Raw genomic sequence first — 72,089 nt, forward strand, 5'->3', positions numbered from 1 at the left:
TATAGATGGTCCAACTACCCTTGGTGAGACACTTAATGAGGGACTAAACCCCAGTTCAGATTGGGTAGCAAGGGTTTCTGCATTCAATTACCTCTGGAGTTTGTTGCAGCAAGGCCCAAAAGGTGTTTTGGAAGTCACACAGAATTTTGAGAAGGTTATGAAGTTATTTTTTCGATATTTAGATGACCCTCACCATAAAGTTGCACAGGCAGCATTTATCACCCTTGCTGAAATTATTCCAGCTTGCAAAAAGCCTTTTGAGAATTATCTTGAAAGAACCTTGCCCCATATTTTTGCTAGATTAATTGATCCAAAGGAACTTGTAAGGCAACCATGTTCTGCAACAATTGAGATAATTGGAAAGACATACAATATGGATTCTCTTCTTCCTGCTCTTGTCCGCTCTCTTGATGAGCAGAGATCTCCTAAAGCAAAATTGGCTGTCATTCAGTTTGCAAATAACTCCTTTAATAAACATACAATAAACTCTGATGGTTATAGTAACAATGGATTTCTTAAGCTATGGCTTGCTAAGTTATTGCCTTTGGCAAATGACAAAAATGTAAGATTGAAGGAAACATCCACATCTTGCATCATATCAGTTTATTCCCATTTTGATGCAATTGGAGTCTTGAATTTCATTTTGAGTCTTTCTGTTGAAGAACAGAACTTGTTAAGACGAAAACTTAAGCAATATACACCTCGTATAGAGGTCGAGTTAATGAACTACTTGCAGAATAAGAAAGAACGTCAGCGTCCAAAATCTTTCCATGACCAGTCAAATGTTGTTGGAACTTCTGCTGAGGAAGACTATGTTGGAGCTTCAAAGAAAGGTTTTTATTGTGCAAATTACTCAACTAGTTCAGTTGATGGTGAGGTTGGGAAGAAGTTGAGTTCAACCCAGCAATCGATGCAGTTTGATACTTACACCATTCATGCAACTTCTGATGAGTCTCATCATCCTTCTCAGAATGTTGATGCTTGTGCTTGTGATCCTTCATCTCAAGATGGGTTGGTGACTAATTCCTCGCAGAAAACAAATTATAATATTGAGCATGAAAGTTCTCTGTTAACTCTGCGTCTAGACATGAGTGAACTAGCCAGTTCTGATGAACACAAAGCCATTGATATGAATGGTGGAAGTGAAATTTATGGAGATCCTGAACTGAATCATAATAATCTTAATTTTTTAAAATCTAACATAGAAGGAGATATGGGACCTAGCATTCCACAACTTCTTCATCAGGTATGCATAGATGATGTTGTAATTTTCATGTTTTTCCCTCTTTTTGGTCTTATCATTAAAACTTGAGCAAAACTGCAACTTAGGGCAATTAATATATGCATCTGCGATATCTAATTTAGGTCAATTTAACTTCCTTTTTGTCTCAAGATTTGCAATGTAAATGATGCGAACTCAAGTTCAGAGAAACGTGACACCTTGCAACAGCTGGCTGAAGTTTCATTAAAGAATGATAGTTCTGTCTGGGCAAAGGTAGATACTGTTGTTCTATATTCTGATAGTTCTTGTTTCCCATCCCCTACAATTATTCTGAACTGGGTCCATACAAATTATTTCTCCCTATCAGGTGATTTTTTTTTTTGCTCAAATTGTGTACCATACTTAGGAAAGTAAAATCCTAATGGCATGCGATTTCAGGGTTGTTAATTCATAGAGGCTAATGATATGTAATACGTGAAAGATGTTATAGGAACAATATGAATTCAGATTAAGAAGGTGCTTTCAAATTTTTAGAATTTCCACTGGCTGATGGACCTATATGGTATGTGTGATGACCAATATCATAAAATATTTTGGTAAAAACATGCATATGTTTCTTTACCTTTTATGTTCCCTCGTGTTGTCCTTGTATACGCGATCTTTGAGTCCTGAAAGGTAATCTTTAGGGAGAAGTGACAAATAAGAGGATGATTTCAGGTGAAGAGGAAAGGTTGATGCACTGGTCTAGAGGGGATTATGAAGTAACTGAGATTAAGCTTTTTTATTTTTTTTCCATTTATTTTTTTTTGCTATTTACTAAGCCAATTTGTCAATCCTAAGATTGAAGTAATTTTTGTTCAAACAACCATACACGTTTCTATGAGAGTTGGGAATTTTTATTCTTGCAATACCGATCTTTTCCCCAACCATTGTGCTTTTCAGATATAAAGCTTTAAATTAAGGAGGAAGAGAAATATAATTCTCTGTAAAAAGTTGACAATTTCTTTAACTTACCAATATGCTTGCTCTGGGAATTCCACAGAGCAACTATGTGCGTGTGTACTTTCTGCTTTTAGTCTTACACGAATAGGTCACACCTTTGTCTATACGGGAATTGCCCAAAGGGTGCACCCAAAGTCTGGAATTGACCAAAAGACATCCCAAAGTTTGAAAATGCTCAAAAGGAGTACCTTTTTTTCCCATTTTACCCCTCTGTCAAATCTGACTTTTTCTTTTTCTCTCTTTTCTTTCCTTTTTTTCTCTCATATGCATGCAACCTCTTTTCTCTATCCTCTTGTTGTCTCTCTTTTGCATGCATGCAATAACTCTTATGGTGTCGATTTTTAAAAATCAGCACCACAACTTAATTAGATTAGCACCATTGATCGTGCTGGTTTGCACTATCACGAGCTTGGTCTAATTTAGATCATGCCCAACGCGGGCTTGATTTCCCGGAGATCAGGACCACATTTTAGCTGAAAGTTAGTATAACATTGTAACACTTTCGGAGATGCCGAAATAAGCAATGGAGGGCACCATTAGACTTCTTGCGGTCTTAGTCCACCGATGGATCCTAGACAGTTCCGGTCAAAACCCACTGATGGATCTAGATAGGTCTAATTGGATTCATTTCAGGTCCTGTGGGTTTTGAGGATGTAAGGAGTCCAACAGTGTCCTCCATTGCTTATTTTGGCATCTTCGGAGGTGTTATAATGTTTTTCTAACTTTCAGCTAGAATGTGGTCTGGGTCTCAGGGAAATGAGCTCCATGTTGGGGCATGATCTGGCCGTGGTAGTGCTGATTCAGATCCTCCGGGCCTGGTTTGATTCAAATCGGGGTCCTGATATGAATCGGAGACCAGGACCACACGTGCATTTGATAGTTTCATTATAGAGTCAGAATTGTAGGGTTATCTAATCAAGAACGCATGCAAGAACATCAATTATGTTCTTAATTTTAGGTAAGTTTTTTTTTATATATTTGCCCTAAGGAAAACTCCTCACTGACTGAACGACCACACCCACAACAGCAACCCATCAAATCAGAATCTTTTTTGTTTTCTTTAATAGCATTTGTAATAAAACTATTAGATGCACATGTGGTCTTGGTCTCTGTTGGGCTTGATCTGAATCAAATCAGGCCCGGATGATTTGAATCAACACTACCACGGGACTGATTTGATTCTGATCATGCCCACGTTGGGCCTGATTTCCCAGAGATGAGGACCACGTTCTAGCTGAAAGTTAGCATAACATTGTAGCACCTCCGAAGAGACCGAAATAAGCAATGGAGGGCAACGTCGAACTCCTTGCAGCCTCATGGATCCAATCGGACTTGTCTTCAATTGGACTCTGCTTATTTTGGTCTCTCCGGAGGTGCTACAATGTTATTCTAACTTTCAGCTAGAACGTGTCTTGGTCTCTGAGAAATCAGGCCCACGTTGGGCCTGATCTGAATCAAACCAGGCCTGTGATAGTGCATACCAGCACCATCAACGGTGCTAATGTAATTAAGCTGTGGTGCTGATTTTTAAAAATAAAAATCAGCACCACAATAGTTATTGCATGCATGCAAAAGAGAGAAGAGAGGTTGCATGCAGAGGAGAGAAGTGAGCAAAAGTCAGATTTAGAAGAGGATAAAACGGCGAAAAAGTACACTTTTTGGGTATTTTCAAACTTTGGGGTGCCTTTTGGTCAATTCCAGACTTTGGACGTGGTGCCCTTTGGGCAATTCCCGTTGTCTATAATGCAGACAGAAAATTTTGCACATTACTTTTTTAAATTTCATTCATCTTCTTGTTCTGTTGAGATGCCTACTTTGGAACAGTGTCAAATCCTCTGCTCAATCACATGATGAACCTCCATCTGCAAATGAACTTGTGAGGGAGGCTGTGATGAAGCTTTGACATAAGAGGCTTGAGGTGGACAGCAAAGCTCCCAGAGTGGAGGGAGAAAGAAAACCCTAGGCAGCTAATTAAGTCTTCTTCCCTTATTCTCCTCTGTTCTTCATCCTCTCTTCCTTCTTGTTGGTGATGATCTACACCTCCTTGTACTGACACATGGTATGCTGATTTGGCACCAAATCATACCTTTCTTCTAAGCCATTGACACCTCTACTTGCACTGATATTGTTAACCATGCTCTGGAATTTCTTGTAATTTATTGCACAGATTCTGGTTCCCATGCTCTTAATTTTTTTTTTTTCTAGTGTTAGACAAAGAAATATCAATCTACATGGATCTGATGATTCTCTTTCTGGGAACTTGAACTAAGAATCCCAATCATGCCTTCTTGCATCTAGATGTTACTATGATGGTGGGATGACATGTATTTTCTGTTTTTCTGTGTTCATTTTGTCCATATGTACTGCATATTGTTTTATTTTGAATTCATAATCTTCCAAAATCCTCTAGAAATGAGATAAATTGGTGGAGAATGAAGATTGCAATAACCACAGTAGTTTATTTTATCAATGTTGGATTTAATGTTTTGGAAAAAAAATTGTAATAAAACATTTATGTATATGCCATCATTACCTCATCCTAACTAAACTTCCTAGCTGAAAAAAGCCCTAAACTGTTAACTTTTTGGTCTGGTGGCTAATGGACATGAACATGACTGTTCTGCATTGACTTTTATTCATGGCAGAAGTGGTGTGCCTTGTGCACCTTTGCCTAGGGAACTTTTATCGTTGTTGGATTACATGCCAATGGAAATCTTCCCTCAAATGACACTCTAATGTGGGACTTGGAGACAGTAATGATATTTCTAGTTGCATGACATACAAGAAAAAAATACAACTGACTCCAATCATTCTGATTACAATTGAAACAATATAGCTGATTTTTTTTTTTTTTTTGTGATTTTTATTCTAGCTATGTTCTTTTTAGCAGTTTTGAGTATTATGATATTTAATATAGTATTGTTATGGATTTTCCTTTTGTTAATAAATATGATATGTTTATATGCATTTTAAGATTTGGTGTAATGCCATATCTTGCAGTATTTCAATCAGATCTTGGCAGCTGTGCTTGATGTGTTGGACGATTCAGATCCTTCAGTGCAGGAGCTGGCTCTTTCTGTGATAGTTAGAATGCTTGACAACCAGGTCTTGCCTTTTCTATTTCATTCTCTTCATATATTCATATTGAAGAACTGTATATCTAACTGCTCTTTCTGTTCTTTGTTCATTTTTCACTCACAGAAAAGTGAAATGGAAGATTCGATTGATATTGTCACTGAGAAGTTGATTCATGTGTCTAAAGATGATGTTGTGAAGGTATGACTGCTTCCTTAGTTCCTTCTTTAGATGTTCCTTGTTAAGTGATTGAATAATACTTGCTAGTTACCATGGTTTAAAATATTGACCCGTGCCGAGGTTTCGGTCCCAGATCGGAACGATACAGTTTCGGTATCGTATAGTGCCGTGCCAATATGGTTTCCGTATTTTTTTATTTATATATAGTAATTATTAGATACATATGTTTATTATGTATAATTTAAAAATAAATTGTATATTGATTTTATATAAGTTATTTGAACAACTTAATATGGTTAGGAAAAATAATTAAATATAGTTTTCTTTGAAGATGTATTAATAACTCAAATTAAAATTGAGACATCATAATTATATAAATTAATTGTTTATTCATTTAATTAATTATTAGTTTAAATACTATATATTTAAAATTGTAAAAAAATATCAAAATATCAATTAGACAGTTAAAAAAATATAAAATAATAATAAAAAATTATCAGAATATAAATATGATTTATTAGAATTTTTTAGAGTTAGAATTTTTAAATAAAATTTAAAACAGTAAAAAAAGGAATTTTAAAATATCAATTAATATTTTTTTAAATTTTAAATATATTTTATAGTGATAATTTAATTAGGGTTTATGAAAGTTTATTCAAAATATCACACCTCAGTTGGGAATTGTTTAAATTAATTAAATCTTTTTTCTTTTTTTGGTAACAATAGGCATCATCGCACGACCGGCGCGAGGCAATGCGAGAAGCGTCCCGCGACACTTTCGGCTGTGGTGGAGGCGTCGCGCAACACTTTCGGCGCAAGCTGAGGCATCGCGCAACACTTCTGGCGCCGGCGGAAGTGTCGCGCGACCCTTCTAACGTCGGTGAAGGCATCGTGCGACACTTCCGATGCTAGCAGAAGCATCTCGGGATGCTTCCAGATGCGCCGAAAGTGTTGCGGGAAGCTCCCGTCGGCGTCGATGCTTCTAGCGCCGTTGGAAGCATCGCAGAACGCTTTCGGCGGTGCCTCTCGTGGCGCCAGAAGTGTCTTGCGACGCTTCTGGCGGCGCGGAGGCTTCCCGCAACTGTCGATTTCGCGTGCGGTGCTGCTTCCGCACCAGAACGGTAAATTCCGGTGGTTTCGAGCGTCACAGCTCGACACTTTAAACATTGCTAGTTACTACTATCAACATTCTTAACACTGACCATGCTCTAGCTGACTGTTAAACTTGCTCAAGCCTCACTAATCAACTGTGACTGGATTATATTTTATGTTGGTGCTACTACAATTTGAGTACAGACGTTTTAGTGCCAAGTCTGATTAACTTACCACTTGTAGATGAGCATTAGCAAGGGGCTAAATATATATACATGTATATTATATTCTTAACAGTTTCTACAAAACGATAGCTTATTGTCTTTGCTTTACCTTTTGCTTTCTTACAGGTTTCAAATGAAGCAAACCAATGCCTGAATATTATCTTGACGCACTTTGATCCATACAGATTTCTAAGTGTATGAACTACCAAGTTAGACAATTTTTGTTTGGAAACTATTTTTCCTAGTAAAGTAATCACTATGTTTAGACATTTTCTTTCAACTTTTATCTTTTTCTGCAGGTTATAGTTCCTCTATTAGTCAGCGATGATGAAAAAAGTCTTGTTATTTGTATCAACTGTTTAACCAAGGTATCTTATGACCTAAGTTTTGGCTTTCCATTGCATTCTTCTCAGCATCTTGATATAAAACTATTTGTTTCCTTGCCACAACTTAATATTTGCTTCGTGGACTGCTTTTGGTATTCTATGTGAATAGCAACAATGTTACTCCACCATTAGGAAGCAACTATACCAACATGTTGTAGTCTACATGAATAGCAGCAATGTTACTCCACTTTGGGGGAACAATTATACAAGATGCTTTATATTATTTTTCTGTTAATATCAAGATTAATTGTAAATCGACTCAATGAATGCCACTTGTATCGGTGATATGATCTGGGTGGTCTACCTCAGTTCAAGTTTAATAAACAATTAAAAAAATTAAGGTGGTATGAACTATTTCATGTTTTCTAAAAATATAAAAGTTACGATATGCAATAAATATAGCTTTTCCTCTTTTTTTTTTTTTTTTTTTTTTATTATTTTGCTCATTTCTTCAACTTCATTTCTTTCTTTTTTCATTTTCCTTCTCTGATTGCCCTTGTTCCCATCAATAAAACAGAATTGAAAATTTTTAATATCTCAGAAAGAATCTCATTATAATAACATTATCATTATGTAATATTTAATTATATGCAATCTGTTTTACATCGGTGAACCCACTTTTTATCAGTGATTGGAAAAAAACATGATGAACCATGTAACACCAAACCTGGGGCGACCGGCTTGAGCTTGGCCCCATGGAAGTTTTCAACCTGCCCTTCACGTGGTCTAGAAGTTCAACATCCTATGGTTGTGCGTTTCATTTGAAGAAAAATCCCTACAAACGCACAAGGGATTGAACTACTGGTGCTTGGGTGACAATTTGATGCCCTTCCACTGCACCGTAGCCCCATGGACTTAAGTATCATTAGTAAATTGTTTAATTTCATATTTTTATATTAAACGGTATTAGGGAAAAAGTGTTGCATGTTATTTTATTAATAGCATATTAATTAATCCCCATCCCCACTAATCGTGCATGTCATAAAGCCACTTGCTAGCCTCCTATCTGTCAGACTAACTCATCCCTCCCTATATTTGAAGCCTGAACATATTTTGCTGCTGCTCCACAAATGCATTTTTTTCTTTTCTTCCCTTCTTTTGTTTAGATTTTTATTCTGATCTAAACCAATCATATTCCATTATTTTTTTTGTTTTAATCTCTGTTCTATTCTGGTGTCATTCCAGTGTCCAAGAAATAGCTGATCAGTGTCATTCCATCACCAAGAATTTTAGCAAAATAGCTGATCTATTTTATAAGTAGCTTATTAGGTGTAAAAATACTATAGTAACAGCTCAAATTGTATTCTATTCATTTCTAACTAAATGAAATAAACTCATTAGCTAGAAACAATTATTTAGCATTGATGAATATGAGCAACAAAAAATATTGCTAGCTTGTTTAAAACTTATGTTATATTTTATGAGTAGACAAGTTGAATCGATTAGGCTAAAGGGATATCTACTTGAAAATTGTATTCACATAGTTAATGGAATCTTGTAGACCATGGCATACTAACAATATGCCTTGAGGAGAAAGTATACCACAGTTATCGTGGTAGGGACAGTGATTGTGCATATGTCCTGGTGCAATTACACACCTAATGGTGCAATTTCCAAACTTACCTTCCGTATAGTTCAGTAATAGGATAAGATCAAGTTAACTGGCTTGACTCTCTTGTTTTTAGTGATTTAATTAACAATGCAAAGGAATGACTCAGGTCTTTTCTGTTGCAGCTTGTTGGGCGGCTTCCTCAAGAAGATTTGATGAAGCATTTGCCTTCATGTTTGCCAGCATTATTTGATTCATTCGGAAACCAAAGTCCAGATGTGAGAAAGGTTGGTTTTCCCACTTGTGTATTGCATGTACCTTCTTTTTGATGCCAATTATGATACTTTCTATGCTATATGCCTATGCTAGCAAAACATTTACTACTACAACAACGACCAACCTTTTCCCACTAGGTGGGGCCAGCTTAGCAAAACATTTCAAGAAAAAAAATAATGCAATTAATAGGGTCCATAAAGCATAAAAATACTTCTGCTAATATTCCTACTGTTAAAACTGAACAAAATATAACCTGCACTGTCTTTTTAACCTGATGACTATTTGTTGCTTACAAAAATGACATTGTATTTGAAAGTGAAAGATTTATGTTATAGTATAGGTACATGCTTATCTTAAATTGTACCATTCTATCAGTCTTTGTTGGCACTTATTTTGTAATCCATTCTGTAGTAATGAATTATCAAATTCTAAGTGTTTCACATGTTATTTATATATCTAGTGATCACCTAGTGTTATCCAAAAACTTTTCATTTTTCACAATTGTTTAATATGCACTTTATGAATATTTGAAACTGTCAAGGGTATGTTCTTATGCTTATCCTGTTAAACCACGGTTATCTTTTGTGCTGGGAAAGTTCAAATAAGCTTGATTTGAGCCACCATGATTTCTCTGGGATAGAAATGTGATGCTAGGTGAATTTTAGGTGGCAAATTGGAATTCCATTCGTTTTGTTCCTGCTTGGAATAAAATAGTACACAGGCAATCTCATTAGTAATTGATCTTATGTATAAATGTCTGATTCTTTGAATTTGCTTGAGTTCTTTATAGAACACTACTGAGAAGGCAGTGCACTGAGTAAAACAAATCAAATGCTATTGAGTCGTTGCTTTATTTTCAAGTTTCACATAACAACTTTCGAGTTTGATAAATTTTTTCATTGCTGTTCTCTAGAGTTATGTTTGGAAATAGGGTAGAAATAATACCCTATGTTTGATATTATACTTTTCTTGATGATTATGTAACATGTTTCTCTATTAACTACTTTTCAGGCTGTTGTTTTCTGTTTGGTGGAAATCTATATCATATTGGGGAAGTCGTTTTTACCTTATCTGGAGGGTCTAAGTAGTACACAGCTTCGGTTGGTGACCATCTACGCAAACAGAATTTCTCAGGCAAGATCTGGTGCTTCACTTGATTCTAACCACTAACACCTTTCTTTTTTTGTTTTATTTGTTTTGGGTGAGTTGAGGTATTTGTATAGTGTAACCAGCCCCTTGGAATTTTATCGGTTCCCTGATTGATGACTGCCGGAATGTAGTTTGCTGGAGAGCATAAATAAGTTTATTTACCATGCTGTAAAGATCTTAGCTAACGTTATAAATATATTTAAACCATAAGCTGAGATCTCCCAATGTAAAGTTGGACATCAGAGCAATTGCTCCAGTTTAATTAACAATGTGACCAACTAAAGTTGTGATTGATCCACTGTATTTGTCATCATAGTGGTTTCTGTGAAATTGTGTACAGATCAATTTTACTTTCTCTATCTTGTTTGCAATCCTAAAGAAAATCGCTGTGCACTTTATGATTCAAGTCTGGAGATTAATTAAAAGGTTGTTCATTGTCTCAGCTTTCAGTTTTGCTAAGGCATGGCTGTCACTATATATATACATTTAACAAATAATCAAATGGACGTCTTTAATTAAAAAAAGGGTCAAAAGACTTCCTACTGCATGTTTTATATCAAAATTATTTCTTTTTTCACCTATAATTTGTAGTAGTTATTTAGTAATTGTTATACTGTTCAGTAATCATCATAGATTAATTATTTCATTTAAATTAAAATTACTATTCATAAAATATTATTGCATTAAAATATTTTTTACTAATATAATCTGATTCCATTCGAAAGTTGAGACAGATGGAGGTGACGAGAGTGAGAACGTTGATAGGAGAAAACTCAGGCCTTGGACCGATGAAGGTAAGAGGGGGATGATCGCCAATGATATTCACGATCCTACAAATATAACATATCAAACACTCGGAGCATTAGAGCAAGAATTAGAGAAGAGATCCTGACGCAGGTACTCTGACATTCAAGTCAGAAAGAAGTCGAGAAGAAAAAGTATGAAAGTAGAATGATAGTAATACGTGTGTATGAGTGAGCGTGTACCTGGCCAACGGAGAGGACCTCCCTTTTTATCCTGTCTTTGATAACTTCAACAATCATTAGGCATCAGTGAATGTCAAGTGTCAGGGTATGTCGGGTAATAGAAGATGTAAGAGGAACTCCCATTGGGTGGAGAAATGTTCAGCTTGATACAGACAGCAGAGCCTCAGAATATTCCTTGACGAACAGTCGTTACTCTCTGACAAATGGTTGCGATTCCCTGACAATGTTGTCTCCTAGCAATAGTCCATCCGACATTATGCCGACTAGGCATAAACTGGGAGCTATGCAAAGTAGAATAATGTTTGTCCGACGTGGAGCCGATCGGGCTTAGGCTGGAAGATATGCTCAGGATAAATGTGAGGATTGAGCCATTAGGTCCGATCGACGTATAGTCGGTTGGGAGAAAACTAGGAAACATGCTATGAGGGGATTGAGCCCTTAGTGTTCGATCGACATATATTTGACTGGGAGAAAACTAGGAACCATGCCATGAGAGGACTGAGCCCTTAGTGTGCGATCGGCGTATATCTGGCCAGGAGAAAACTGGAAACCATGCCATTAGGGGACTAAACCCTCGGGGTCTGACTGGCTTGGAGCCGACTGGGAGAATGGGAGTGACTTGCTTGGACGTGTAGTCCCTGAATTTGACTGGCACCTGCTCTTGACTTTGGATTGCCCTGTCATCTTTGACTTGTTGGGACCGAAAATGTAGCTAGAGGGGGGGGGGGGGGGGGGGGAATAGCTCGTCGCGTGCTCGTGGTTGGCGTTGCTTGTTTCTTCGAAGATGTGCAGCGGAAATATACAAGAAACAACACACACAATGCTAACAAGTAGATTTACTTGGTATCCACCTCCAAAGGAGGTGACTAGTCCAAGGATCCACGCACTCACACACACCTCCACTAATAAACACTCCTTTTCAGTAACTACCGAAGGCGGAGAAGCCCTACAAGACTCTCAATACAGAAAGAAAGGAAAGGGAACAAAAGTATAAGCAAAGCTTACAATGAGTACAAGAAACCCTAACCCTAGCTTTCTTCTTCTTGCTTTTGATCCGCCTCTTGACTTGGAAGAGCCTCCAAGATCCTTAAAGAACTGGCGATCTGGAGCTTAGAGAGAGCTGTGGAGTTGCTGTCGAGGATCTAAGATGAATCGATGAAGCGCTGCTGAAGGAATCGAACGCCTGCAACTAAATACGATGCCAACGGTCGGATCCCGATCAATTGGATTGCTCCCAATCGATCGGGGAGGCTTTGGATCGATCAACCGATCGATCCAAAGCGCCTCTGTGCTATGGGAATTTGCCTGGATCGATCAACGGATCGATCCAGGGCTTATCGCGATAAATCGCAGCTTCCCAATCGATCCACTGATCGATTGGGGCCTCTGGATCGATCGGCTGATCGATCCAACAGGCTTCTGTGCGCTCGCGACTGCCTCCCAATCGATCCACTGATCGATTGGGACGAAGGCTTCTCGCGGGGACTCCCCAATTGATCGACCGATCGATTTGGCTCTAGCCAATCGATCGGTTGATTGATCCAGCTGTTGATTTTTGCCCAAAACCAACTCCCAAGCCCCTCAAACCAACATCCAGTCAACCTTGACCTGTTGGTACATCATGCCTAGCATCCGGTCACCCTTGACTTGCTAGGACTCCCTCACCAAGTGTCTGGTCAATCCATTTGACCGACTTGGACTTTTCTCCTTGTGCCAAGTATCCGGTCAATCCCTTGACCTACTTGGACTTTCACCAGATGTCTGGTCAACGTTGACCCATCTGGATTTTCCCCGTGCCTGGCTTCACTCACCAGGACTTCTCATCTGCCTGTCTTCACTCACTAGGACTTCCAACTGCCTAGCTTCACTCACTAAGACTTTCCATCTGCCTGACTTCACTCACCAGGGCTTTCAATTGGCTTCACTCACCAAGATTCTCATGCTGCCTAGCTTCACTCACTAGGACTTTCACTCCGCCTGGCTTCACTCACCAGGGCTTTCACTTGGCTTCACTCACCAAGATTTTCATACTGCCTAGCTTCACTCACTAGGATTTTCACCTGGCTTCACTCACCAAGATTTTCTCACTGTCTAGCTTCACTCACTAGGACTTTCACCTGGCTTCACTCATCAGGATTTTCTCACTGCCTAGCTTCACTCACTAGGACTTTCACACTGCCTAGCTTCACTCACTAGGACTTTCACCTGGCTTCACTCACCAAGATTTTCCTTCTGCCTAACATCTCAGTTAGGACTTCCCAGTCAAGTATCTGGTCAACCTTGACTTACTTGACTCTTCTTCAATCAACCTGATCAGACCCTGATCAGAGGGGAATTGCACCAAACAATCTCCCCAGATGAACAACTGCACCTGCATTTGTCCATATCATCGAAGTCTTGTATTGTCAAACATCGAAACCCAAACTAAGACTCAATCTTGGTCAACTAGGTCAACCTTGACCTGTGGGATATTGCACCAACAATCTCCCCTTTTTGATGTTTGACAATACCTCATTACCTCATTTAAGTTAGGCTAATTCTCATAGCCTCAACTTCCTTCATGCCACTAGGCAATGAAGACGTAAGTTAAACCCTACATTCTCCCCCTAAGAAGGCAAACTCCCTCTTAGATAATGAAGGCATAACTTCAACCCTTTCATTCTCCCCTATTGGCACACATCAAATCCCTACATGCCTCATCTTTGGGCACACATCAACAAATTCACTTGTTGAAAACTCTCCCCTTTGAGACTCTCCCCCGGAAGAGTTTCTCTTCGTTGTTCACAACTTCACTCGTTGTGATCAACATGATAATGAAGGTCTCATACCATTCATTTGTATCGAATGCTCATCCATGAGCATATACCAACTTGAACCACTTGAACAATGAGGATATCCACTCCCCATTAAAGTTCAAACGCTCAACCTTGAGCATGTTCTTAAAAGAAGGTTAACCACCTTCCAAGGTTCATGAAAAATAGTTTTCATGTCTTTAAAGAGTACCTCCCCCTAAAGACATGGTCGTACCTTCTGTCATTGCACCAACAATGACTTGGAATCCCTAAACCTTTAGAAAACCCAAATTTAGAAGTTTTGAGGTTCAAAAGTTCAAAATTTGAATCAACCTCAACGTAAACTTCTACTTAGTCTCTCTTAACCAATCCATCCTTGTTTTCAACATGAAAACACCCTTTTTATGTATACAAATGTATTTTGAGGGGTTTGGAATGATTACCTAGACTAACCATGGTTCAAAAATGCTGAAATCAGGCTTTCCCAGCCAAAATCAGCAGCTTCGATCGATTGGAGTTGGGTCCCAATCGATCAGACCATGCTAAATCGATCCACTGATCGATTCAGGAGGGCTGGATCGATCGGTTGATCGATCTAGGAAGCTTCTGTTCACGAGAAGCTTGCTCTCAATCGATCGCCCAATCGATTGAGACTCTTCAATCGATCGGGTGATCGATTGAGGTCTGATAGTTGCTGAAATTTCATTTCAGTCAACTTCAGAAACCCCTAGAAAAATCTACAAAATTCTAAAAATCGTGAAAATTTGTATAGACATTATTTAGGGTATACTTTATCATGGAAAAATAGTGTTCTATGAAAATACATCATATTTTCAAAGATTGACACAAACTTGAAAACTTGCAAAAGTTTTAGTGTTTTCTTCAAATTTGTGTCTAACTACTCAATGATGATTACTATCAAAAGATAGCCTTCACCAAGGTTTTCCAAAATCATTTTACAAACATTTTCAAAACCAATATCCAACCATATTCCTTGGGCTCAATGTACATAACTTGTATATTAGCTTTCCCAATGATTGGAAAACACATAACTATGTGTTTTGATGAACTTAAAACTCAAGGAAATGCACTAAATCAGCATGTTGAGTTTTGTTCATCATCTTAACATCTTACTTGTATCTACTGTGCCCAAAACATATACAAGTCATCTTATAGGTCTTTGTGAGATGTAAAATTTTGGTTTTGCCCTAGTCTAGGGATCATGCATATCTATCTAGGCATTTTGTGGATATTGAACATCCACCTAGGATGTCACTTGTTGATACTTGTTGATAAATGTCATTTGTTCTTAATTTTAAGGAAATAAACATAATGCATGATAATGTTATGGCATACATCAAAAAGAAATAATTTTCAAAAGAAAATTTCCTATAACTACATGATGTATGTTTGTCATGACATGGTATTTTTGTGTTTTTCATCATAAGGTATGAATGCAAAAATAATCATGATGTCATGACATATAATGGGAAAACAATCATGGCGAGCTTTAACATAAATAAAATACCTAGATTACCTATCTAAGTGTCCTTAAGCCTTAGCTAAATTAAAAATTAAACCTAGATTGCCCTCTAAATGCTCCAAGAAAAAGCCAAAACCTAAATTGACATTTCTAGTTCTCTTGATTAACTTATGCCAATTGAATTTAAGCTTATTCCTCAAATGTTGGCGTATTTCGTTCTTCCACAAGAGTAACACTAAAAAAATACCAAAATCTCAACTTGGTATTTCCTTATGTTTTTCTAATATGTGCCATTTTAAAATAAAATCAATACTTCTCAAATTTGGCATATTTTACTCTTTCAAAGAGTAAATTATAAATCCATTTCATTTTCAAAGGTTAATAATAACCTTGAAAATGCTCCTTGAGTGTCAACTTCTTCATAATTGAGTAAACTACCCTTCCACTTAGAGTTGACACTTTCTAACCCATCTATGGGATAGAGAAGATGCTCCTAGGAATCCAAAACCTATTGGTGCTCCTTGGATGCTCTAGGTACTCGCTAGGGATAACCTCCCTAGATACCTTCCTAGTGACTTTGTTTGGCTTCTTAGAAGCCTTTGTCACATTTTCTAGATCAACCCTAGAGATTGCTTCCCTTGTGACCTTCTTTGTGACTTTCTTAGACTTCTTAGAAGTCTTAGTCACATTTGTTATTGCAAAGATACTTCTAGGGATAACTTCCCTTATATCCTTGACTTGATCTCTAGACTTAGGGTTGGTTCCATAGCTATATGGAACCCTATGGTAAGAGATTTCATCTTTCTTAGCCTTATATTTGTATCCGAAACCTCTATGGCCCTTGGATGACCTTTGTTGTCCTAACCCTAGATTTTGCTCATTTTGCCCTATTAGGATATTTTCCATCCTTTTTAGGGTCTTTTCCATTTTATCAAGTCTTGACCTCAAGACTTGATTTTCTTCCCATACATCCCTAGATTTAGGTTTTCTATTTAATCCTTAAGCGTTTTTATTTCTAGGCTTATAGTTATTGACCTTAGTGTTCTTGTCTAGATTTTTATCTATATTCCTAGCCCTAGGTGTAGTGGTTTTAGCATGTAGAGCCATATGATTTTCCTTAATGTCTCCATGCTTCCTATTCTTATGGTAAATAGCATTGAAATGATATAAGTTAGAACTAGCATGCTTTTTACCATAATTTAAAGGGGTAGGCTCAATAAAAGTTACCTTTCTTTTTACCTTGGAGGCTCCCCCTTGAACTGAGCTTCCTCCTTGAGCCTTGACCACCTTCTTCCCCTTAGGGCATTGTCTTCGATAATGCCCTCTTTGTTGGCATAAGAAGCACACAATGTGCTCCTTGCTCTTCTTCGTTTTGGGGATGGTCTCCTTGGGCTTCTCCTTGCCCTTGGGTGCCACTTGGCCCTTCTTCTTGGCCAAGTTGGGACACTTGCTCTTGTAGTGTCCATTCTCCCTACACTCAAAACATATAATATGATTTTTATTTTTAATTGAAATGTTTATACCTTCATGTGTAGGGATGACATCTTCTCCTTTTGATCCGGAGGTAGAAGCTTCTTCATCCTCTTCTCTTCTTGACCCGGATGTGGAGACTTCTCCTTCTTCTTGATCCAGTGTCACCAGAAATTGCTCTCCCTCAATCCTAGAGGTGGAGGCTTCATCATCTTGTACATGGAACAAGGAGTATGCTCCCTCCTTGTTCCCTTCATTGCATTCCCTCGAAGATGAAGCTTCTTCTTAGACTTCTTCTTCGGAAGTTGAGCATCTCTTAACTTCGGAGTCCTCCTCTTGGTCTTGCTCCAATCCTTTTTGGATTCCTCTTGATTCGGTACAGTGGAGGGTTCTTCATGGAGCTTAGCCAACTTGCTCCAAAGTTCTTTGGCATCTTCATATTGTCTAATTTTGCATAGAATTGTACTAGGGAATAAATTAACTAATAATTTGGTTACCTTGTCATTTGCTTCGCACCTTTGGACTTGTTCTGGGCTCCATTTGCTCCTCTTGAGAACTTTGCCCTTTGAATTCGTTGGAGCTTCGAATCCTTCCATAAGAGCAAACCATTGCTCTATCTCCACCATTAAGAAGTTTTCGATCCTTGATTTCCAAAGATTGAAGCTTGTAGATGTGTACGGTGGAGCCACCCTTGTGTCAAATCCAAGTCCATCTTGGAATTGCATCTTGAAGTTGAGCTTCTTAAATTCTTTAACTTTGATAATTTTGCTCCAACTTCTTCACCCTCTAGCTCTTCTTGTTATGTTTGCCCCTTCCGGCGATGATTTCGGTGAAGAGCGACCTCGCTCTGATACCACTTGTTGGGACCGAAAATGTAGCTAGAGGGGGGGGGGGGGGGGCGAGGTGAATAGCTCGTCGCGTGCTCGTGGTCGACGTTGCTTGTTTCTTCGAAGATGTGCAGTGGAAATATACAAGAAACAACACACACAACGCTAACAAGTAGATTTACATAGTATTCACCTCCAAAGGAGGTGACTAGTCCAAGGATCCACGCACTCACACATATCTCCACTAATAAACACTCCTTTTCGGTAACTACCGAAGGCGGAGAAGCCCTACAAGACTCTCAATACAGAAAGAAAGGAAAGGGAACAAAAGTATAAGCAAAGCTTACAATGAATACAAGAAACACTAACCCTAGCTTTCTTCTTCTTGCTTTTGATCCGCCTCTTGACTTGGAAGAGCCTCCAAGAACCTTCAAGAACTGGCGATCTGGAGCTTAGAGAGAGCTGTGGAGTTGCTGTCGAGGATCTAAGATGAATCGGTGAAGCGCTGTTGAAGGAATCGAACGCCTGCAGCTAAATACGATGCCAACGGTCGGATCCCGATCGATTGGATTGCTCCCAATCGATCGGGGAGGCTTTGGATCGATCAACCGATCGATCCAGAGCGCCTCTGTGCTCTGGGAATTTGCCTGGATCGATCAACGGATTGATCCAGGGCTTATCGCGACAAATCGCAGCTTCCCAATCGATCCACTGATCGATTGGGATCTCTGGATTGATCGGCTGATCGATCCAGCAGACTTCTGTGCGCTCGTGACTGCCTCCCAATCGATCCACTGATCGATTGGGACGAAGGCTTCTCGCGGGGACTCCCCAATTGATCGGCTGATCGATTTGGCTCCAACCAATCGATCGGCTGATCGATCCAGCTGCTGGTTTTGCCCTAAACCAAGTCCCAAGTCCCTCAAACCAACATCCGGTCAACCTTGACCTGTTGGTACATCATGCCTAGCATCCGGTCACCCTTGACCTGCTAGGACTCACTCACCAAGTGTCTGGTCAATCCATTTGACCCACTTGGACTTTTCTCCTCGTGCCAAGTTTTCGGTCAATCCCTTGACCTACTTGGACTTTCACCAGATGTCTGGTCAACCTTAACCCATCTGGATTTTCCCCGTGCCTGGCTTCACTCACCAGGACTTCTCATCTGCCTGGCTTCACTCACCAGGACTTCCAACTGCCTAACTTCACTCACTAGGACTTTCCATCTGCCTGGCTTCACTCACTAGGGCTTTCACTTGGTTTCACTCACCAAGATTCTCATGCTGCCTAGCTTCACTCACTAGGACTTTCACTCTGTCTGACTTTACTCACCAGAGCTATCACTCACCAAGATTTTCATACTGCCTAACTTCACTCACTAGGACTTTCATCTGGCTTCACTCACCAGGATTTTCTCACTGCCTAGCTTCACTCACTAGGATTTTCACCTGGCTTCACTTATCAGGATTTTCTCACTGCCTAGCTTCACTCACTAGGACTTTCACACTGCCTAGCTTCACTCACTAGGACTTTCACCTGGCTTCACTCACCAGGATTTTCCTTCTGCCTAACATCTCAGTTAGGACTTCCCAGTCAAGTATCTGGTCAACCTTGACCTACTTGACTCTTCTTCAATCAACCTGATCAGACCCTGATTAGAGGGGAATTGCACCAAACAATCTCCCCAGATGAACAACTGCACCTACACTTGTCCATATCATCGAAGTCTTGTATTGTCAAACATCGAAACCCAAGCCAAGACTCAATCTTGGTCAACCAGATCAACCTTGACTTGTGGGATATTGCACCAACATGACTGTCCTCCCCACACTATTTCTGGGGTCACTCGGTATTCCATGTATCACAAACCTCCCATTCAAATCTAGTCGAAGGAGGCTCGTGACTGACTGACTAGACTAGATTTTGTCCATGGTTTTGCTGTTTAGTCAGGCGGGAGATAGTCGTGTGTTGTCGATCGGGCTTGGGGGGATCACAGGCTTCATAAAGGCAGGAAAAGAATCTCAGGATGGCGTGCCTCTTCACCTTCTGTTGTTGCCATAAATATTCTTCCTTTCCAATGCCGCTATGCCTCTGTCCGACTTTCTTTTCCCAGGCAAGATAGCTAACGCATGATATTCTATATAGATGACAATTTACCTATTGACTGGGGTCACTCACTATTCCCTGTTTAGCACCTGTATATCTTTTGCCTCTGTTGTGTCTTTTTCTCATCTTCCTTCAACAGATGCCATCATAGTAATGGAGCCAAAATCTCTTCCTCGGACCATGATTCAAGAGATCCAGTAGCTAAGATTAGAGGTAAAACAAAAAACTCAATTACTCACTGAGAAGGAGAAAACCTTAGCAGACGCATTACAAGCCAAGGATCTTCACTGCTCGATCCAACAGGAGATCGAGGAGCATTGGCTCGCCGCCAAATCCAAAGTCCGCGCCGAGGTAGCCCTGAAGAATAAAGCCTCCTCCGACCTTGCTAGTAGGACTTAGGAATTGCATGACTTGAGAATGAAGCATGCTTCTGCATTGTCCCATGCGGCTAGGGAGGTGAAGGCTAAGAATTTGATAATATCATAGCAGCAATGAAACCTGGATTCACAAGCGGCTGAGTTTGACTCCTTTCATGCCGAATTAGAGTGAACTCGGTCCGAGGTGGAGAACCAACGGGGGAAGACTAGGCGAGCAGTGCACTTCTGTCCGAGTTGTAACTTGGCCACACACTCTCACTTGGGGATGGAGGAGCAATCCAACCACTCTTCGAAGGACACCTGATGGCTAACCCACCCAAGAAATTTAAGATCTTCTAATAATTATAGGAGAGAGAGGTCAGAGGATACTCTTTCTAAGTGTGATTGACCAGACTGTCTTTGTACTATGTGCTTATTAATAAAATATGGATCCTTGTGTTTTTGTAAATTACTTTTCTGTTTGCCTCTCTCCTTTCTATAGCGAAATGATTATCCTTCGAGTTCGAATGTTTATAGTCGAGCAGAGCGACCATTAAGAGAGGAGATGGGTAGGGCGGTGATTGAGATAGGAGTCGGATAGAGCGGTGATTGAGATAAGAGTCGGACAGAGCGACAATTTGAGATAAGAGCCGGGTAAAGCTACTGTTGAGATAAGAGAAGGGCAGAGCGGCTGTTTAAGATAAGAGCCAGACAAAGAGGTGATTGAGATAGGAGACAGGCAGAGCGGCCATTTAAGATAAGAGTTGGGCAAAGCGACCGTTTGAGATAAGAGTTGGCAGAGCGACTGTTGAGATAAGAGCCAGACAGAGCGACGATTTGAGATAAGAGTCGAGCAGAGCGACGATTGACATAAGAGCCTGACAGAGCGGCAATTTGAGATAAGAACCGAGCAGAATGACGATTGAGGTAAGAGTTGAACAAAGTGGTGATTGAGATATGATCTAGACAAAGCAGTGATTTGAGATAAGAGCCGGACAGAGAAACTATTGAGATTAGAATTGGGCAGAGTAGATGTTTGAGATAAGAGCCGGGTAGAGCGACTATTTGAGATAAGAGCTGGGCAGAGCAACAGTTGAGATAAGAGTCGGACAGAGCGGCGATTGAGATAAGAGCCGAACAGAGCAGTGATTTGAGATAAGAGATTTGCAAAGTAGCTATTGAGATAAAAGTTGGGTAGAGCGGCTGTTTGAGATAAGAGCCGGACAGAGCGGTGATTGAGATAGGAGCCGGGCAGAACGACTGTTTAAGATAAGAGCCAAGCAGATTGACTATTGAGATAAGACCTTGACAGAGCGGCGATTGAGATAGAAGCCGGGCTAAGTGGCTGCTTGAGATAGAAGCCGAGAAGAGCTGAAATTCGATCAAGAAGTCATTGAAGCGTGTGAGTCATGCACACTTCTAACTCATCGTTGGGATGAGAGTCTGGGAGGCATGTAAGTCATGCACGCTTATAACTTGCATTGGGGTGAGAGTCTGGAATTCGATCAAATTGTCCTTGGGACGCGAGAGTCATGTTCGCTTATAACTCACACTGGGACGAGAGTCTAGAACCCGACCTGATGGTCGTTGGGACACAAGAGCCCTGCTCGCTTATAACTCGCACTGGGTGAGAGTTTGGAATCCGACCGGATGGTCGTTGGGACATGAGAGCCTTGCTTGCTTATAACTTGCATTGGGGTGAGAGGCTGGAATCCGATTGGATGGTCATTGGAATGTGAAAGCCTTGCTTGCTTATAAATCGCACTAGGACGAGAGTCTAGAATATGAACGGATGGTCATTGGATACGAGCGCCCCGCTCATTTATAACTCGTACTGGAGTGAAAGTCTGAACTTTGATCAGATGGTCATTGGGACATGAGAGCCCTGCTCACTTATAACTCGCACTAGGACGGGAGTCTGGAATCTAACCGGATGGTCTTTAGATGTGAGAGCCCTGCTCGCTTATAACTTGCACTAGGACGAGTGTTTGGAATCCGACCGGATGGTCATTGACGTGAGAGCTCCGCTCGCTTATAACTCACACTAGAGCTACAGTGGAATCCAACCGGATGGTCGTTGGATGCGAGAGTCTTGCTTGCTTATAACTTGCACTGTGAGGAGAGTCTGGAATTCGACTGAATGGTCTTTAGACGCGAGAGTCCTGCTCGCTTATAACTCGCATTGGGATGAGAGTCTGGAATCCGACCGGATGGTCGTTGAACACGAGAGCCTTGCTCTCTTATAACTCACACTAGAGCGAGAGTCTGAAATTCAGCCGGAAGGTCGTTGGGATGCGAGAGCCATGATTGCTTATAATTCGCACTAGGAAAAGAGCATAAAATCTGATTAGATGGTCATTGGGATGCGAGAGCCCTGCTCACTTATAACTCACACTGGGGCAAGAGTCTGACATATGCTCCTTAGATAAAGGTTAATACAGATAGAGAATGCTCCTCAATTGCGGTAAGACTGGAGGTAATTCACACTCTATGGGCGATCCAACTCCTCACTATTGACATTTTGGAGATCGTGATCGTTGGACACAAGTTTCTTGAGGATTTTATATGGCTCATCCCCTTAGGGTATTAGCTTAGTTACATCTCCGACCGACCCTACATGATTTTCTTGCCGAATAGAGAACTTGTCTACATAATGTCCCAAATTGCGGCATTTCTCAAATTTTCCTCCTCCCGGGTCTCCTTCAGCTCCTTTCCCCTGCCGCTTGACGAACCACCTGGATCTTCCTTTCCTTGAGGCAAGTTGGCTGATCGGATAGAGATGTTGGGATTACTAGCCTACTGTCTCAGGAGTTGAGACGCAATTTCAGGCAAAGGCAAACCTAGTTCAGCTACTCGGTGAGAGTCCTGAGCAAATTGGAAGCAATTCCCTATATCGTTTGAGACCAGTGGTAAGTGTAGTACTGCGCTTTCCACGGAAAAGCTTGTCGATAGGGGTCTAGATAGTATCGACTCACTATACCACTCTTGCTTCTCGAACCGGAGGGAGATTCGGCTAGGAGTCCTTAGGATGAACAGGAGGCGGTGGCGGCCTCCTCTCTACTCGACTGGTCAGAGTGGCAGATGAGAAAAGGTGCTTATGAATATCTTAGAGGTGACAGATGAGATATCGAGCACCAATTAGTTGAAACGCTTGATGTACACTCTCAAGGACTTCGTAGCCCCTTGTTTGAGAGCGAATAGACTATGATTAGTCTTCTGGTATCTCCTGCTATTGGCGAAATGATGCAAGAAGGTATTTTTGAATTCTTACAAACAGGTGATGGACCCGACTGGCAGTCAGTCGAATCCTCTTAGTGTCGAGTTTGAAAGAGTGGTCAAAACACTCAATATTTTATGGTATCGCTATATTGGTGCAGGAGAGTGGCGTTTTAGAATTTTCGAAGGTGATCGTCTTGGTCATTGCTACCTCTGTATTCTCTGATAGATAGGGGCTTAAAGCTCCTAGGTATTTTTTTCGTCTAGCACTTCCTGAGAGAAAGGAATGCTGGGTTGTTTAGACGTCTCCTGGATGGTTAGGGTCTTTTCCCTCTTCGGGTCCCTTGAGGGCAAGTTCCTGGCCATGGGAGCCTTGGATCGCTCCACCTTGGTGCAACCTTTTCTAGGGGCTCGATACAATGCTCAGGGGAAATCACATGGTTGCTTCATCTTGGACCTTCCGTCAGAGGTGGAGGGCTCCTCTTTCGAGGCCAAAAGTACGCGGGCTGGTGAGAATCAACAGTCTCTTTTTTTAGGCCGCTCGCTTCTTGGCCTTCTTGAATAGCTCGTATTCCTGGGGTATCATGGTGACATAGATTCTATTGGTATCGTCCATCTTATCGTTCCAGAGTAGGTGAATGTGTTCCCACAGATGACGTCAAATTTGATCCCTTCCAGAAACTGAGTCTGATGGAGGTGTCAGTGATGAGGGTGAGAACGTTGACGAGGAGAAGACCCGGGTCTGGGACCGATGGAGGAAAGAGGGGGGACGATCCCCGATGATACCCATGATCCTACAAACACTATAGACCAAGCACCCCGGAGCGTTAAAGCAAGAACCAGGGAAGAGGTCCCTAGCACAGACCTTCCAACGCTCAAGTCAGAAAGAAGCCAAGCGGAAAAAGTATGAAAGTAGAATGGTAGTAATTCGTGTCTATGAGCGAGCATGTGCGTGTACCTGGCCAACGGAGAGGACCTCCATTTTTATATTACCTTTTATAACCTTCGCAATCATTAGACATCAGAGAATATCGAGTGTCAGGGTATGTCGGGTGATAGAGAATGTACGATGAACTCCCATTAGGTGGAGGAAGGTTTAGCTTCATACAGACAGCAGAGCCTCAGAATATTTCTTGACGAACAATTGTTATCTTCTGACAAATGGTTGTGATTCTCTGACAATATTGTCTCTTAGTAATAGTTCGCCCGACATTGTGTCGGCTGAGCGTAAACTAGGAATTATGCAAAGTAGAATAGTGTCTGCCCGACATGGAGTCATCTAGGTGTAGGCTGGAAGCTATACTTAGGAGAAATGTGGGGACTGATGTGTGTAGTTTGTATATACTTTTATCCTTATTTTAACGCATATCTACTTACATTTCTTGATTGTATTCTATACTATTGCACCTCATTTTATCATTGTTTTAGCATTATTGCTCTCTTTGTCAGAGATATGCTCTTTGTTATTTTTTGATTGATAAGTTGCGATTTGGAGAAGAAATGGAGATAAAACACACCTCAGAAGAAATTCAAGAATAAGCCAAGACATGGTTGTGCCTCTTGGCATGATTGTGTCTCTAGCATCCGGAGTCGTGTGCCTACTAGAGCCCAAAAGAGACACGGTTGTGTGGATCTAAATGATTGCGCCTCTCATGCTGTATAGAAGACATGACTTGACCGTGCCTCAAGGCATGGTCATGTCTCCCTAGAGGCCAAGGAGAGGCTGTTGCAGATGCTATTAGGGAGGTGGCTATGTGGATCTATACGGTTGTACCTCCCCTAAGATGAAGAACAAGATACGCCCGTGCTCGGAGGCACGGTTGTGTCCTCTTTGGTTTGGAACTTCAAGACACGACTATGTCCAGAAGACACAGCTGTGCTATCTCAGATATGACATCTCAAGATTCGGCCTTGTCAAGCTAGCATGACCATGACACGACTTGTGTCTTATGAGGTCGTGCCCAGCTTATAAATAGAGGACTTCTTCCCCTTTGAGAAAGGGAAAGGGGGGGGGGGGGGTTCCCCTTGGGGAAGACTCAAGGTCAAGATCCATGCTTCATCTACGCTTCCTTCGACGATCCAAGGCCACTTCTATCATCTCCATCTTCTCCGGATGCAGGGATTGGATTCAAAGACCCAGCATCACACTTTGATAAGCTTTCCTTCTCTATTTTTTTTGGAATGGTTTAGGAAGCCTATAAACTAAATGTCTTTGGGTTCAATTGTCCTTGTTATGGAGTAGATCCTTTTGTTCTAGGATTAAGGGAGTAATTGTATTGTGCGACTGATGTGAACTCTATGGATTTTCCAATCTCTCTTCTAATGACATTGATCCTGTCCGAGAGTGAGTCGACGGGCGCTGGGGAGGTGGCGCTCACGTTGCCCGGATGTCGATTGAAGATGACGTGGACCTCCAACGAGCTGAGCCTGCAACCACAAGTCGTTAGTGCCGAGCCAGGAAGGGTTCCCCAGCGATGGCCCTCCGACGCTCAAGTCAGCTACCGGCGGCAAATGAACGAAGTAGATAATAAAAGAGCAGCAGCGTAACTGTAGCTACAGTAGTGAACATACCTCCGTCGAAGCTTGGGGGTCCAGCTGATGGTCGGTCTTCCTTCTCAACCTGATTTGAAGAGGAACAAGACCCGGTTGGACTACCTCCATGCCGCAAACATGCTGGCCAACCTGAAGTTCGACATCCATAAGTTGTTGTCAGAGGGTGTGATGTACGTGTTTGGGCTCAGTTCGATCCAAACGAAGCTCCCGAGCAGCCTAGGTATGAAATTTCTCAACCTTCTTCCCTTGAGTCTAATTGATTCTTTTCTTATCTTGCAGCCGACATCATGATACACACTCGGGTAGCCGACATAATGAAGGCCAAGCAAGCTAAGATTGACACGGCTGTAGCCAAGGAGATGGACTGACTCGGCTTGACCTACGTCGGTTCTCAAGAGGGTACAGTTAAGGAGACACCAGCTATGGGTGAAGGGACCGCCGACCGGACGCCCAGCGTAGGAGGGGCGGCTGACCCGCGCCCGGTCCGAGAAGTGCCACCTGTCCACGCTGAGGGCTCGAGGTCCTTGGGCGATGAGGTACCGCTTACTCGAAAGAGACGCCAAACGGGCGCGCCCTCCTGCTCTGCCACTTCGGCCATACAAGCTTTGGCGGGAGGAGGTACCCCCTCTCCAGTCGCCCCCGAAACAGTGGAGGCTACTTCCTCTGATCGGACTCTGTCTTTGGCTGAGCTACCTGAGCCGCTCGCCATTTAGCCGATTGCTTCCTTGCCTCCGGCTAGGCGGAGGATAAAATGGTCCACTATTCTTCCAGTCCCTCTTGCCCAAGCTTCCGGCCCGACAACCTCTTCGCAATCGGCATCGAGCGGGCGACGATCCATCACCGCCATGCTTCGCTTGCCGACGGAGGACCTTCTTGCGCCGGGCGACCACCCCAGCTCCCCCAGCATCAGATCTATATTCGTGGTCGGCTTGCTCGTGTCTGGGAGGAAGTAAGGGTACGAACGGCGCTGAAACCCCTTGGCGCACTCACCGATAGTCATCTGGAAATGTCCACCGAGATTAGTATTCTCATCAATTCATGAATTACATCCGATCGACACTAATGCTTGCTTGCAGTTCTGGGTGGAGAACATTGCCATGTGCCAGCAGTTGGCTCAAGTGGAGGACGAGATGAAGAAGCTCAAAATCTCTGGAGGTGCTTCCTCTTCCTCCCATGGGTCACCGATCACCTAGCTGCGAGCCGACTTGGAAAAGGCCCAACAACTCCTCAGGGCGGAGCAGCAGAAGTCGACTAACAAGGCTAGCAGGTTGGGTCAGATCGAGGCGCAACTGAAGACTTATGATCGGAAACTCGAGCTGGCCTCCAAAAGGAAACAACGAGTCATCGCTGACCTGGAACTGAAGAACTAGGAGGCTCGTCAGTTGAACGAGAAGCTAAAGGATGCGGAGAACTTTCTAGCCGCTGAGTGGGAAAGCCGTTCGGATAAAGAGGCTGAGCTCCAAGATCAAGTGAGGCGCCTTGAAGAGAATCTGAAGGCTTCCCGTGCTGCACTGATAGCCTATCAGGAGGCTGAACTGAGCCGCTTCGCGGTCCTAAGGCAACAATACCTCCGCTCGGACCAATTCCTGGAAAAGGCGACCAATTGGATTATCTGATCGTTTGAACTGGTCATTGACGCGACACTCAGCCAACTGAAGGTGAACGGTCACGTCTCTGAAGCCCTGTTCGACAGCGATGTTAATCGTGTCCAGCTCCTCGACTCCATTCCCGGCGAAGCCTTTGACTATATCGAGTGAGCAAGGGGTCTGTAGAGAATATTTTTTACAAGTTCTGAATGTATTCCTGCCGCTCAGCAGTGTTTGGCTTATCATCAATGAAATCTTTGTGATTTCTCTTCATATGTTGTCCTTTTGCTAGTATCTGTCTATATAGTCCCAATCGGTTGCTACAACCGTACTTTCATTATCGATAAATTCGCTAGGATCATACCTCCTGGGTTTAAGGTCGTCGATCGACTCGGGGATTTATAGTCGTTGCTCGACACTGGGGTTTAACGTCGCCGATCGACGGTCTTCAAAGACGGGAGTTTAAGGTCGTCGCTCGACCGTCGGTGGAGACTTGGGTTTAACGTCGTCGCTCGACGATTTGGTGAAGACCGGGATTTAAGGTCGCCTCTCAACCGTCGATGGAGACTTGGATTTAACGTCGCCGCTCAACGATTTGGTGAAGACCGGGGTTTAAGGTTGCCGCTCGACCATCGGTGGAGACTTGGGTTTAACATTGCTGCTCGATGATTTGGTGAAGACCGGGGTTTAAGGTCGCCGCTCGATCGTCGATGGAGACTTGGGTTTAACGTCGCCGCTCGACCGTCGGTGGAGACTTGGGTTTAACATCGCCGCTCGATGAGAATTTTGGTAACCTTTCGTTTTTCATTCCAATCCTGCACCCAAAGGAAACAGGAAATATGGAGAGTACACCTCAATTACATTGGCACATCTTTCATCCAGATCGGTACGGCTGGAGATGGTTCGCGCTCTAAGGACGTTCTAGTTGCCGCCCGTCTTCATCCTCTAGGTAGTAGGCGCCCGAGCGGAGCTTCTCCATGACTTTGAATGATCCGACCCACAGAGCTTCTAGTTTAGTGACGTCGCCGACTGGCTTCACCTTCTTCCACACGAGGTCGCCGACCTGGAATGACCTCGGGATTACTCGTCGATTGTAGTTCTGTCTCATCCTCTGCCTATAAGCCATCAACCGAACAGTTTCTTTGTCTCGCGTCTCATCCACAAAATCCAACTCCAGAAGCCTCCGCTCGGCGTTGTCTTCACTGTAGTGTTGTATCCTATTGGATTCGACTCCGACCTCGACCGGGACGACCGCTTCACCGCCGTACACCAGGTGGAACGGGGTTACCCCCGTGCCTTCCTTGGCGGTCATGCGGATTGCCCATAACACGCCGGGGAGCTCGTCCACCCAGCTTCCTTCGATGTGGTCGAGCCAAACTCGCAAAATCCGCAAGATCTCCCGATTGGTGACTTCAGTTTGCCCGTTGCTCTGAGGGTACACTACGGAGGTGAAGGCCTGCTGGATGCCATACTCCTCACACCACTCTTTGAGTTTCCGTCCGGCGAACTGTTTACCATTGTCTGAGACGAGTCGGCGCGGAATGCTGAACTGACAGGTGATATGCTGCAGATGAACTTTTGGACCATCTGCTCAGTTATTTTCGCCAGCGGCTTGACTTCAACTCACTTGGAGAAGTAGTCTACCCCGACGAGCAAAAACTTTCGGTGTCCGGTCGCCATGGGGAAGGGTCCCACAACATCCATGCCCCATTGGTTGAACGGGCACGACACAGTGGAAGCCTTCATCTCTTCGGTCGGCTGGTGGGAGAGGTGGTGGTACTTCTGGCAGGACAGACAATTAGCTACTGTCCGAGCGGCATCCTCTTGCAGAATCGGCCAGAAGTACCCGGCCAACAGAGCTAGGGTTTGCCTCTGTGTGTTTGATTTTCAGTTTAATTATGCACATGTCATACATATTTTAGGCAGGATAATAGTAGGATATGCTAACTTTGTGGTTACAGGCTCCAACTATTATGGCTTAAATGTGATTGTGTGTGATTGGACCCTTGGATATGTCAAGGGCATTTTTGTGTGTGCATGATTGTATTTATTAAATACAGCAGGAGCTGTATTAGCCCTAGGATTTTACTTTTTTGTTCGATCTAGACTTTATGTACATTCTCTTGTGGAATATAGGATCGATATATGTAAAATTCTATTTTTGTCGCGGATTGTATCCTTGCAAGGCGTGGTACTATTGTCTATTGGAGCACCAGAGGCGCAGTAAAAAAGAAAGCTCGATGGACCCGACGACATGGACCCTAGGTATGACAGCACATGGAGGACAGTAATGGAAAAAACCATAATAGTTGGAAAATTAATTTCCATATTTATTGCTTTATTTACTGTGATGTGTGTGTACATGTGATGCATGCTTGCATAGTCACAAATCCTCATCTTAAAAAACTAAGTGGGAGAGAGATTAGTAAATAAATTCCATGGTCTCCATTACTGGTTTGTGAGTGATGCAACAAACTTGCGTGTTAACTCTGAGTGCCTCCCTCCACAACGGATGAGTTTGTTTGTGGATCACTAGATCAAACTTCCTTTATGGATGGTTAAAGGAAATTATTTAGGAGTGTGTGATCTTCTCCAACTGAAGGGACACAATCCTATTTAATGTGATAAGTATCAAGTAATAGTATACACTTAGACACATTCAATAGTATCCTCCTCAACGGAGTCACTGTCCATTGTTTTGCGTGACCAAAGGAAAACCAACTATTAATTTTATTTGTCATAAAGTTAGGATGACTAGATAATAAAATTAATGGGTAAAACTTCTTCTTACAAATGTTGAATTTGTATACGCCACACTAACGTGGCATGCATAATTCCCGGTGTTTAGAGGTGTTGGTAAATTTAAATAGTATTGTTTGAGGAATCAATATTATTTAGAGTCTTGACCAAAAGTTTATTTTGTGATTCTTAGGATGACTTTCAACCCACTGGCTATTATACTGAAAGAGAACAAACTTACTGGTCCAAACTACATAGATTGGAAAAGCAACCTGGATATTGTCCTAACTACTGACGACTATAAGTTTGTACTGTTAGAGACCTGCCCTGAAGTGCCTAATAGTGATTCTAGTGAAGAGGAGATTGAGTATCATAAGAAATGGGTAAAGGCAGATGAGATGACGCGGTGTTACATCTTGGTTTCAATGTCAAATGTGCTACAACATCAGCATCAGGACTTGCCAACTGCTTATGATATGATGAACAATCTCAAGGAAATCTTCGGACACCAGATTCGGGCTGCTAGGTAAGAGGCAATGAGAAAATTAATGACAGCCACCATGTCAGAAGTGACACCCGTAAGGGATCATATCCTAAAAATGATGGCTTACTTGAACGAGATACAAATCCTTGGAGCTGAAATCGATGGGGAAACCTAGGTCGATATTATTCTCCAAACGCTACCCAGAAGTTTTGAGCAGTTCCGCCTGAACTATAATATGAATAAAAGGATGTATTCATTTGCAGAACTACTGACAGAACTTCAGGCAGCAGAAGGGTTATTTCTTCATAATTCTCAAATTCACTTTGCTAAAAATATTTCTACTTCTAAGTCGGAAGGCAAGAAGAAGAACAAGAAACAAGCTGGCTTTGTAAAGAAGGTGAATAGATCTCTAGGTATTGGACCGAAAGCTGGAGTAAAGAAGTCGAAAGGCAAGTACTTTATTTGCAAGCAGACTGGACATTGGAAGGCGGGCTGTCCTCGTAAGAGAGAGAACAATAAAGGTATATCTTATTCTCTAGTAGTTGAAACATATTTAGCGGTGTTATCTACGAGCACCTGGTGTGTAGATACAGGAGCCACTGATCATGTTTGCAATACATTGCAGGGGTTCTAGGAAACCAGACGACTATATGAGGGAGAGATAACCGTCTATATGGGCAATGCTACAAAAGTGGCGGCTGTTGCAGTGGGAGACGTCTACTTAGCATTCGATAGGAATAGAAATTTGATTTTGAGAAATTATCTTTATGTACCAACTTTTAGAAAGAATTTAATTTCAGTTTCTAAATTGTTTGTGGATGGATATTCTGTTTCTTTTGATGACAAAGTAGTTATCAAGAAGAATAAGGTTATTATCTGTTTTGGTACATTAGTAGGCAACTTGTATAATCTAAATCTAATTTCTCCCATAAAGCAACAAATGGAAATTAATAACACATATTCTAATTCTAATAAGAGAAACGAACCTTCGGAAATGAACCAAACATATCTTTAACATCTAAGGCTTGGTCATATTAACTTAAGTAGGATTCAAAGGCTAATAGCCGATGGACTCTTGGGTTCATTAGTGTTGGAAAACTTTCTAACTTGCGAATCTTGCTTGGAAGGTAAAATGACCAAGAGACCTTTTAATGCCAAGGGATATAGAGCCAAAGATGCATTAGAAGTGGTTCATTCTGATTTGTGTGGTCCTATGTCTATCTAGGCAAGAGGTGGTTATGAATATTTTGTCTCTTTTATAGATGATTATTCGAGATACAGATACATTTACTTGATGCGCCGCAAGTCTGAGTGCTTTGATAATTTCAAAGAGTACAAGGCTGATGTGGAGAAACGTCATAGTAAAAGTATCAAGACACTACGGTCTGATCGTGGTGGTGAATACCTCTTTGGAGAGTTTAGGAAATACTTATCAGAGGCTGGGATTCAATCCCAATTGTCTGCACCTGGTACACCCCAACAGAATGGTGTGGCAGAACAAAGGAATAGAACTCTTATGGAAATGGTTAGATCGATGATGAGTTGTTCAGAATTACCAAATTCGTTTTGGGGTTATGCTCTGGAAACAACAATGTACATTCTGAATATGGTACCTTCTAAATTAGTACCCTCTACTCCCATGGAATTGTGGAATGAGCGTAAGCCTAGTCTGAATCATATCCGGATATGGGGTATATAATCCTAAAAATCAGAAGATCATTGTAAGCACCAATGCTCGATTTTTAGAAGAAGATTATGTAATGAACCATAAGCCCATGAGTGAAATTCTTCTAGAAGAAATTAGAGAAGACACATCTACTTTAATACCAACAGTACAAGATGAAATATCACAAGAAGCTGTAACACGTATCACAAATGATACACAACCACAGACAGTGCCTTGTCGTAGTGGGAGGGTTATGAGGCAACCTGAGAGATTAATGTTTTTAGGAGAGTTTTTGGACTTGATCCCTGGTAAGCATGAACCTGATCCCCGGATATATGACGAAGCACTCCAAGATAAAGATGCAGTATCTTGGCAAAGAGCGATGAACTCTGAAATAGAATCTATGTATTCTAATAAAGTCTGGAAGCTTGTAGAACCATCAAATAGTGTAAAAGTTATTGGAAGTAAATGGATCTACAAAAGGAAAGAGGGACAAACGGGAAGATGGAAACCTTCAAAGCAAGGCTTGTTACGAAGGGGTATACTCAGAAAGAGGGAATTGATTATGAGGAAACATTTTCACCAGTAGCAATGCTTAAGTCTATCCAGATACTCTTATCTATTGCTGCTCATATGGATTATGAGGTTTAGCAAATGGATATCAAGACAACTTTCCTTAACAGAAGTCTTGAAGAAAACATCCATATAAAACAACCAGAGGGGTTTATTGAAAAAGGCAAAGAACATCTAGTGTGTAAGCTAAATCGGTCTATTTATGGACTGAAGCAAGCTTCAAGGTCTTGGAACATCCGATTTAATAAAGTAATCCAGTCGTATGGATTCATTCAGTGTCCAGATGAGTCTTGTGTATACAAGAAGTGTGATGGAAACGTGGTGATATTTCTTGTACTATACGTAGATGACATTTTGTTAGTTGGAAACAATATCAAAGTGTTGTCGGAAGTAAGGGTATGGTTGTCCAAGAAATTCGATATGAAGGACTTGGGAGAATGCACACATATTCTTGGAATCAAAGTAATAAGGGATCGCAAAAAAAGGATGTTGTGCTTATCCCAAGCTTCATATATCGATACAATCCTTGCTCATTTTAGCATGCAAGACTCCAAGAAAGGTTTTCTACCTTTTAGACATGGAATAACTTTATCTAAAGAGATGTCTCCGAAGACATCAAAAGAGATAGAGGACATGAAGTCAGTTCCTTATGCTTCAGTTGTAGGAAGCCTAATGTATGTTATGTTGTGCATGAGACCGGATATCTGTTTTGCCGTGGGCATGGTTAGCAGATATTAAAGTAACCCTGGACAAGGACATTGGACTGCTATAAAGCATATATTAAAGTACCTGAGAAGGACTAGAGATTGTATGTTGGTTTACCAAACAGATGATTTGCTCCCTGTGGGTTACACGGATTTTGACTTCCAATCAGATAGGGACAATAGTAAGTTTACATCAGGCTATGTGTTTACTTTAGGAGGTGGAGCCATTGCATAGAGGAGTTTTAAGCAGAAATGCGTTTCAGACTCAACCATGGAAGTTGAGTATGTTGTAGCTTCTGAGGCAGCCAAAGAAGCTGTATGGCTTAGGAACTTCCTAATGGACTTAGATGTGATTCCTGGTTTGTCCAAAATCATCACAATTTATTGTGATAATAGCGGTGCAGTAGCAAACTCGAAGGAACCACGAGCCCATAAGGCAAGTAACATATAGAGCGCAAGTACCACCTGATACAAGACATCGTAAAGCGATGAAAAGTTGTTGTCGTCAAGATTGCATCAGCGGATAACCTGACAGATCCTTTCATTAAGGCCCTTCCGGCGAAAGCTTTCGATCGGCATGTTGAAGGAATGAGAATCAGATGTGTGGCAGCATTTATGACAAAATAGTCTTTTAGTATAAGTGGGAGATTGTTAAAGTGTATACTAAAAGCCTAGCTTTTTGTAAACATTTATTTTGAAATAAAGAATCACATTGGTCAAATGTCTACATTTATGCAAACTGTAGTTGTTCAATTAATTTATATTGTAGATAACATGGTGTGTGGTGTCACACACAGAAGATAATGTTATCAGTTCTTTATAAATTATAAACAGTAGCTCACGACTAAGATGGATAGGAACAAATCATTAGAATAGTCGTAGTATAATTTGGTATTAGTTTATTTTAACTATAAAATTACACTAGTACACTCTGAGTGTATTGAGCAGGACCATTTAAGGTAAGTTCTTTTTATACTGACTGCATAAAAGAACAAGACCTTTGTTATTATGGAACTGTGCATTCTTAATCATGATATAATAACAAGCACATATACTTAATATTCATTTCTTTAATTTATCAAAGGGTGCGATTTAGTTCGATAAATCAATAGGCCCGATAAGTTGGGAAATGGTATTATTTATATGGTGTGTTGTTGATTATAGAATGAAACTGTGTCCTAGTAATCTAGGTTGATAATGCCCCCAAGAGGAGCTCATAAGGATTGTCATGTAAACCCTGCAGGTGGACTTAGTCCAACATGACGATAAGGTTGAGTGGTACTACTCTTGGACTAAGATATTAATTAAAGTGAGTTGTCAGTAACTCATTTAATTAGTGGGCATTCGACATCTTAAACATAGGGAGATTAACACACTCATGATAAGAAGGAGCCCAAAATATAATTTGGGATTGGTGCGGTAGTTCAATAATAATTCTTTAGTGGTATGAATTATTATTGATGAAATTAAGTTGGGTGTTCGGGGCGAACACGGGAAGCTTAATTTCATCGGGAGACCAAAACCAATTCCTCCTCTCGGTCCCTATCGTAGCCTCTTATTTATAGAGAATTATATCCACCAAATATCCACTTCCTACCCACCCTTAGGTGGCCGGCCAAGCAAGCTTGGAGCCCAAGCTTGGGTCGGCCAAGCCAAAGGCTTGAGCCAAGTAGGGTGGCCGGCCATAGCTTGGAGCCCAAGCTTGGTGTGGTCGGCCATATAAAATAAAAGGATTTTATTTTTAAAATCTTTTCTTATGTGGAAGCATGGTTTTAAAAGAGAGTTTAAAATTTAAATATTTCCTTTTATAGTTTTCTACAAAAGATTAAGAGAAATGTTTGATATCTTTCCTTATTTGTAGTTAAAAGGAAGATTTTAATTTTTGAGAAAACTTTCCTTTTATGTAACCATCCTTATGATTTTAAAAGAGAGTTTTAAAATTAAATCTTTCCTTTTATTGTTTCTACAAAAGATTAAGAGAAAAAATTTGATATCTTTCCTTATTTGTACATTGAAAGGAAGATTTTAATTTTGAGAAAACTTTCCTTTTTGTAATCATCCACATGTTTTAATAGAGAGATTTTAATTTATAAAAGTTTCCTTTTATAACCAACCATGAAGGGAATTTTTAAAGAGAAATTTTATTTTAAAAATTTCCGGAAACAAATTAGGAAGTTTTAATTTTGTATTTAAAACTTGGCTTATTTGAAGCACTTGTAGGGGTCGGCCATGAGAAGGGTTAAAAGGAATTTTTAATTAAATTTTCCTTATTAACCAATGGCAAGGAAAATAAGGAAATTTTAATAATAATTAAATTTCCTTATTTGCCAAGACCAAGGAATATAAAAGAGAGGGTAGAGGTGTCTCACCTCACAATACATCTCTTCTATTGTTTCTCTTCTCTCTTCCTTGGTGTGGCCAACCCTATACTCTTCCTTTTCTCTTCTTCTTTAGTGGCCGGTGCATCCCTCTCTTGGATTTCTTGTGGCGGTCGATTCTTGCTAGGAGAAGAAGGAGAGAAAGGAGGCTTTGTTCTAGCATCCCTTGGAGCTTGAAGGTTGGTGGCCGAAACTTGCAAGAAGGAAGGTGTCTTGGTGGTTCTCATCTTGGTAGATCGTTGCCCACACAACGTCCGAGATAAGAAGAGCAATACGATAGAAGATCAAGAGGTTGTTGCTTATAAAGAAAGGTACAACTAGTAATTCTATTCTGCATCATACTAGTTTTCTTTGTATGGATTTTGAAATACCAAACATAAGAGGCTAGTGATTCTAGATTTTCAGATTTGTGATTCGAAGTTGTGTTTCTTTTGTTTTTCGATCTTGTGTTTCGATTGTTCTTTTTGGTTAAACCTAGGGTTACTATAAGAAAATTAAATATTGAATTTCGTTGAGAGACTTTATCGAGGCAGTGGTGGATGTTCCCATACCCAAGAAGGCCAAGTGCCTCACCATGTATGACCTGAGAGTCGATCTCTGAAATAAATATTTAATTGAATTTGTAACATGGGTGGATTTGGATCTATAATGTTAAGTATCGTTTGCGATCCAAGTCTAAACCTCTAAGAACAGATAAGTTAAATTTGGAATCAATAATATTAAGTTCTGTTTGCGATTCCAAATTTAATTTCTAAAGAACACAATAGGTTGTTAGGAAAGGTTCAGGACTTGTACAAAATTTTTGTACAGGGGAACCAGTACGATATTCCTAGTAGCAACCAACAGTCATTGCATCAAAAAGAGGAAGATTGTTGGTGCAGTTGTCATGGATGATCAAACCTATGTTTTGATGAATGACAAATAGATTAAAGTTAGATGCGGTGTGATCTAACCTTTCAACCAAGTGTGCAAGACTTGATAGGTCTGGAGGACTTAACACCATGATGGAATCCAACTAGGTCTGGAGAACTTGATAGCTAGTGTAGAAATCTAGATAGGTCAAGGAGTGACCCGATATCTAGCGGAAAGTCCGATTGGGTCTGCGGGACTTGACAGTTGGCCAAAATCCAGTTGGGTATGTGGACCTGACAACTTACGAAAAGACTTGGTGGGCTGAAAAGGAGTCAAGTGATTCTGTGTGGTAAGTAAGGCAAATCACTGGATGAGAGTGTCTAATGAAGACGAGTCCCGATTAGGCACTTTAGGCGCAAGTCCACTTTGGATCCATTTTGGAAACCTAGAGTGAAAACGTGACTAGATCTTAGTCTCAGAAAGACAAAATTTAATTAAAATATATATAAATTGTGCTAACTTTATTTTACAAGTTAAATACTTTTTTATTAGCCTACCATGTTTTTGTAGGAACAAATACTAAGTTAAACCTCAGATGAACAGTGTTCGAGGTACCTCGAAAGGTCATGAGGCTCCTCAGAGTGGCGCAGAGGCGCCTTGGATCCAGCGGAGGCACCCTTGCATGGACGAACTTTAAGGATAAAGTTCTCGCAACGGGAAGGTGCTCTGGAGAGTGCAGGAGGCGCCTCAGAGTGCTTCGAAGGCGCCTCCGAGAGCATGGAAGGCGCCCTCGAATGAATAAAAGTCGAAGTTCACACTTTTTATCACGATTGAAGTTGAAGGGATAAAACTTCGAGTTGGAGGTGCCTCCTAAGAGCTTGGAGGCACCCTCAACACTCTATAAAAGAGCAGTTCGAGCAACACAAAGGATCATCTCCTCTACGAGTTGCAAAGACCATTCTGTTGCTACGAACACGTCCGACTACTGGTGTGCTACTACTCCACGACTTTGAACTGTTGCTAGCCGATCGACACCAACTCCTGAGTGCTTCTAGATCTTCTTTCTGCGAGTTGGTAATGAAATAAAATATTTTTTTTTTTATTACTTGCAAAAAGGGAGTGTAGGTTGTTACACTTCCCTTTCTTCAATATCTTGTATTCGATCCTCTCTTTCGACTATTCTGGAAGAGGTTTATAATGGATTACCCATCAATATAACCCGAGGGATTGTGGGTCTTGGAGTAAGAGTCACCGAAGACCCCGAACCAAGTAACTCCTCGAGTTCTTGTGTTTGTGTTCTGTTTTTATTTTTAGTTTTTCGCTGCGTACTTGTTCTCAAAACCTCAAAAATAAAGTTTTCAAAAGTCACATGATTCACTCCCCTCCCCTCCCCTTCTCTCACGTGTGCACCAATCATGCATATTATGAGGGCTTTGGCCATGATCTAGGTCTTCCTACTTTCCCGATTAAGCCCCGCAGTCGTCAACATAATGACGGACCACCTCCTGAGTATCCTCTGTTGGTGTAATCGACCCAAGTTTGATTGATATGATCATGGTTTTGATGTGTGTGTCAAAGAGTTTAAGTTAGGCTTTCATATTATTTTGATATATGTTTGAGTCATGCAAGACTTGGTAAAATACACATGAGGAGTTTGGTGCGGTTAAGCTTGGGAAGCTCATCCTATGGCTCAGGTCCATGAGAATGGTGAAGGATGGTGCATCCGAGGGATCGCGGATGAGGAGCAACGGAGTGAAGCCGAAGGAAGCGAACTTCAAGGCAACATGAAAGATGTCACAGAGAGGAGCTGCGGGCTCGGGTGCATCTAAGGGACGAAGGCCGAGGAAGAGGGCTTCAAGGCTGATTCCGGAGAGGATGAGTGCGAGTGTGTAACCGGGACCAGTCGACTGCTAGAAGTTGCAGTCGACTGATCCAGTCAACTAAACAGTTGACTGGGAGCGAATAGAAGCATTCTGTTCGCTCAGCTAGCAGCGACCAGTCGACTGATGCTTTTACCAGTCAACTAGTAAGTAGCCGTTGGCAAACCGTTGGCACTACGAAGTAGCCATTGGCTACTTCCAACGGTAGCACCAATCGACTGATGGAAATGTCAGTCGACTGGTGCCGAGATGAGTTGATTTTTTGATCAACTCTCTCCTCTTATTTATAGAAAGCTTTGGGGCAAGAAGGAGATTACTTATGCTGGTTGAATAACTCCTAAGTCATTGTCCAAAGTTTCCAAGTTCACTCTTCCTCTCCAAACCTAAGTCCCATCTTGTAAGAGGAAGAGAGATTTGTGAGAGGTTGTACTCTACCGAGAAGGAGTAAGATCTAGCCAGAGATTGTCGGGGACTGATCCACCGAAGGATCAAGGGTTCGTCTACCTCAAGGACATGCTGTGGAGTAGGAGCAAGCAATCTCCGAACCACGTAAAGGGATCGTGTTAGATTTTGTATTCTCTCTTGTTTGCTTTTATTATTTTAGTTTTCATATTTCCGCTACGCACTAATCCTTTGTAGAGAAGAAATTGAAGTTATGGGTGACCTAGCTATCCAACCCCCCTTCTAGCCGGCCACCGATCTCCTACAAGTGGTATCAGAGTAAGGACACCCTTCAATGGCCTAATCGCCGAGAAGAGTACTTCATCAAAATGGTTGATTCAAGCATCCATCCACCCAAATTCGACGCAGATTTCTCTTGGTGGAAGAAAAGAATGGAGGTATTTTTCGATAACAATTTTGATATAATGTTAATCATGAGAAGTGATTTTGAAGCACCTAAGGATGAACGCAATGAGACAATCGACATAACAAAATGGACCAAGAAGCAAAAGGAAGAGCATTTAGCAAACTCAAAGGCAATGTATCATCTACTAAATGTTCTTCCCCAACAAGAAGTGACTAGGATTGGAAACTACACAAGTACCAAGGACTTGTGGGAGAAACTAGTGGAGCTTCATGAAGGGACTTCAGAAGCAAAATTGACAAAGAGAGACCTTCTCCGATCTCAACTCAACAACATCGAGCTTGAGAAAGGAGAAAAAGTATCAATTTTACACTTTAGAATTAAGGAAATTATTAATGGACTAACAAGTGTAGGTAAAATACTTTCAAACTGAGACATGATGATGAAAGCCCTCAATGATTTCCCAAGGACCACAACTTGGAGCTCAATTGTAGATTCATTCTACATCTCAAGGGATCTAGAGAAATCCTCTCTAGATGAATTCTTCTTAACAATGGAGCTTCACGAAACAAGAGTTGAAGGATTAGATGGAGAAGTCCATAGATCAAGAGGAGTAGCCCTTGTGGCAAACAAGGGAAAGGGGAAGAAGAAGAAATCTCCGTCTCCACCATCTTCCGATTTCGAAGAGTCAAGTGCCTCAATGGATAGCGATCAAGAGGCATATATGATAAGGAAGATGAGAAAAGCATTTGAAACTTTTTCTACTAACAAATCTCATGGTAGGAGGAGTTCAAGATGCAAGAGTAGGACAAGGAGAGTTATTTGCTATAATTGCCAAGGAGAAGGACACATGAGGGATGAATGCCCCTCTTGAAGAAGAAAGAAGAAAAGAAGAAGGAAGAGAAGAAGAAGTCAAAAGAAAAAGGGTAGAAGGTCAAAAACCTAAAAGTAACATGGGATGATCTATCTTCATCAGAGGAAGAAGAACACCATGTGCCCCATTTTGCTCTAATGAGAATTAATGATGTAGTCTCCACCTCATCTGAACAAGAAGAAGGAAGGAGTTCAAGTGAAGATGAAGAAGGGAGCTCAAGTGAAGGGGGAGGTCAAATTTCGGATTCGGACTTCTCGGTAAGCGAGGTACATAATCTTCCTCTCCGTGTTTTAATTAAAATTATTGCAAGTACAAATGATAATTTGTTTAAGGCAAAAAAAAGAACAAATCTTTGAAAAATGATATTTGCATGCTTAAGGAAAAATTAGAATCCATGTGTTCTAAGGAGAATGATATGCATGCTTCTTCTACAAATTCAAATGATTCATGTTTAGTCGAAGAAAATAAGGTTTTAAGGGAAAATGTATAATACCTTACCAATGCCCTTTGAAAATTTGAAATTGGATCCAAAACTTTAAATATGATCATTGGGAGTCAAAGGGCAAGTTTTAAGAAAAATGTGCTAGGATACAATGAACCCAACAATGAAAAGACCTATCATTGTCTACTTGCTAGGGGGTAATCAAAAACTAAGACCATAGATAGAAAATGAATCCCCAAGGAATATTTGGTTAACCCAATTAGAAAGAATGCCTATTGTGTGTCAAAGTCAATTCTCAAGGGTTAGAGGATTTTGGATTAGTCAACCATTGAAATCATAATTCAAATCTTTAAAAAATGGTTGACTTGAGACCTTAAGGGGGAGCACTCAGCCTTGATAGAAATTAATGATAAAGAGGGCTAAGTAGAGGTTACCTTTATTTCATCTCACAATAACTTGCATTATTTTCTAAACATAGATGTGAGATGATAGGATGATGCAAATAATTCACTTATGCTTATGACATTTTGATGAGTTATGAAATGTATCAATTTTTAGTGATCATAGGTCAACTATGGAGAAAGCAAATGTTTAATTAATGAACATCTTGCCCATAGATCATAGTTGGATATTTTAAATGTTTTGAAAATAATTCTATGTTTTACTTACTGTGGTATAGTTATTTTGAAACATATGAATTCAAAACAAGTTTTCAAATTGCTATAAACTTGAGTGATTTTCAAGGTGTTTGAATTTTTATCAAAACTTTAAAAATATGATTAATTTTCATGGAAATATATTTTCTCTTGTTAAAGAAAATTATAAGAAATATGTGTTCAAAATTTCATGATTTTTTGAATTTTCTAAAAAATTTTATGTATTTCTGAAGTTAACTTCAGAATGCTGAAAATCGGATTGGTTTGTGTCAGTCGACTGCAACAGTTAGCAGTCGACTAGTAGCTGTTTTCTAGCACTATCAAGAGCTGATGTTGGGTATTTTTAAGTCCACATTGATGCCTTGGTATATGTACTTGTTTGGTACAATTTTTTATGGTGTCAAAGGGGGAGAAATGGGAAGGTTTAAGTTAGAAACCTAATTGAGTGCAAAACTTGAAAATTAAGGTTGAGAGCATATGTTAAGGGGGAGCTTGGTTTTATGCTTCATATTTACATATTGCTTGTAATTTTCAAAGTTATTATTTGTACCTAACTTAAACATATTGCAACACATCAAAAAAGGGGAGATTGTTGGTGTAATCGACCCAAATTTGATCGGTAAGATCATGGTTTTGATGTGTGTGTCAAAGAGTTTAAGTTAGGCTTTCATTTTATTTTGATATGTGTTTGAGTCATGTGGGACTTGGTAAAATATGAGGAGCTTGGTGCGGCTAAGCTTGGGAAGCTCATCCTATGGCTCGGGCCCATGAGAACGGTGAAGGATGGTGCATCCGAGGGACCGGGGATGAGAAGCAACGGAATGAAGCCGAAGGAAGCGAACTTCAAGGCAACATGAAAGATGACATGGATAGGAGTCGCGGGCTCGGGTGCATATGAGGGACGAAGGCCGAGGAAAAAGGCTTCAAGGGCAATTCTGGAGAGGATGAGTGTGAGTATGTAACCGGGACCCGTCGATTGCTGAAAGTTGCAGTTGACTGGGAGCAAACAGAAGCATTCTGTTCGCTCAGCCAGCAGTAACCAGTCGACTGGTACTTTTACCAGTCGACTGGTACTTTTACCAGTCGACTGGTATGTAGCCGTTGGCAAACTGTTGGCACTACGAAGTAGCTGTTGGCTACCTCCAACGGTAGCACCGGTCGACTGATGAAAATGTCAGTCGATTGGTGTCGAGATGAGTTGATTTGTTGATCAACTCTCCTTTTATTTATAGGAAGCTTTGGGGCATGAAGGAGGGTACTTATGCTGGTTGAATAACTCTTAAGCCATTGTCCAAAGCTTCCAAGTTCACTCTTCCTCTCCAAACCTAAGTTCCATCTTGTAAGAGGAAGAGAGCTTTGTGAGAGGTTGTACTCCACCGAGAAGGAGTAAGATCTAGCCGGAGATTACCGAGGACTGATCCACCAAAGGATCAAGGGTTCGCCCACCTCAAGGACACGCCGTAGAGTAGGAGCAAGCAATCTCCGAACCACGTAAAGGGATCGTGTTAGCATTTGTATTCTCTCTTGTTTGCTTTCATTATTTTAGTTTTTGTATTTCCGCTACACACTAATCCTTTGTAGAGAAGAAATCAAAGTTGGGGGTAACCTATCTATCCAACCCCCCTTCTAGCCGACCACCGATCTCCTACATCCTCCTTCCCATCCAATACTGACATACCACACTCCACTGGCGGAGTGATTTCCTCGGGATGATAAAATGTTCAAGTCTAGGGGGATTGTACATATGTACATACTTTGCTTTACTTTGCTTTTCTTTAGTTATACTTTAGTTTTGCTTTGACCATGTAGTTTGCTTTGAGTTAGTTTAGTTGCATGATTTTTTTTATTTACTTCAGTTTATTTTGTGAGTTTAGACTTATCATTTACTTGTCATTTGGTGGCAATCGAGTACATCAATCTCGTCTTACTGTTGACTTGTCTAATAGCAAAAATCTCTAGCACATTCATGTTCTAGATTATGTTGTGGTGTTTTGTTAGTGCAAGTATGTTTAGTAAGCTATTTTTTTCTATTTCTAGTAGCATGAAATGATCATTGTTTTGTATTGAGAAAGATTAAGGAATGGTCTAACTTTAAGGGTCTCACCTCACTTTGCCTAAGTTTAGATAGTTGAAAACTCTGAAAATAGTCATAATTCATAGAATTTATAAGTACTTATATACTATGGTGATCTCCTAAATTACATCTAGGTTACTGGATGAGGCTCGAATCATGTAAGCTTGCTCGGAAAAATTAAAATATCCTTACATTTGCATGCATTTACATTTGTAAGTGCTACGTTTGAAGCACCAAAAAAAAGTTGAATTGAATAAGGGATATAAAAAAATAGTTTTGCAAGTGGAATCTAGCAATTTACTCTTTTGAGACCGAATTATGTTACAGGGAAAATAAATGCTAAGTTTCTCTTGATATCGAGTACGTCTTTGAGACTTAGGGTAGATTAGAAAGGATGAACCAAGCATATGACAAGTAAGTGCCTAACGCTGGGAAAATGAGGAACACAATTAAACGACGACTTGACTATACTTAGGGAATGATACTTAAAAAACTTTAGGCCACTTATTGCACTATACATGAGAACTTAAACTTAGACCACATACTTGAGTTACTCCATGATCATGCTCACTAATGAAACTAATTGATAGAATTAGACGGTTTCACTGGGGATTATAAGGCATTGTACGAGCACATGAATCTAAATTGTAGAGTTTTACTTGAGGACAAGCAAAAGTTTAAGTTTGGAGTGTGATGTGCATAGTTTGTATATACTTTTATCCTTATTTTAACACACATCTACTTGCATTTCTTGATTACATTCTATGTTATCACATCCCATTTTATCATTATTTCAGTATTATTGCTCTCCTTGTTGGAGATTTGCTCTTTATTATTTTCTGATTGACAGGTTGCAATTTGGAGAAGAAATGGAGACAAAACACACATCAGAAAAATTCAAGAAGAAGCCAAGACATCATCGTGCCCCTTGGCATGGTCGTGTCTCTAGCATTTGGAGTCATGTGCCTATCAGAGCCCAAAAGGGACACGACCGTGTGAATCTACACGATCGTGCCTCCCATGCTATAGAGAAGACAGGACACAATCGTGCCTCAAGGCACAACCATGTCTCCCTAGAGACCGAGAAGAGGCCGTTGTAGATGCTACTAAGGAGGTGGTCGCGTAAATCTACACGGTCGTGCCTCCCCTGAGATGAAGAACAAGGACATGCCCATGCTCGGAGGCACGACCATGTCCCCTTTGGGGGGGGGAGAGAGTTTTCCCCTTGGGGAGACTTAAGGTCAAGATTCACGTTTCATCTACGCTTCCTTTGACAATCCAAGGCCACTTTTGTCATCTCCATCTTCTCCGAACGCAGGGATTGGATCTGAAGACCCGTCATCGCACTTTGATAAGCTTATAATCTAAATGTATTTGGGTTCAATTGTCATTAATATGGAGTATATCCTTTTGTTCTAGGGTTAACGGAGTAATTGTAATGTGTAATTGATGTGAACTCTATGAATTTGCCAATCTCTCTTCTAATGACATGTTTATGCCTTGCATCCATTTGGTTAAATGTATGTGTTATATGTTTGTGCTTAATTTTTATGTTTAATTGATTGGATGAATAGATCGCTCACCCTGTAAAAGGGATGCTCTTGATCCTATGCACGGAGACCTTGTGACAGGGGTAACCAGACTTTCAGGATATCGCCCTTGAAAGGGAGGGTAGTCATTTACATGAAAGGATTTAATTAGGCTTAATGAGTTGTTCCTTATTCTATGTTGATAGGTTTATTGAATAATCTAGGATCGTATAACCAAGGATCCCTAAGTGACAAAGGGTCATCTTTTAACTGGACATCCCAGGTTATCTCTACTACCTAGAGGCGTCGGGTTATCAAGGGAGCAACACTCCTGCACAATCGTCGCGGGGGAGTGTCGAAATTTAGTTAGACTTTTTACATTGCATAACGATAGAGGATTTGAGATGAGCAATCCATAACACATTGATTAATATTATAATGAAACCAAACCTTTAGAACACTCTCCATTTCTCCTCAAGGCTCTCTTTTTCTCTATTACTTTCTCAATAACAGTTCGCAAAACTCCAACCAATATTTTGGTCGTCTAGCCAAGTAGTCGTTTGAACTCACTAGTGCTCATCAATTCCTGTGAGATCGATATTTTTATTACTGGTGATGTAGTTGTGCACTTGCAGCTTCATAACAGGGATTGAGCCCTTAAGTCCGACCGATGTATAGATGGCTAGGAGAAAATTGGGAAACATGCCATGAGGAGACTAAGCCCTTAGTATCCGACCGGCGTATATCCGGTCAGAGAAAACTAAGAACCATGCAATAAGGGGACTGAGCTCTTAGGGTCTGATCAGCTTGGAGCCAGTCGAGAGAATGAGAGTAGCTAACTTGGACGCGTAGTTCCTAATTTTGACAACCACATTCTCTTGACTTTTAACTATCCCATTATCTTGACTATCCTCCTTGCACTATTCCTAAAGTCACTCACTATTCTCTGTATCATAATCAAAATTATTTAAAATTTATCAAAATCATTTTAAATTAATCGAAATCATTTAAAATAATTATAGTCGCTAAGTAGGTGTAATTGAATCCCTTTAAACACTATGATATTACTATATTATTTATAATTTGTTTTAAATCATTTAATCTCATCAAAATCATTTTAAATTTATTCAAATTATTTTTAAATAGTTATAATAATTATTTACTAAGTAGATTCTGTAATACTATAATAATATTGTATTATTTCATATAGTTGCTAAAGTAATTTGAAGGTCATCCTGGGATTATGATGTTACGGTATGATATTCAGATTGTCACCCAGATATTTGTAGTTCAATCCCCAGCTATGACGTAGTTATAAGAATTTTTCCTCTAAATGGGACATACAACCAACGGATGCTAGGTTTCTAGGCTGCCCGTCGCATGCGCTTCCCGATTTATCCTAGTGGCCGGTGGAAAAATTCCGTGGGGTCGAACCAGTCACCCTCGAGGCTAGTCAATGAGGCTAATTGTGTTTATCATTTTTGATTGCCACCCAAGCACCTGCGGTTGGATCTTCAGCTATTATGAATTTACAAGAATTTTTCCTCCAAATAGGGCGCACAACTAAAGGATGTTGGACTTCTTGATCGTCCGTCGATAGTGCTTCTCGATTTACCCTGGTGGTCGATAGAAAATTTTCATGAGGTCAGGCCGATCACCTTAGGACTAGTCAATGAGGTTAACTAGATTTATCATTTTTTTATAGAGTAATTTGAAGGTTGAATCGTGAAAGTCCCCGTTCTAACTAATGCCCCGGGGTTATGATGCAGTGGTAGGGTATCCAAATTGTCACCCAAGCACCCGCGGTTCGATCTCCAACTATGACGTATTTGTAGAAATTTTTTCTCTAAATGGGGTGCAGAACTAAAGGATGTTGGACTTCTGGACTGTCCACCGTGAGCGCTTATCGATTTATCCTGGTGATAGTGAAAAAATTCTATGGGGTCAGGCCAATCACCCTAGGACTAATCAATGAGACGAACTAAATTTATACTTAGAATAATTTAAAGATAACTCTAGGTTTATAGTGTAGTGATAAAGATGCTCAGTTACCTCATAAGTACTCATGATTTAATTCCTATCCACGGGTGATCGACTGCAGCTAGGCACGGGATAAACTAAACTATTTGTGTTAAACAAATTTAAGTAAAATTGATTGAAAGAATTAGAGGATGATAAAGATTAAATATACAACTAAAACATTCTATTAAAATTATTATTATATTACTACAATGGATTGAGTTAATCAACAACAAAAAAATAATCAAACATATACTTTGTTGATTTAGGAAAATAAATCACATGATCCATGAGATTGGAAAGATCAATTCAAGATATGCTATCAAATTATAGTAAGACTTAAAGTCAAAAATAAAATATTATGAGTAAAATTAAGAAGGTGACAAAACTACACGTGCCTTAATAAAATTAAACCAAAAAATAATAATAAAATCCAATTAAATTTGAACTAAAATTAGCCTGGATTCATTCTTTCAATTAAGACCTTAAATATTGCAAATTAGCTTAGGCTCTAAAATTCATTCTAAATCAATATTTAAAAAACAATGATAGATATCTTAAGAAAATAATGTTCGATTCAAAAAAAATTCTCATATCACTCTTATTCGGTCATTGATTTCCTTTTGGATCCACATTCACCTGATAGAATACTAGCGTCCCGATTACCTCCTTACTAAATTGTCTCATTGTCTCATTGGCATTATGCGATTAAATGGTGCCGTATATCTAAGGTTGTCAATCCGTTACGATCAAGATCCTATTTAGAAATGAATAAATGTTCATAAGATTGAACAATAGATAGAATTGAAGCATAGAAGATACATATGATGAAAGGAATAGAATCATAAAATTCTAGCTCAATTTAGAGATCTAGATCTTTGGTGTTTAATTTGGACAGTATCATCCTAAGGATTATGTCACATTTTCTACTATTATGCTCTCATCAATATTATAGGTAAACCATAGATTAATTCATGTATAATGCTAGTGAGATCAAGATCGAGAGAGATGATAGCAACAGCAACATAGGTTGAACAATGGTGGGAAGTGGGAACAATATCAAAAAATTTTATATATGGTGTCTCACACCGACATATATCAAAATACCGATATTAATATTATATTAAAATTTTTGATACGGTATTATAATGTAATAAAATTTTCAGTATCAATATCTATAAGATTTAATATTTTTAATATTTTGATATATACTAAAATAGTAAATAAATTCTTTTATAAAATCTCTATTTTTCTAATTAGAGTCAGAAAATATTATCTTTAAATAATTAGATAATCGATCTAGTTCAACTAAAAAAATATTTTAATCTTACGTCTTTTCATTGTTATTGAGTGTTTGTCCTAACCTGAACTTTTAATATTGTATATCATACTAAAATTTGATATATCAAAATTTTTTATATGAATGATATAAAATTTATACCATTTGAAATTTTAGTATCTTGAACTTAGTTTACTCTAAGCCCGGCGGGTCATGCGAGGAGAGGCAATAGGCAATAGCAAAGAGAGGGGCCGCATGGAGCCAACATAGCAAAATAAGGATCCTAGTTTTACATTTACAAATAGTAAAGGTCCAATTTGAATATTTGCTCTTGAAAAAAAAACAATCTTCAGAATGTCTCTTCGAGTGCAGAAAAACAACCCAACAATTCAAATTTACTCAACCTTTTAGTAATTTTCCTCTATAAAACTCATTTCTTCTCAGTAAATATAATGATAAAATATGGAAGATGTTAATTAACATCTCAAAGAGAGGAAAGGTAACCTAATTGTTAAAATCGAAAGAATGGAGGCATTAATGTGAGGTGAGGCGGTGAGTTGAAAAAAGCAAGAAGTGTAAAAAAAAGTTACGCAAGGGGGAAAAAAGAGAAGCTGATTTTCTCTTTATCTTCTCGCCGTTCGTTTGTCTGAGTCATTGAGTGGTAGAGAAAGGCCACGCCGTTCTCAGAGAAGAACGAGATGGTTGATGCATTGAAAGAGGCGGCGCCGGCGCCGGCGCCGGCTGGGAAAGCCTTCTTCGACGACGAACTTGTTCTTCTCGACTTCAACGCCGCCGCTGCCGCGGGGGAGTTGCAGCCGCAGGCGTTACTTTTTCAGGATTTCTTCGACCCGTCTGTCGATGGCCTTCCGGTTCCGCTTCGACCTTCTAAAGATTCGATTTTTATGTTTGAAAGACTATCAAAATGTGATTTTTTTTTTCTTTTTGATTTTTTGGGGATTTTTTTAGGGGCTTCCGGTGGAGAGCGGAGGCGGCGGAGGAGACGAGGAAGAAGAGGAGCTCGAGTGGCTGGCGAACAAGGACGCGTTTCCGTCGCTGGAGACTTCGTTTGAGATTCCTGCACACTCACTCAGCGGCAGCAGCGGCGGATGTAGCGGCGGTGGCGCCGCCGAGGCCGCTAGGGAGGGGCCGAGCCCTGTTTCCGTCCTGGCGTCTGCCGCATCCTTCTCCGCGCCGGCGCGGCCGAGGAGCAAAGGACGGACGCAGCGCCGGAGGCTGCTGACGGCTATCCCGCCTCAGCCAGACACGGCTACGGCGACGAAGGCCAGGACCGCGGAGCGGCGGCGCTGTAGGCACTGCCTGGCGGAGCAGACGCCGCAGTGGCGAATAGGGCCGGAGGGGCCGAAGACGCTGTGCAACGCCTGCGGCGTCCGGTACAAGTCCGATCGCCTCGTACCCGAATACCGTCCGGCGAGAAGCCCCACCTTCTCCGCCGCCATCCACTCCAACTCTCACCGCCAGATCCTGGAAATGCGCCGCCAGAAAGAAGCTCCCCACGAGCGGAAAAACACAAGACCGCTACCGCCGCTGCAGCTTGTCACTCCACCGGTCAAGTTAATCTCAAAGAAAATTAAAAAATAATCTTTGTCTACCTTTTTTTATTAAATTTAGGATCTCTTTTTTCCCTCTGCCCGAAAACGTAGAGTCTCAAATTTTATGTGCAGGGAGAAATTTATTTGCTTAAAGTAATTGTAGTTCTATTTGTTCATTCATCTTAATGAATCATTTAGACAGTTTGATGTATAAAAGATGATTCACTCACTTTCAACATCTCCATTAATCCATTTCTAAATTAACACGGAGGAGGTAAATTACAAATGACTACTAATCATTAGTGCAAATGATCAAGACATGAAGGAGATTATGCTCGATCACACCGATCATTTAGACAGTTAACATATGAGATGTTGCTATATTAGATCATGGACTAATGCTTTGGCCACTGGACTTGTCAATATTAGATCATGGACTAATGCTTTGGCCACTGGACTTGTGGATTGACGGAGAATTATTTTTACTCAATTTTCAATTTATGAAAAAAGATGAAAGTAAATAAATAAGTAAAACCATCTCCCTTAATTTTTTTTCCATTTTATAAAAATTGCTAAATAAGGTAAGAATCTGACCCAAATTTAGGGCTTTCATTACTAATTATTGCCGCCCAATAAATTGAAATTCATTTTGAATTATTAAGAAAATTAACATGGCCATGATTTTAAGGATTTTATTTATTTATTTATTATTATCATCAATTGATTGTTCCACCGTGCCTAGGCTGAGCAATAAATACAAAATCGAATCAATTAATCAAAAAAAAAATAGAACAAACCAATCAATTTTTTCAATAAAAATCAAATAAATTAAATAGAAGAAAATTAAAAAATAATCTTTATCTTTTTTTTAATTACATTTAGCATCTATGTTTTTTCTCTCTAAGAAAGGTAGAGTCTCAAATATTCTCCCTAATATATAGGGAGAAATTTGTTAGCTTAATTTAATTGTTGTTATATTTGTTCATTGATTTTAGTGAATCATTTTGACTCTTATTTATTTATTTATTTATTTATTTTCATCTTATTTTGAAATTGAAAACTAAGCAAAATCCTCTCCCTTATTTTTTTTTCATTTTATAAAAAAAAAAACTCAATAAGTAAGAATCTAACCCAAATTTAGGGCTTTCATTACTAATTATTGCCGCCCGTAGATTCATTATTATGTAAATTAATTTGGGATTATTAAGAAAATTAACATGGCCATGAATTCCAGTATTTATTTAATAATAATAATAAAAAAAAAATAATAACAAATAATAATAATAATAATAATAATAATAATTATTATTATTATTATTATTATTATTATTATTGATTAGTTCCCACCATATATAGAGCCTAGCAATCTTGATTAAATAAAAACGAAATGGAATAAAACAAAAAAATTTCAAACTAAATGATAATCACCGATTTTTTTTCAAAAAAACAAATAAATCAAACTAATAAAACATTAATTAATTTGATAAAAACCAAAATAACTGAACTATAATATTAATTTTCAAAAATAAAAATCAACACTATAGCAATGCTGTATTTTAAAAATCAGAGTTCTAAAATCAAAATAAAACCAAATTATCCAAAATAATCTATTATTTTTTAAAAAAATTTAATCAGTTTAATCAAATTTAAAAACTTAAAAATCAAAATAATTAAGATTTTTTATTTTAAATAAATAAAATACAAAATTAATAAAATCAAACTTTCAAATACAGTCAATTATTTTAACTTAGTAGAATTTTGTTATGATTAATAATCATAATAATAATAATAATAATAATAATAATAATAATAATAACAAATTAATGGGCCAATCCGGGCCGTCCACCTTAATAGGTGATTAATCCAAAAACGTTAGATTAATAAACCATACGCTGCGAGCGCTTTACTTTAATGATCGGTAAAAAAAAAAATGGTAATCCGCTGAAATTAATCTGTGTAAACTAAATATCAGATATCAATTAAAAAATAAAATAAAAAAGAAAGAAATTATCGTTTGATGTGCATGGATTAGAATGGTACTATCAAACTGTACTCCCTCTTTATCAAAAACGCTGCTTCCAGTACACCACAAACTGTTGGAGTACAAGTTTCCCGAGGGAGTTGCAGTATAAACAGAAGCATAATCTCAAAAACATCAGAAGCAACAACGGCAGCCGCTGCAGCAGAGGAAGGGTTGGAGACAGGGTTCCAACAGGAGCGATCTGTGAGCACATGCACCAGCCTCGAATGGCTCCTGCTGGTGCTGGCTGGTGATGTGTTCTCAGGTCGCCCCTGCAGGAACTCGTTCCTGGTTATCTTTCAAGGCAAGCAGTGTTTTTTTTCATATTTAGGCTGTAATTCAAACTTTAATGAGATCAGACCGATCGTCTAAATTCGGTGTTATCAGGTTCATCATTATTTATTGACCAAGAATATTCTTGTATAGTGAGTTTATGTTATTTATGGCTAGTCATATCATAGTAAAAGAAAGAAGGGTAAAAAAACTAACCTAAAGAGGTTCACGATGATCAGAGAGGGTCAGATGCATTCTCTTCAATGAACTCTTCCTCAAAGGTAGCTTCTGTAACATTTCTCTCTTCTCCCGTGATTCAGACTTTTCCCTTATGTTGTGCCATATTACTGTCGCTGAGGTGGATGGATGAAGACTTAATATGTTGGTGAGAAGTCCACCAGTCTTTACAACAATAGAATACACAATAGAATCAGTCATATATAATAACAAAAATGTTTTGAACAACTAAGACATTACTGGTTAGTGAGATAGCATTTTGAACAACTACGACAAACCTTTAACATTTTCGGGAAAGCATAAAACAGGCACTTAAAAAGAATCTGCAGTCCCAATTTGAACAAGCATGTGAGCAGTAGTATTCCACAGACATCCAAAATGTACGAGTCAAAAATCTCACTAACAGAATATTTAGCACCAAGTGAAACTAATAGGCTATAAATCCGATACTGGAAAAGTAAGAGAGGATTGCAATTTGCAGCCACTTGAAATGCATGCTCCGCTATTTTCGTTATGAATATCAACGGATTTATAATTGAAATGCTAACCATCTTAAAGAAACAGAAAATAACTTATTACAGCTATCTAATGTGCTAGAGATTGCTTATGGGAATACAAGGTGAAAGTGAAGTACCGGATAAGCAATGGAAACAATGTCTGCGACTGAAAATAAATTCAGAAAGAAAAATAGAAGGAAATGAGTCACTTTCTAGTTCATGAATATTGAAGCATATTGGAGCAAAGCATAATCATTAAATTTCAAATAAGGACCATGATCTGACACTTTGATTACATATTGAGTTCTAATAAACCAGCCAAAATAAGTTTGAAAAGCATTCCATTGACAATAATAAACTAAGTTGAAACGTTAAAACATGAAGTACAAAAGTATTGATAAAAAATGCAGTTTAGAAGAGTTCAGCACCATAATATCACTAGAACAAAGATGGAGCAAGCATGTACTAATAAATGCCTACAAACTAAAATAAGATGTTAATCAGAAATTAAAAGTGGGCAATGCCACAGTGAATAAAGCAGACCTGAGGTTCCAAAGTAGGCATACATCCATGATATTGATGTTTTCTAAGATCCAAGATTTTGCCAACTCTGACTACCATCTTCAACATTTGAATGAAGACCAACAATGAAAAAGGGTTCATATAATGACATAGGTTCTTTTTTTCCTATGATCCCGCATCACAATTGTCCACTTCAAAAGGCAAAGACTAGACGTATGAAATAAGTAATTCAAACAAAACAAGCCGTTAGATCTGAAAGAAAACTGATAAACAGATCACTTCCGAGATATAAGCTACAGCCAAATCAAGGAAGCGCTAAATCAGAAAAAAAAAAAAAATAGCTTTCATTGCATTCACTGAATTGCTTGCTTGAATGGATGATGTTGTGGACGATTTTGTGGATCTCATTATGACAGAAAAATTACAGTATCACTTGCCTATTGAAATGCTTGAATACCATTCGGTAATAGATTTTACTGATCCCCTGCAGCTTACCAAAGTTTCAACAATTTGGCCTATTTCTCATATGAGAATGGCATGACATTTTGCACTGTTCGCGTGCAGGACCATTGAAACCCAAGTAACCCATTTTTACTGCAACTGTTGGCAGTTGGACATTTTAATAAAGGTTCCACCTGATAAAATTAAATGCCTTCTGGAACTCAAATTTGAGAGCCAGAGTTTTGTTCCAAGGGGAAACTGTCATCTAGTTACTAGAGCAAATATTTGATTACAATGAATGAGATGCTATATGGTGCAGAATCATGTAGCCCAGCCTGGTACAAGCTGTGTATACTAGTCAGGCAATGGACGAGTTGACGGACCACACAAATTTCTGGTGGTTTGAACACTTATTGAGGGATACTCAATGAATATTGCATGAGGCACACACTACATGGCTATTTACTCCTTGGTTACGAATTGGTACAGATCCAACAGCTAGCCAACGATTTTGATAATGATAAACATACATTTTTTATCCCAATGTACCAGTTTTCCATTTTAGCAATGTATTACTCAAACTAAATTGAAACCTTGCTTTAATGAAACAAACAACAAAGGAAGGAATAAGTTCGATCTGTCAATGCCGCCTCTTGACTTTACGCAATAAGCGAGCATGAAGAACTTGAGTTGTGTTTGTTTCCTTTCATGTTTGTGATCCACCAACATCATACACCCAAATATTATAAGGATTAACTGATAACAATATAGAAGAAGAAGAAGAAGAAGAAGAAGAAAGTGTAATAACCTAGCCGAACCCTCAGCATGGTCGACGAGTCCGAAGCAGCCGATACCTCGGCTGCGGCCGCCTCTAGGGACCGGTGCGAGGTGGGATCGGTCCGCCCTCCATGGCGGGCCGGCTTCTCACCTGGGAGATCCTCCGACCGACGGAGATGATTTGGTTCCGAGCATTCGCCGGATCGAAGGAACGAGAAGAGGGGTGATTGGAATCGATTAGTTTGTTTGACTGACTCAAATATTCTAACAGACCCAATAGTGCTCATATATATATATATCGATCAACATTATCAAATTGACTAACTGGTTAAGTCAAGTGGCTCGCTCAGTCAAATTGTCGCACTCGGTTTGTTTGACTCAGCGACCCTGATCCAGTCCAAGATCAGGGATTAGTTGATTCTTGTCAATCGTCTCCTGCCAGGCTGAGCTCTAGCGTGTCGTCTCTGGTGAATCGACTTCTAGCGATCGAGTCAACCTCTTGCTGGATTAGCTTGGGTCAGCTAGAGGCCGGCAATTGAAAGAAATCAAAAAGAGATTAGAAGGTGTTTTTATTATTTTTAATAATTTTTTGATATTTTTTTTTTATCTTTTATGAATTAAGATTTATTTATTTATTTATTTATTTATTTAAGCGTGTTCAGTTGTTTTAAGATTATCTTTTGTTATTAAATAAAACTCCTTTTTCGCTATAATCAAAGATGTGACTCTTTACTTTTAAAACCGATGGTACTCAACCTTTTTGTTGAATTAGCTTGCACAATGAGAACAATCTGAGCAGACCCGAGCTCATCACAAGTTAGACTGATCTGAACTGAACTCTTCCTTAAAATGAACTCGAGAGGACAGGTCCGACTTGACCCGAGCTCATCCTGAGTTCGACCAAATTCACCTAGGTTCCGTCTTGAACCAGGACTCACATTGGCAGACATTTCATGCGACCTCGTGATTCATCTAATATCTAAGGCGCTATTTATACATCGCAAAGTTAAACCTCTCCTAATTACATTATTACATAAAGAAATCCTCATCGTAATCAAATTGGTACTTGGATGATAGAGTTGTTTCATTCCCTCTCCTCTCTAGTTAACCTTCGACTAAAAATCCTTCAAATCTATTAATTAATGGCTTCCAAATGTGGATGGCTTTCCACTCAATTGTACTCCAACCTTATCCGACTGTATGTATGTGCAAACTAACACTGCCCTATATATAGCACCATTGTCATATCAATTACTCGATCAAAGATCATCATCCAAATTACACCCTTTTTTTTTATCATTCATACACAATGATTTTGTAAGTTGCAAACATAAAACTGACATCGTCCATCGATTTAAATATTAAATGTAAGAAAATGTACGATAGAATATTACTGAACATTATTCATGATTAACGTGTATATATATATATATTTATATCGAGAGATATTATAGACAGAAGCTACGCCGCACGTCTCTTATGATCATGTGGTCGATGACCGAGCCTGAGCTCCAAATCCACCTCGCCGTCTTCTTCCACCTCCTGCCTCCTCCTCTCTCCCTCACCCGCGACGGCGGCGGCGGCGGCGCCGCCACCGGGGCTGCTCAGGCCCAACCTGAGATCCTCCCCCAGAAGGCGGCGCGCCGACGACGACAGCGGCGAGTACGCGGATTGACCGCCACCGTAGCACGCGTAATAATACCCTTGATCTACGCCTCGCTCGGGCGACGACGGTACGGCCGGCGGAGGCGGCGCCACCGCCTTCGCTCGGTCCTTGCGGTGGATGTTCATGTGACCGCCGAGGGCCTGCGCGTTGGAGAAGCCCCTCTTGCAGAAGGTGCAACCGTAGTAAGGGTGCGGCCGGGTGCCCGCGTCGGCGTCGTCGTCTCCGGAGCTGGCCTCCTCCCCGTGCCGATCGCCTTCCATTCCACAAGGCGAACAGTTCCGCGCAGAGAACTACTAAATGGGACGGAGAGAAGAAGAACCGGAGGGGAAGGGACAAGAGGCGAGCATTGCTTTTGTCGAGACTGTGAATTAATACAGTGAGAAAAACAACAAAACTAATTAATGGAGTTAAGTTAACTACGCGGTTTGATGTCTATTTCTAGTGACTATTTTATTACTATATGGCCGGCAGGAGGAGCACTCGGAAGCCATGATACATGGCTATCCTCTCTCTCTCTCTCTCTCTCTCTATAAACATAGCTCAAAATTAAGTCTCATCTAGGTTCATCTTCTTTACACAGTCCTATGAATATAATTCACCTTTTCCTCTCTCGTTATAGAGCTTGCCACCTTCTTCATGGACTTCAGCAAGGCCAAGTTCACACTGCAGGTTGAGTGGTGTAAATGTAGAATGCATATCCACTTTCTTCATATGATAATATTGGAGAATTGTTGGATTGGAAGTAAGTAATTAATTAACCATTTGTACTTTTGCCTTTGTCCACAATTGTAAGTTGATGTGAGTAGGAGTATTTTTCTAAACTATATATGCTTAGTGAAATAATAATCCGATAAATAATATAGTGTCACACTTTATACATCTCTAAATGTTCAGGTTCCCAACCACTCTCTCTCTGGCTTATTATTAATTAACAATATGTTGTTTTGGATAATTCTAATGTCTTGTTCTTGATAAAGCTATATGTCTGTCTGCACAGTTTAGTGTTAATTCCTGGAGAAATAGTCAAGGAGATGTTTGTTTAATGGTAGACAACCGATCTCTTTCCCCAGCACAGCTTGACTTCTTGCAAGTAATCGGATCCTAGGTCAACACGAGTCAGCTTGACTTGTTGCAATTAATCCAGATCAGTCACTCGGGCCTGCAATGCATCTGTTGGCAGCGACTCGTAGGTTTGGGTCCGTGGCGGGTCTGGCTGGGAAAACGGAGCAGCAATTGATAAAATATAAGTGTGAGTGTGTATCAAGGTCGACAAAATGATAATCGATGCGGAGGTTTCTTTTGGCGCTTACTGGTCCCGTAAGCCAAGAGTCATGTGATCTGTTAATCAAAGTCAAAATTGACTTAAGGAAAGGTTGACTTTGATTAGATTTGATCGAACGGGTCCTGTTCACCGATCCCTGCAAGTAAAGTACAAGCCATGCATTGATCATATCACACAGTCTCAAACTCCTTCACAATCTCGACAGTAATTAAACTTCCTCTCAGTTTGATACTTCCTTTCATTTTCAAACTCTCCCACAAATTCAGTAGCAGACTCCTCTTAGTCTCAAACTCTCTCTCAATCTCGGTAAAGAACACCTTAGTCTCGATAGTAGACTCCCTCTCAACCTCAAACTTCCTCTCAATCTCATACGCCCCCCCACAGTTTCGGCAATAGACTATCTCCCAGTTTTAGACTTCCGCTCACTCTCAGAGTACTCCTCAATAGTCTCAACAATTAACCCTTCCTTAGTGTTAGCCACAGTCTATACTCCCTCTCAGTCTCGACAACAAAACCCCTAGTCTCAACCACCAGTTCAGATCCTCTGTCCCCATTTTTCTCTGTCTCCGTGCCTCATTGCCGATCGAACGGATCAGATTAAATCTCAAGGCATCATGACATCTTTAAAATATGTACAGTATCCTCGTGATGTACAAAGCATCCTTGAAATTTAATCTGATCCGTTCGATCGACAATGAGACACGGGGACAGAGAGAAATGAGAACAGAGGATCTATCAAGGACACAATCTAGACAGTAGATGATGATGTAGCGAAAGTAGTTTGAATTGCTAAAGGGGAGGAGTGAATAACAACCTGCAAATTAGAAACGAATCTATTTCTCTTGCTAACGATCTATCAAGGGCACACATTAACAATAAAATGCAAACATCAAAAGAAAGAGGCTAGACTAATTACTTGGTTTACAACCCTTGGATTGCCAATCAAAGAACTATGCAAGCTTCACTATCTTCTCATCTTTTGAAACGACCAAGAGGCGGAGAACCCTCTTATAACGGTTAAGCACGAGAATACTAAAATAGAACTGAAAGATAAAGAATTATATGAGTGTGTTATGTTTATTCTTCGAACTTCAGTTTTATTTATAGCCTTTATCTCGATCTGATCGTTTGTTGACATGACACTCTCCGATCGATTGAATGCTCTGGTCAACTAGATGCTCTCGGTCGATTGAATTTGTTGAACTTTGATTCACTCTGGCAACGATTTGCTAATGGATCCACTCTCCGATCGCTTGGAGATTTGCTAACATGGATGCCATCCTAATATGTTTCAGCAACAACTCCTATTGACATGGTGATGGCATACAGTCTCTTAGATAAGTTTTAGTCGCCTGGAAATGGTCAACCTTAGACTTGACCATTTGCTAACTTTACCTTCTCCGATCACCTGTATTGTTGCCCGATCGCCTGGACATGTATTTGTCTAGACTTCGTCTTAGTCACCTTGCATAGTCTTCCTCCTAGCTTCTCGTCTCTCGGATGTATTGAGCGTACGCCCTTCTCGATCCATTAGAGTACTCTTTCGCAACTCCTTGTCTCTCGGATGCACCAAGCCTGTCTACTCCTTTTCCGTGTCATTCTTCTCGCTTGCTTGCGTCTTCTGCCAAGGTTTGTCATCTCCTATGCTCCTTAGCCATTGAGTATCTATATGTTTTTCTAAGTCCTTGCATACTTAGATATACAGATTCAAACACAAATATGTCATAATTTAAACTTATTTAACAACACATCAAAACACCACTAGGAGTTTTAACATTCTCCTTCTTTTTGATGTTCATCAAACAACAACAAAATTTGAGGTTCCCAAAAATATTTTCCCTTTGTTTCGAAATTCATAAAAAATATCTCGGAAGCACAGAAAATTCTGAAATATTTATCAAAGTGTAAAACTCATTATTTGCTATCACATAAAATTAGTTCCATTGAAAAAGTTTTTTTTTATTATTTTTGTAATTTCAATAAACATATTTTTCTAAGATAATTTTAGAAATATTTATACTTATCAATAAATCATGAAATTTTACTAACTAATAGAAAACATTCTATAGTTTCATAGAAAAAATATTTTGAATAGAATATTTAGAAAACAAATTATTTATTTCGTATTTACATATTGAATCAACCATTTGTAAAAAAAAAAAAAAATCTTTCTATAGTTGACTATTCTAAAATTTTTTCTAAGTCATCAGAATAGATTTAGGCACCCAAAATAAATTTGTACTTACTAGATTTATCAATTTTTTTTGTAGAATAAAATATTTTGATATTTTTCTGATTTGATCGTTAGGATATCTAAAATTACATTTTTGTCCTTCATACTTTAATCCTTGTTGGATAAAATTTGTTATTTGCCATTTGACATCATATTTAGATTGTTTGAACCAATTGAAAATTTTTATAATGCAAATTTATGAGTTTTTACTTGTTCCCTTAATTTTGCATTTGCATCCTTAATCTTTTCAACTTCTTCTTAGAACATGAATTTTCCAATTCAATTTTAATCCTTTTTAATTCCATGCATTTATTTATAATCTTACATAATAATCTAGAAAACATTTTAATAGCATCGTATAATTTATCTGAGGGTAGATTACGTACCTTACTATGCCAGATTCATAGGTAAGGCCCCCCTACATTGTTGCTTTCTTCATTTGAGCTTTTTAACTCTTCTTCTTAATGAGTTGTCATTAGCGCAAGATCAACTATACACTCAGTCTATGAATCCTTTGAAGATGAGGTTTTACTCCAAGTTATTTTTAACATTCTTTCCTTGGGCTTCGCATTGTCTTTCCCCTTTTCTTTGGTCTTTTTCTTGAGCTTGGGGTGGTTGTCTTTTATGTAACCCTCCTCGTCACAGTTGAAACACCTTACCTTTCGTTTTTGCCTTTTCTTTAATAGTTTCAATATTTGTCTCCTATCAAAATTGTTAGTTTTAAAAAATTTATCTATTTTCTTACCGAGTATGCTTGTTCATCTTCATCCATTGAAGTTCTAAATCTATCTCACTCTTCCTTGCTTTTAGGGCTATGTTGTTGTTTGCCTTTTCTATGCCTTTAACTTATACATATCGAGATTCATGTAATTCCAAGGTTAAAAATAATTCTTCTAAAGTATTTACCTCCAAATCCTTTGAGATATAATAAAATCTATTATTGATGTCCACTCTTGAGTTCTTGGAAATACATTCAATGTATATTTGAGAGCATCATGATTTGAAACTATCTCTTTGAGATTGTTGAGATCGGTGATTGTCTCTCTTAGCTTCACATGTAGTTGTGCCACCGTCTATTAGACGTTCGGAATCAACGATTTGACAGTTTGGAACCACCAGTTCGACAGCTCCTGGAGTCAACCCTTAACCTTAACCGTCCAAGATGATTATGGTTCATGGTTCAGAACCATCACGATTTGTGCACAGTTCGCCATGATTCATGGTTCATGCACGGTTAGCCATGGTTCACAACGATTCAACATTATTATATTAAAAAAAATAAAAATTTATTAAAAAATGACTTGCACTTAATTAAGTTGACTACGTATCCCCTTAGGGTATAAGGGAATCAAAACTTATGTAATTCTTTTACCCTTTTACCTTATGAAGTGGCGTTGTTATTCACTTTCATTTCTCGTTCTCGTAGTAGTTGTTTCTTTGGTATCAAATTCTTCGACTTCATTATCTGAAAGTTGCATTTCTTGGACTCTTTTCTCAACTCTGGTATAATCGTCAAGTAATGTTTAGGCTTCCAATGAGTCGGGAGACAAAGTCGATCGTCATTCATCCAATATGTTACTGATAGATCGGATGCGAGCGATAGAGGGGGGGGGTGAATATCGCTTCTTTTAAAACTTTACTTTTCTTTTTAAAACACAAAGTTAAGCAGCGGAAATTAGAAAGAGATACGTTTGTTACTTCGTTCGGAGCCTAGCTCGACTCCTACTCGAAGGTCCTTGGTCCTTGACCGCACCGATGGACAAAGCACTATAACTCTTCTTTCCAAAATCCTTCGAAAAGAAGTATATCGTACAATGGAGCAAGATAGTAACACCCTACTATCTTGCTTAAATGAAATTACAATGCAAGCTTAATTTAAATTATACGGACAAGTAAATTACAGATGAGGCTTAGGTCGGCACTATTGGTTGCTACTCGGAAAACCTAGAGGTTCCACTGTACAAAAATTTTGTACAAAGGTCTGAACCTTTTCCTAGCTACCATGTGTTCTTTTAAATTAAATTTTGGATCGTCTGCGGAACTTAACACGTTCGACCCAAATCTCCTTAAGTTATTAATTCCATTAAATATTAATTTCCATAATTGGTTCCCAGTACTGACGTGGCGAGGCACATGGTCTTCTTGGATATGGGAGCAACCACCACCGACTAGACAAAACCTTTTATGGAAAGATAATATTTAATTTCCTAAAATAACTTTAGGTTAACCGAAAAGAACAATCAAATCACAAGGGAAATAAAAACAAAAGAACACTATATCGAAAACAAATTCGAAACTCTAGAATCGTATGCCTCTTGTATTTAGTATTATTTCCAAAAATAACTAGTATGATGCGGAAAGAAAAATACTAGTTATACCTTTTAGAAAAACCTCTTGATCTTCTACCGTATTCCTCTTCTAACCTCGGACGTTGTGTGGGCAACGATCTTCCGAGATGAGAAACCACCAATCACCTTCTTCTTCCTTGCAAGTTTCGACCATCAAAACATCTTCTAGGATGAAGAGGTTCGGCCACCACCACCATGCTCCAAGGGATGCTAGAAACGAGGCTTGCTTTCTCTCCTTCTTCTCCTTCCTTGATCCGGCCACTAACAAAAGCTCCACCAAGAGGTAAGTTTCGGCCAACAAGAGGAGAGGAGAGAAATAGGGCCGGCCACACCACCAAGGAAAAAAGAGGGAGAAAAATAGAATAGAGTCGTTAGCTTTGAAGCCTCCTCTACCCCCTCTTTTATAATCCTTGATCCTGGCGAATAAGGAAAATTTAATAAAAATTTACTTAATTCTTTTTCCATTGAAAAGGAAAAATTATTTAATTAAAAACAATTTTATTTCTCAATTTTATTTGGCCGGCCACACCAAAGCTACAAACAAGGAGAGTTTTAATTAATTAAAACTTCCTAATTTGTCTCCAGAAATTTATAAAATTTCTCCAATAATTTAATCCCTTCATGATTGGTTTATAAAAAGGAAATTTAATAAATTAAAATCTTTCTTTTAAACATGTGGATAAAAAGAAAGTTATCTCTAAAAATTAAAATCTCTTTTAATCTACAAATAAGGAAAGATATCAAATCTTTTCTCAATCTTTTGTAGAAACTAATAAAAGAGAATTATTAATTTTTAAACTTTCTTTTAAATCATGAACATGGTTAAAAAGGAAAGTTTTCTTAAAATTTAAAATCCTCCTTTAATCAACAAATAAGGAAAGATTTCAAATTTTAAACTCTCTTTTAAACATGTAGATGATTTACAAATAAGGAAAGTTTTTACCAAAAATTAAAACCATCCTTTTAAACTACAAATAAGGAAAGAGATTAATCTCTTCTCTTAATCTTTTGTAGAAAGCTATAAAAGGAAATTTTTTATTTTTAAACTCTCTTTTAAAATCATGATATCCACATAAGAAATAATTTTAATAAAAATCCTTTTAAATATTCTAGTGGTCGGCCACCTAAGCTTGGGACCCAAGCTTTGGCCGGCCACCTACATGGCTCATCCACTTGGTCTTGGCCGGCCCTAGCTTGGGTTCCAAGCTAGCTTGGCCCCATTGGATGGGTAAGAAGGTGGGTATGCGATGAGTATAAATCTCTATATACTAGAGGCTACGATAGGGACCGAGAGGAGGAATTGGTTTTGGTCTCCCGATGAAATTAAGCATCCCGTGTTCGCCCCGAACACACAACTTAATTTCATCAATAATAATTCATTCCACTAAAGAACTATTATTGAACTACCGCACCAATCCCAAATTACATTTTGGGCTCCTTCTTATTATGAGTGTGTTAGTCTCCCTGTGTTTAAGATAACAAATGTCCACTAATTAAGTAAGTTACTGGCAACTCACTTAATTAATATCTAGCTCCAAGAGTAGTACCACTCAACTTCATCGTCATGTCGGACTAAGTCCACCTGCAGGGTTTAACATGACAATCCTTATGAGCTCCTTGTAACGACCACCCTTCATACTGCTACTACACTCTAAGGATGACCGTTACTTAACTACTAACTCTACTTAACCGGTACGCTACTTAACTACGAGGAATCCCTACCGAAAATTTCGGCAGAGTCTCCCCTGTACCGGTGACCCCAAACTGGGATACAAACACTATATACACAGCCACAGGCGGCTGGAATATATTTTTCACAACCACGCAGAAATAATAACACGACACTAAAAAGAAACTATTCTAGCAATAGAAAACTATATAGCTCCAACAATAGGAAATAACTCAACTAACAATGCGGAATAGACTCAATTAATCAACATAGACAAAGGAAACAACTAATACAATCTCTATCAACTTAATAACTGAAAGAAAACTCAAAGGAGTCTTGACAGTTTCCTTAGCAAACTCATGATCTCTCCATAGTCCTGGCATCACACACCTTCATCACCACCACCTTGTCGCCTTCCTTGCTAAATCTTTTCCTTTCCTTTATCTGCAGTAGGAGGAAGTGCAGTCTATAAGCATAAAGCTTAGTGAGCGCTATCTACTCACAAAAACTCGATATGCATGTATATAAATAAAAACATGCTAAAACTGAATGCTAACATGTAAAGCTACTCATGCTCATAAATAGCAAAGGAATCAAACTAACTGAAATACTAATCATGTATAGCTAATCATGCTCAAAATCCAATAAAGGAATCATACTAACTGAAATACTAAACATGTATAGCTAATCATGCTCATAATCCAATAAAGGAAACATACTAACTGAAATATTAAACATGTATAGCTAATCATGCTCATAATCCAAATAAGGAAGCATACTAACTGAAATACTAAACATGTAAAGCTACTAAACTTGTAAAGCTACTCATGCTCACAAGAATAATATACTAACTGCATGCTGAAAGCAAATAAAGCTAAACATGCTGAATAATCTAATAGCAAGAAACAAATAAACTACTACTGCATGCTTCAAATAACAAGAGACTAAACTTTCTAATTCTAAACATATTTGAAGCTTGTTTCATTTGTTTCAAAACTTATACTTTAATAATACTTTAAAATAATAATCAACTTCTCTTGGGCCCGGCATTGTACCACTTTGCGCGCATTCTTAATAAGAATCGAGGTAGCTAATCCCGAAACTACTAAGATACTTCTAGGCCATGTGCCTAGGGGCAACTTGGAGTCCATCCCTTCTAGGCCATGTGCCTAGGGGCAACTTGGAGCCCATCCCTTGGATCTTGTGTCCGGTACATGCCATTTAAAAGTAAAATACTTTTTATCTTTAAATACTTCTTATAATAAAATGCCTTGGCATTTAATAAGCACCTTGTGTGCCAAAATCCCTAAAGTCTTGAATTCGGGATTTTACTTAAGGCCTTAGCCTTTTCCCTTTCTTTTCTTTATCTTCCTTTTACTTGTTAATACTTCTAAAAGTATTTAATAGGATTCTTATTTTTCCATTAGAATACATGGCTGTTCATGCTTGTTAAAATAGCAAATGGAAATAACTTTGAGCTTACTAATCATGCTATAAAATAGAGCTAAAGAAAGCAACTTTAAGCTTACTAATCATGCTGTAAAAATAGAGCAAAGAAAAGCAACTTGAGCTTACTAATCATGCTGTAAAAATAGAGCAAAGAAAAGCAACTTTAAACTTACTAATCATGCTATAAAAATAGCACAAAGAAAGCAACTTGGACTTTCTAAACATGCTGTGATAAGAGCAAAAGAAAGCTAATTTGATCTTTCTAAACATGCTGTGATAAGAGCAAAAGAAAGTAACTTTAAGCTTTCTAAACATGCTGTGATAAAAGCAAAAGAAAGCTAACTACCAGCCCCATTAATCCGAGATAATGCAAGCCACATAAGCTAAACCAAATCTGCAATACTTCTTCTACTTATATAGGCTATAATCTACTGAAGTTTACACCTATGCAAAGCTTGATATGGTAGCAAAGGAAGTCAACTATTCTATTAAGAAATGCATTGGCAGATTTCTGTTAAGCACATGCTATTAAAAGGGGTGATTGCTATGACAATTTAAATCCCTTCTCCTCTTCTTAATCAACTCACGACAGCATAAAGGAAATGACCCAAGCCAATATATTTGTCCAGAAATTACAGAATCAATAAAAGCTAAAGCAACATCAATCAAGGCTAAATCCATTAAGCCCTTTCTCCATCCTGAAGGTCACGGTAGGAACTTTAAACTCATCCCTAGGTCACGGAAGATTCAAAAAAAACAAGGAGAAACAAAAACTTGATCCCTAGCAAGCTTAGATTCGGCGCAAAACTATCCTACATGCTCAATTAAACAAAACCAGTTCTTGGTCCCTCTTTGAAACCCACGGCAGAACACCCAAAACCAAAAATCTTTATAGCATGGTTCGGATTCAAGAAACTCGGAAACAAGGAAACGAAACGGAAAATCGAAGCAACTCCTACTGCAGGTGAGAAGCAACTCACCTTGGATTTCTTGGACTTACAGCCGAGATCGGCTTCTAGGGCTTGCAGAGACTTGAAATTTCTTCGATCTCTTCGTGTCTGCGTGCTCCCCTCGATGAGCCGGTCACGAATGTGTGAAGAGCTCTCGAAGAAAGGTGCTCGTCGGTCGCCGGATCGAAGCCCTAACGCCGCTGCGTTTTCGCCCGAGGAGAGGAACAGCGCCGTCGGGAGAGAAAGGTGAGGAAAATTAGGTCTCGGGTAAAACTCAAGTTCTCCTTTTAATACCTATTTATTTCCTAATCCTTAACTATGCTATAAACTTAGTTCTCACCATATAAGGTTAACAAAACCGTGTAGCTCAGCTGGTTGGACCGGTTTTGCTTGGGTCAGTCCGACCCGAGGTCGTGGGTTCGAATCTCACCTTCAACATTTTTTTAAGAAACTTCTTTCTTTTTGTAACCCTACTAAACGACCTCCAAAAATTACGTAAAAATACTCTAAAAATTCCTAAAAATCTCTAGAATATTTTAAAAGTATTTCCAAATATTTTTTTGGACTTTTAGAACTTGAAATAGGGAAAATTGGGTCGTTACAATTCCCCATACCTTATAAAAAGTTCGTCCTCGAACTTAGAACAATTCTGGATACTTCTGTCTCATACCGTCCTCACGTTTCCAAGTGACTTCCTCGTGCGTCTGGTTCTGCCAGATAACCTTCACTAGTGGCACTTCTTTGTTTCTTAGTCTCTTGACTTCTCTGTCCACTATTTGTGTAGGTCTGCTCTCATAACTAAGATCCTCTTGGATCTGCACTGACTGAGGCTGAATCACTTGGCTCGGGTCGTGGAGACACTTCTTTAGCATGGAGACATGAAATACATTGTGTACTGCTGACATGTCTTGTGGTAAATCCAGCTTGTAAGCTACTTTCCCAACCCTCTCTATGATCAGGTAAGGTCCTACATAACGAGGACTTAATTTGCCCCTCTTGTCAAATCTCATCACTCCCTTCATAGGAGCGACCTTGAGAAAAACTGAATCCCCTACTTGGAATTCAAGTGGCCTACGGTGTGTGTCAGCATAACTCTTCTGTCTACTCTGGGCAGTCTCAATTCTCTGTCTGATCTTCTAAATAGCCTGAGTAGTTTCATCTATCAGCTCTGTCTGAATGCCCAGCTCTACTTCCATTTCTTTTCTTTCACTTGCTTCCTGCTAGCAGATGGGTGATCTGCACTTCCTACCATATAACGCCTCATAAGGTGTCATCTTGATGGTGGCCTGATAACTATTGTTGTAGACAAACTCAGCTAAGCATAGATACTTGCACCAACTCCCCTTGAAATCTAGTGCACAAGCTCTGAGCATATCTTCTAGAATTTGATTTACTCACTCTGTCTGTCCATCAGTCTGAGGATGGAAGGCTGTGCAGAACTTGAGTTTGGTGCCTAGTGCGTTCTGAACACACTCCCAGAAGTGTGAGGTGAAGCGTCCACCTCTATCAGAAACAATAGATTTAGGAACTCCGTGAAGTCTGATCACCTCTTTAACATGCAGCTGTGTCAACTGCTCTATAGAGTGGGACACCTTGATGGCTAGAAAATGAGCAGACTTGGTCAATCTGTCCACTACTACCCATATTGCGTCATATCCATTTGTAGTTCTTGGAAGGCCTGTTATAAAGTCCATGGATATATCTTCCCACTTCCACTCTGGTATTGGGAGGGGCTGTAGGACTCCTCCTGGTCTCTGGTGTTCTGCTTTGACCCTCTGACATGTCAGACAGGTACTGACATACTTAGCTACATCTCCTTTGAGTCCAAACCACCAGAACCTCTGTTTCACGTCTTGGTATATCTTGGTAGAACCAGGATGCATGGAGTAGGGTGTACTATGAGCTTCTTCTATAATCTTCTTTCTCAACTCTTCGTCATTAGGGACACAAAGGCGGTTCCCCTGGTAGAGGATTCCACTATTTGATACTCGAAACTCTGAATTTTCTTCTTCTTGTATCCCTTGCTTGATCTTTTGGATATCTGGATCTTCACTTTGCTTTCTCTGTATATCCTCAAGCAGGGTTGACTCTAAGGTCAATGCAGAGAGTTGCCCATAAATAATTTCGACTCCAAAGTCTGACAACTCTTTCTGCAGTGGCAGGGCTAATGATGACAGAGACATCAGGGATGCACTGGACTTTCTGCTTAGTGCATCTGCCACTTTGTTAGCTTTACCTGGGTGTATTACTTCCTTCCGCTTTCAACTGATGGTTCCCAAAACGCAGGTATATTTTAGGGAACATTGTTGCTCTCTTTAGCTGATCAAATAGATCATCTATTCGAAAGAGGGTACTAGTCTTTAACTGTTACTTTGCTCAAGACTCTAAAATCTATGCACATTAGCATAGATCCGTCTTTCTTCTTGACAAACAACACAGGAGCTCCCAAGGTGAGTGACTAGGGCGGATGAAACCCTTGTCAAGTAGCTCCTGAAATTGTTCTTGTAACTCTTTTAGCTCTGCTAGAGAAATTTGATACAGGGCTTTTGAAATTGGGCTGGCGTCAGGAACCAATTCAATTTCAAATTCCGCTTCTCTGTTGTGAGGTAGTCCAGGTAGCTCTTCTGGAAATACCTATGGATACCCACAGACTACCCGAACATCTTCCTGCTTGGGTCTTTCTTGTTATCTTTGTCCTTCTAGTTCTGATTACTTGACTGGGGTCTCTGTTTCCCCACTGTCTTGTCTTCTATCTTGACTGGCTTGTGTTGCGTTTGTTGTACCTTGATGTTGTTTAGATAGTGCTCACTAATGCCCTGCTGACCAGCTCTTCACCAATCTATGGTCGGTGAGTTTCACTACTCACATTAGGTGTTATTTCTGGTCTCAGCATTAGGAGCATCAGTTTGACTCATTCTTTCACTGTACTTACTAACTCTAGGCAAAGGTGAGCTAGCCTGTTAAATCTTTTAACCGCTTCTTCTACTGGTAGGTCACCTTGTCTGAATTCCATAAGCTCCTCATACTGTTTATTGGTGATCCGTTGACGGAAGACTTCTTCGTAAAACTCTATCTCGAAGTCAACCCAGCTCATCTGGTTGATTGCTCTCTTACTCTTAACTCGCTCCCACCACATACGAGCATCTCCAGATAGGCAGAAAGAGGCACACTTAACCTTCTCGACTTCTGGTCAGTCAAGAAGCTTCATTGTGCTCTCAAGTGTCTTGAACCAAACCTGTGCATCTCAGGGCTCAGTCGTGCCTGAGAAGTTTTCTGGCTTCAGCTTTAGCCACTGTATCAGGTATACTTCTTGTCTTCTAGGTGTTGTGGTGACTTCCAGGGCAACTGATGGGACTTCAGTCCCCACTGGGGTCTCCACAATGATGGTTGGGGGAGTGGGAGGAGCTAGCTTCTGATTGGCCATCAGATTGGCAATCACTTGTTGCTGCTCTACTACTTGTCTCTGGAGTTGGGCAATAACTTCAGAGAGATTGGCTCAATTGATCTAAGCTCTTCGTTCTCCTGATCTTGGTTCTCAGTACGAACGGTACGGGGATGTCCTATTCTTGACATCTAATTATGCAGAGAAAAAGACTTGGTATCTTCTCTATCCGTTCTAAACAAACATATGTATGGATCAAGAAAGGAGAAACAATAACTTCTATCTTACTTAGGCACTTATAAACAATCACTCTATACTGCAAATAATAATAAAGAAAAGCAATAAAGAAAAAACTTAAATACTTTCTTACTTGAAGACGGCAAGGATGATGCTGATGTGTGTGTGATGCTGGAGAATGGGACCTGCTCTGATACCAACTGTAACGACCACCCTTCATACTGCTACTACATTCTAAGGATGACCGTTACTTAACTACTAACTCTACTTAACCGGTACGCTACTTAACTACGAGGAATCCCTACCGAAAATTTCGGCAGAGTCTCCCCTGTACCGGTGACCCCAAACTGGGATACAAACACTATATACACAGCCACAGGCGGCTGGAACATATTTTTCACAACCACGCAGAAATAATAACACGACACTAAAAAGAAACTATTCTAGCAATAGAAAACTATATAGCTCCAACAATAGGAAATAACTCAACTAACAATGCGGAATAGACTCAATTAATCAACATAGACAAAGGAAACAACTAATACAATCTCTATCAACTTAATAACTGAAAGAAAACTCAAAGGAGTCTTGACAGTTTCCTTAGCAAACTCATGATCTCTCCATAGTCCTGGCATCACACACCTTCATCACCACCACCTTGTCGCCTTCCTTGCTAAATCTTTTCCTTTCCTTTATCTGCAGTAGGAGGAAGTGCAGTCTATAAGCATAAAGCTTAGTGAGCGCTATCTACTCACAAAAACTCGATATGCATGTATATAAATAAAAACATGCTAAAACTGAATGCTAACATGTAAAGCTACTCATGCTCATAAATAGCAAAGGAATCAAACTAACTGAAATACTAATCATGTATAGCTAATCATGCTCAAAATCCAATAAAGGAATCATACTAACTGAAATACTAAACATGTATAGCTAATCATGCTCATAATCCAATAAAGGAAACATACTAACTGAAATATTAAACATGTATAGCTAATCATGCTCATAATCCAAATAAGGAAGCATACTAACTGAAATACTAAACATGTAAAGCTACTAAACTTGTAAAGCTACTCATGCTCACAAGAATAATATACTAACTGCATGCTGAAAGCAAATAAAGCTAAACATGCTGAATAATCTAATAGCAAGAAACAAATAAACTACTACTGCATGCTTCAAATAACAAGAGACTAAACTTTCTAATTCTAAACATATTTGAAGCTTGTTTCATTTGTTTCAAAACTTATACTTTAATAATACTTTAAAATAATAATCAACTTCTCTTGGGCCCGGCATTGTACCACTTTGCGCGCATTCTTAATAAGAATCGAGGTAGCTAATCCCGAAACTACTAAGATACTTCTAGGCCATGTGCCTAGGGGCAACTTGGAGTCCATCCCTTCTAGGCCATGTGCCTAGGGGCAACTTGGAGCCCATCCCTTGGATCTTGTGTCCGGTACATGCCATTTAAAAGTAAAATACTTTTTATCTTTAAATACTTCTTATAATAAAATGCCTTGGCATTTAATAAGCACCTTGTGTGCCAAAATCCCTAAAGTCTTGAATTCGGGATTTTACTTAAGGCCTTAGCCTTTTCCCTTTCTTTTCTTTATCTTCCTTTTACTTGTTAATACTTCTAAAAGTATTTAATAGGATTCTTATTTTTCCATTAGAATACATGGCTGTTCATGCTTGTTAAAATAGCAAATGGAAATAACTTTGAGCTTACTAATCATGCTATAAAATAGAGCTAAAGAAAGCAACTTTAAGCTTACTAATCATGCTGTAAAAATAGAGCAAAGAAAAGCAACTTGAGCTTACTAATCATGCTGTAAAAATAGAGCAAAGAAAAGCAACTTTAAACTTACTAATCATGCTATAAAAATAGCACAAAGAAAGCAACTTGGACTTTCTAAACATGCTGTGATAAGAGCAAAAGAAAGCTAATTTGATCTTTCTAAACATGCTGTGATAAGAGCAAAAGAAAGTAACTTTAAGCTTTCTAAACATGCTGTGATAAAAGCAAAAGAAAGCTAACTACCAGCCCCATTAATCCGAGATAATGC

The 72,089-nt window shown here is 39.5% G+C and overlaps 3 protein-coding genes and 1 long non-coding RNA gene across 7 annotated transcripts in view; 2 read left to right on the forward strand and 2 right to left on the reverse strand.

The window, feature by feature from the left end:
• The window catches only part of LOC122016081 (CLIP-associated protein-like), a 20,011-nt gene extending 9,564 nt beyond the window's left edge, over nt 1–10,447 (forward strand). For 2 of the 3 annotated variants that reach the window (XM_042573265.1, XM_042573264.1), the window contains 8 exons: nt 1–1,246; nt 1,394–1,495; nt 5,225–5,329; nt 5,426–5,500; nt 6,922–6,990; nt 7,095–7,163; nt 8,916–9,017; nt 10,018–10,447. The exon at nt 1–1,246 is cut by the window's left edge and continues 514 nt beyond it. In XM_042573265.1, coding sequence (XP_042429199.1) covers nt 1–1,246; nt 1,394–1,495; nt 5,225–5,329; nt 5,426–5,500; nt 6,922–6,990; nt 7,095–7,163; nt 8,916–9,017; nt 10,018–10,176 — 1,927 coding nt within the window. In that variant the 3' untranslated portion in view covers nt 10,177–10,447. Of the gene's footprint in view, nt 1,247–1,393; nt 1,496–4,048; nt 4,282–5,224; nt 5,330–5,425; nt 5,501–6,921; nt 6,991–7,094; nt 7,164–8,915; nt 9,018–10,017 lie in introns of those variants that run through there. The other variant, XM_042573266.1, reaches the window with a different exon arrangement.
• Nucleotides 10,448–48,989: 38,542 nt separating this feature from the next.
• LOC122014474 (GATA transcription factor 1-like) lies at nt 48,990–50,272 on the forward strand. Its single transcript, XM_042570709.1, has 2 exons — nt 48,990–49,353; nt 49,451–50,272. The coding sequence occupies exons 1-2, from the start codon at nt 49,183–49,185 to the stop codon at nt 50,081–50,083; spliced, it is 804 nt and encodes a 267-aa protein (XP_042426643.1). The 5' UTR covers nt 48,990–49,182; the 3' UTR covers nt 50,084–50,272.
• Nucleotides 50,273–51,991: 1,719 nt separating this feature from the next.
• Nucleotides 51,992–55,061, reverse strand: LOC122017229. Of its 2 annotated transcripts, XR_006121293.1 has the most exons (3): nt 54,833–55,061; nt 52,544–52,729; nt 51,992–52,326 (listed from the first exon to the last, which is right to left on the reverse strand). It is a non-coding gene; the product is annotated as an uncharacterized LOC122017229 (long non-coding RNA). The 2 variants fall into 2 exon arrangements; XR_006121292.1 differs by having other exon boundaries at nt 51,992–52,729.
• A 1,201-nt stretch (nt 55,062–56,262) lies between these two features.
• Nucleotides 56,263–56,727, reverse strand: LOC122014107 (transcriptional regulator TAC1-like). The gene has a single exon (XM_042570291.1). The coding sequence runs from the start codon at nt 56,725–56,727 to the stop codon at nt 56,263–56,265; it is 465 nt and encodes a 154-aa protein (XP_042426225.1).
• Between the last annotated feature and the right edge of the window lie 15,362 nt (nt 56,728–72,089).

The sequence above is a fragment of the Zingiber officinale genome, chromosome 8B (assembly GCF_018446385.1).
Source record: "Zingiber officinale cultivar Zhangliang chromosome 8B, Zo_v1.1, whole genome shotgun sequence".
NCBI lineage: Eukaryota > Viridiplantae > Streptophyta > Magnoliopsida > Zingiberales > Zingiberaceae > Zingiber > Zingiber officinale.

Coding starts and splice junctions, on each gene's coding strand:
- LOC122014474 (XM_042570709.1), top strand. CDS start 49,183: ATGGTTGATGCATTGAAAGAGGCGGCGCCGGCGCCGGCGCCGGCTGGG. Junction 49,354..49,450: donor CGTCTGTCGATGGCCTTCCG/GTTCCGCTTCGA, acceptor GGATTTTTTTAG/GGGCTTCCGGTGGAGAGCGG.
- LOC122014107 (XM_042570291.1), bottom strand. CDS start 56,727: ATGGAAGGCGATCGGCACGGGGAGGAGGCCAGCTCCGGAGACGACGAC.